Source organism: Haliotis rufescens, unplaced genomic scaffold (genome assembly GCF_023055435.1).
Source record: "Haliotis rufescens isolate VD_foot unplaced genomic scaffold, xgHalRufe1.0.p SCAF_18, whole genome shotgun sequence".
Classification (NCBI taxonomy): domain Eukaryota; kingdom Metazoa; phylum Mollusca; class Gastropoda; order Lepetellida; family Haliotidae; genus Haliotis; species Haliotis rufescens.
The window spans coordinates 32,342,889-32,414,977 of NW_025963868.1; the positions used below are offsets into that span (position 1 = coordinate 32,342,889).

The 72,089-nt window shown below is 38.5% G+C and overlaps 1 protein-coding gene across 1 annotated transcript; it reads right to left on the reverse strand.

Annotated features, from left to right (window-relative positions):
- Window positions 1–28,164: 28,164 nt before the first annotated feature.
- Window positions 28,165–31,899, reverse strand: LOC124113953. The gene is made up of 3 exons (XM_046474455.2): window positions 31,596–31,899; window positions 29,948–30,079; window positions 28,165–29,423 (listed from the first exon to the last, which is right to left on the reverse strand). The coding sequence occupies exons 1-3, from the start codon at window positions 31,897–31,899 to the stop codon at window positions 29,158–29,160; spliced, it is 702 nt and encodes a 233-aa protein (XP_046330411.2). The 3' UTR covers window positions 28,165–29,157.
- Between the last annotated feature and the right edge of the window lie 40,190 nt (window positions 31,900–72,089).

Here is a 72,089-nt window from a genome sequence, read left to right on the forward strand (position 1 = left end):
GGTCATATACTGTTGCAACACATTAATTTATTTTGTAAACCTCCAATGGTGTACTGATAAATAAAACAACGTCATCCGCAAACAAAAGTATGAAAAAATAAGTTAGGAAATTGGATGCCAGGAAAGCAGGATTTTTCTACTTCATCAGCAAGATCACTAATAAACAATCTAAACAGCTAGGGGCTTAAGGCTCATCCCTGACGACCGCCCACGCTACAGTCAAACATATCTGAAACTAAAGTATTAAATTTAACGCACAATTTTACACTTCCACAAATAGACTTGATACAACCCAACATTTTTGGCACAACTCCCTTGTGTTGTAGAATAACCCTAATTTAGAACGATTAAATAAATCGAAAGCCTCAGCAAAATCCACAAATGAATTTGCCTTTCTTTTTCCCCAAGGGACGACCAGCAACGGATTGTAACAAGGAAACATTATCCATAGCTGAATACCCCTACAGGAAACTGGCTTGTGATTCCGAAACTTTTTCATACTCATCACCCCATAAAATCTTAATCTAGTATTCAAAACCGAAATATAAATTTTACTGGAGACACTCAATATTGTTATACCTTTATCATTAGATGTAGAATTAAGATCTCCCTTCTTATGTAACGGCGCTATCAATCCCGATTCTAGGAAAACACAACCCTCAAAAAGTCCATTTAATAAAACGGTAAGAAGCAGTAATAAAATATCACTCGAATGCTTAAAAAATCAGCGATTGATCTCGGGGATATTACAAGAGATTTTGATGCATTTACTGCCGACATTTTATACACACAAATTACTCAAGAGCAGGTCGCAGCTGCTTTAGACAATCTCAAAACTTCAAAGTGTCCTTGGTAGAAAAATATTATTGATGATTTTTGTAGGCATTCAAGTGATATTTTAATACCGCTTCTTACCCTTTTATTAAATGGACTTTTTGTGGGTTGTGTTTTCCTAGAATCGGTATCGATAGGATTGATAGCGCCGTTACATAAGAAGGAGATCTTAATTCTCAACTAATTATAGAGGTATAACAATATTGAGTATCTTCAGAAAATGTATATTTCGGTTTTGAATACTAGATTATGATTTTGGTGTGATGCGTATGAAAAGGTTTCGGAATCGCAAGCCAGTTTCCTGTAGGGGTATTCAGCTATGGATACTGTTTCATATTACAGTCCGTTGCTGGTCGCCCTTTGGAGAAAAAGAAAGGCACATTGTATGTTTCATTTGTGAATTTTGCTGAGGCTATCGATTTCGTTTATCGTTCTAAATTATGGTCTGTCTACAACACAAGGGAGTTTCGCCAAAAATGTTGGGTTGTATCAAGTCTATTTATGAAAGTGTAAAATCGTGCGTTAAATTTAATACTTTAGTTTCATATATGTTTGTCTGTAGGGTGGGCGTTCGTCAGGGGTGTGCCTTAAGCCCCTAGCTGTTTATATTGTTTATTAGTTATCTTGTTGATGAAGTAGAAAAATCCTGCTATCCTGGCATCCAGTTGCATCCAGACTTGACTCATTTATTCTTACTTTTGTTTGTGGATGACGTTGTTCTTTTATCAGTACACAATTGGAGGTTTACAAAATGAAATAATGTGTTGCAACAGTATATGACCTAAACGTAAATCTAGATTAAACTAAGGTTGTGTTTTTTTAAGAACGGTGGTATCCTTTCTGGACTCGAGAAATAGTATTTTGAAGGCAATCGCATTGAATGTCTTTCATCTTACAAGTATTTGGGTTTAATAATTACTAGTAAGTTAACCTGGAACAAGCACTTTACGAATTCTTTGTGGCAATCTAGAAAGGCTTTATTTGTTGTCTTAAAATATCTGTTGAAACTTAGACATTTGCTGTATGTTGTTTTCTTCAAAGTCAAATCAGAAAGTCAAGTTATGTCAATTTTATTGTATGGTGCCGAAATATAGGGACTAGAAATTGACTCGTCAATTCCAAATCATGTTGTACGTGGTGAATGTGGGAGATTGCCTGTATATATTAATGCCTACAAGTGATGTATAAAATATTGGTACTCACGACTACCAAATAAATGCTTTAATGTGATATTGTTAGATATGAGTCATGGTAAACGCAATTGGGATTCAAAGTTAAGAAAAATATTATTTAACATGTGATTTGGCTAAGTTTGGGATAATCAAAGCATTGGTAATATGTATACGCAATGTCTGAAGAGTTGTCTCCCTTGATATATTTATCATTCTTAAGGACATATATACTGCATTTCTCAAGCACTTACTACCGCGACAATTTAAATATTATGTCCGTTAGCGTACATTTTGGAAATAAGAATCAACAACTATAATCTGCATAAGGAATTGGACGTAAATTGACATTTTGAGATATGTGAAGGCTACAGGTGATCATCATTTACATTTCTGATTTCTCAGCGATTTGTTTTGGATCTAAGTTAGCTTTTTCTGCTCCATTAAATTAAAAACACGAAATACTTGTGAGTATGCGCACACATGATGCAATCAAAGTCAGACTTGCTTTAGGAAATAGAATTACCATTTGATATTTAAGGCATGGAGTGGAGGTGATTTTGGTTTGAGTTGAGCATTGTGTTTAATGTTTCAAGAGCTTAAACAGATGCTTATCAATATTTAAACGCACAACGTCTGCAGGAAAGGGCGCACTTAGTTTTGTCGTATAGTCCTTACCTGACTGTAGATTCTTTCACGGATTGTAACCACGTGATATCAACTGAATGACGAAGTTTAACGCAATATAAATCGACATTTCTTGAACAATGCACATTGCAATTGTTTTTCCATTACAGTAAGTAATATCTTTTTCGGTGGAATGGCTTGTTTTCACTCCATATGTATTAGCACACATGCATCTTTCGTAGTTATTGAATGATAGCGATATTTTGTTAATCTATTTCAAGTGGCGAGGATTACACAATGCGAGGCACAAACTTTCCGTAAAACAGGGACTTGATTATTAGTTTCAGAAACCCCCACCAATAATGAAATGGTTGCTCCTTCGCTGACAATTTGTAAATTTTAATGTCTAACTTAATTTTTCTTTCAACTAAGAAAATATACACCACCTCATCTCACAATCATTAAATTACGTGTGTGATGTGATGCGTTTAACCTGCAATGGCCTTCTCGGTTGGCGACTTGTCCTTCAATGGCTGCAAGACTGTGAAAGGGAATTTAAATGCGAAGTTAGTCACTCACATGGATGACAGATGAAAGGAGACTGGGAATCTCCGAGAACGAAATTTCCGAGTCCTGTGATGGGGTTCGAACCACGGACCTTTTAAAGAGGTTTACCCCGTCAAGGATCAAGGTAAGGATGTCATCTGCGGGATGACACCGCACCCTCCTACATACTCCCCCGTCAACAGAAGGCACGTACCGGGCCGCATAGTAGGGCACTGAGACTTATTTGGCTCAAATATGATATGAACGTGCTCAGCCAATGTAGCGGCCACAAAATTTCCGAGTCCCGTGATAGTCCTTCTGATCCGAGGTCGGACGCCTTGTCCACATGACCAAAGAGGTTAACCCCCTCCGCAAACTGACAAGGTACGGATGTCATCTGTGGGATGACTCAACGTCCTGCTACATCTGCAACTGACACTCATATGGTTTCCAATCATAGAAACGGAAACAACATTTACACTTTGGCCGTTCTCGTTGGAGAAAATAGCGTTGTATCAATTGGCCATTGGTATATGGTCACTGGATGGAAAACTACTCTTTATGGTCGCTTTGAAGTTTCCCCACAAATAACGTCGTTATGTGACATCGAAATTTACAGCCAGAGAAGATGCTATCAAGCGTCTCCCTTTTCGTCATTGCCATTGTCTATCAGGCAACAGCGACAACCGTTTTTATTAGTTCTCTGGTTTCATTGGTCAGCTTTCAAGCGTGAGTTTGACGCAGTGCTCGTAGCACTTAGCCTAAGTGCTGCATTCAACCTTTCTGCGCATGCAGATTGTTTGATGCCTTGTCCACATGTTCGTTTTGTGCATGCGCCATATCGCGGATTGTTTGGTATATTTAGTATCGTCACTATTTGATAGTAATTCATAAACACATGCTTATAGAATGGGTTATGTCGCTTTCATTGATCTGACGCTGCTGTAAACTGTTATTCACATATCCATCTAACATAGGTATAGAAAATGGATTATCACATAAGCAACAAATTCGCAAATTCATATCAAACTGAAACTGAATGATTTGCCGGCTTTCACTATTTATCTTTGTAGAAGGTGACCTTGGTATATTACGCCAGAGAAGATATATAGATATTGGTTTCTGATGTTGCTTGGAATTGAAATTATGTTTATTTATAATTTTAAGATTCTTCTGCCCTCTAATTGCCAGGTAACCGGAAAACATTAACTCAGGATTCCACTTTTTCATTTGTCGAGACACTTAAACTTTATACAGTGATTTGTAATCGACTATGTTCTGTTATTTTAACCCCTTGGATGCCACAGGGACATAGTAGTATATGTCTCTCCTCTACAACCCTCACTTTGAAGACGAATAAAATTAAAAAAACGTCACCCACAGAAATACCACTGTCTTTTTAGGCCAAGCAAAAGTACTGAAAATGACCTCTGAAAATTAGGTACATCGTAAATGCCGCCATTTTTTACACATTACTTGATCACCACTCACAGCGTTATTTACACCATGTTTTGAAATCTAAATTTCGGATATCAACTCGGAGAAATGAATTTCATAAACAACATATTAGTGATCTAATATGAGTATACAGTATCTGTCTTTTATGAAATCACCAATTAGCATTCCAAAACGTCGCCGATAACCCTAGAATCGTTTAGAATGTTTGGGAAAATACGCAAACACGAACGCCGAGGTGAACTCTCCGCCATATTGGATAGTGTTCACAAAATCACGTTTCACGTACACCGGGTATGAGACGCCTGTAACATCACGTATATTTCAAACTTAGCTGCGATACATACATCCTTGAATTCCTCATACATTTTAGAATCAAATGACTAATGGTCTGTGTCACCAATACAAATTGCCAAGATGAAATCAAGCAAAATCTGTTAGGTGTGAAAACGAACTCTGTGCTAAAAAAACTGCACTTGTTTGAAATGTAAACAAAGCCAGATTCAGATTTTACACAGTGTAGCATTTTCTCCTATTTTGAGCTATCCATTCGTCTATTCGTTCAAGACCTTGGCTCAACATTTTCAGAATATGCATGGGAAGAGAATCGTAGGAAGAATTAGGGAATTTAAAATAGACACATTGCAATGACTTGATATTTTCAACAGAAATTGTCAAAGGTACCGTCCTGTGTGACGCCATGACTGACGCAAAATCACGCACAACGACATAAGGTATTTATCGGAATTTCGGACTATTTCAGTTGGTTTTAATGAAAATAATAAAAACAAATAACTGTACATAGATTGTCATAATGTTTCTGATTACATACATGTCACATTTATGTATATACGATCCCTGAATCAACGAAAGTCCCCTCGTTAAATCCTGCGTACTGTTGACAGTGAACATGCCATTTTGTAAAAGTCTGTCACCGGTAGTGATGTCATACGTCAACATTGTTGTACATATTTGGTGGGTTTTTTTAGGTGAAGGTCCTTGAATGAGAGTGCACACGAGCATAGTATCCTGCTGTTTACATTTTCAGTTATGATGTAGATTTTGCATATCTTTTATACATGTATTCACTTTTGATATTTGTCAATGTTCAAAATGATATCATACGTAGATATATGTCACCACGTGTGTGAACGAACCTTTGATAATCTCCTGTTTGCTTGAACATTGTTTACATAAGAATTGATAAGTTTATAGTGTCGAATACAATTTTATTTCCTTTGGACAAGTGTTACAAGATGAAGTGTAAATGTAACTGCAGCTACGTATTTCTTGGGCTGTGTAATAGTCAATATTATAATTTCATATAACCAATGACCATGAATAGCCGTTTCATTTTGTTTTATAACTAAACCTGAGTATATTATTTTAACAACATTGATAATATTTTTCGTTAGAATATATGCACATATTTCTGAAAGAGTTGTCTTGATCTTGGAATTGTTGTTTTTTAAAGTCGTTTTATACACAGATCAGTGATATCTAACGATTCGCCAGGTGCGCGTTAGCCACAAACAATTTACGAATTATTCCTCTCGTTTTGCATTATATACTCAATTGGTTCATTCTTTTTTTCAATATTGTGATCACAGGATATTAAACTGTTAACTTTATTTCTCCAGGAATTGTAAAAAGTTAAAAAATAAAGCCCATGCCATGTGCCCCGTTGGTTCAACCTTATACGATTATCCTGATAATTCTATGCCAATAGAGCTTGCTTCCCATCTTTTATTGTGTAATTTTGAGACCAGATGAAGAGAAATAATTACATAATAAGAAACAAATAAATGTCCAATATTGAATATAATTTTGGTTGTTTTGCAATATTCTTTTGGGTATTTCATTACATAAATTAATGCCGAACAGGTGCGTGTCTTGTCCAATTAAGATACACGATAAACTATCTAATTGTTTATATATTCAATACATTAATAGGGCGGTCGAGTAGCCTAGTGGTTAAAGCGTTCGCTCCTTACACCGAAGACCCGGGTTCGATTCCCGACATGAGTACAATGTGTGAAGCCCATTTCTGGTGTCCCCCGCCGTGATATTGCTGGAATATTGCTAAAAGCGGCGTAAAATCATACTCACTCACTCAATACATTATTAACTTGGTGAAAACAGTCATTTTAAGTTGTGTCGAAAAATCGTCAAATTTAGTTTTACACATCGAGATTTCCCATACCATGAACGAAAATTAGGGGAGATATATATTTATCAAAATACCAGTGTCGTCTTTCTCCGACATTATAAAAGACCTAAAACCAGCCATGACGTCAAATAGAATGGTGTTATTTTTTTGGTATTTCATTAAATTTGATGATAAGGCTTGTATTTCATTAATAATGGTGCAACAATAGTCAAATTACACTTACACATTCAGAAGAATGTTGGAATCTAAGGACTAAGTTATAGGTTAGGTAGGGCCATCCATGTTTCTATTACCTCTTTTTGATGAAGTACGACTTCATCATTAAATATCGATATTTGTGTTGGAATAGTTTGGTTCCTCGTGAACAAAACACCACGAAAATATATTGTCCTCACCCACAGCTAATTCTCACCAAGTGACCTGAGTTACAATAAACTATAGCTAGTGCTAAGCATAGCAGAGTTATGCCCCCTTTTCTTTGTACGTGTGTAACCTCTCTGTCACCTTTTGACGTCATAGAGAAAAATCAGTTTTCGTCATTTACGGCATGCTATTTTTGGCATTGAATGTATGTCGTTATACATACGCATATAACTCCATTTGATATATAATCATGTCGTTCAGATATTAGGCAGTATTTTGTTTGCTCACAGTTTCCGTAAAGCTTCTAAATAAAAAAATCCTCGCACAGTACTTTTATCGGGGTACGATAAAAAGCGGAGAAATTTACTGTTTTTCAACACGGAATAAATTCTCGGACAACACTAAGAAGTGTCTTTTCTTAAAACCGGTCTAATATTTGCAGTTAAGTTTACACCATCAAATAGGAATTTTAACATTCTCCACCTCTGCATAATGTTAAAGCCAGAGGAAGATCCAGTGCCGCGTGAGCGCAATTCTCGCACAACCTTCACTTTACAGATCTTTGGAAAATATGCGTCAGAAAATAACCAACTCAGTTTCCACCGGATTAAGCACTTTCCGAACTGATGGTGTCTATTTATGGATATTCAGGCTGCCATCCAAACCGATCCAAACAGGCAGCCAAATGCCTATTATAAGGCTCACGCTTTTTTTCAGGGCATTATCATTTGCAGATGCCCGAGGTCTTCCATTACCTGCCCGACAAAGGAAGGCGGTTGAAATGAGCGAGTGCTTCTGCAAATGATAATGCCCTGTAAAATAGCGATGCCGTTATTATAGCTTAAATGGATGGATTTTGTTATCAAATAAAAAGAAACAACAAAATCGGCTTTGAAACATTTACTGCAATACACGAATGTCACTGACCCACTTTTACAAATATAGAAACGTCATAGAACAAACCAGATGACGTCACTATTGAACATGACGTCACCTAGCCCTCTCCTACTATCCTACAGCAAGTAAAGTGACCAGAAAGCAATACGACATTCGTTAGCATACGACGTGTATAGTGACCAATAAATGACATGTGTCTTGTAGCCTGCAATATAATCTAACCAGTATACAATTAGGCGTCAGCTTTCCTACATATAATATATATATATATATAATGACCAGTAAACAAGTCAACAGCTGACAGCAAAATGTTGACCAGATTATAATTTAGCATATGTTCCCCTATAATACGTTTTGTGACCAGTAATCAATTTAACATTCATATAAGAATTGTTTTTCATTGTGTTTGCATGCATCAAAGTATTACATTCATAAATTGTATAAAACCATGTGAAATGTTTCGAATCATGTGAATAAATTGAAACAAATTAATAAAAAAATATTAAATTTAGAAATACTACTTGTTCCTGCATGGGATTATGGATTGCAATAACACTCAGTGGAAAATGGTCACTCCCCATTTTTAAGGTGTTGTATTATGTTTAAAACGTAAATAGGGGTGGTTGGGTAGCCTAGTGGTTACAACGCCCGTTCGTCACGACTAAGACCCGGGATCGATTCCCGACATGGGTAAAATGTGTGAAGCCCATTTCTGGTGTCCCCCGCCGTAATATTGCTGGTATATTGCTAAAAGCGGCGTAAAGCCATACTCACTCACACAAACGTAAATATGTCTCTTAACGTCAGAGTACAGGCAATTAGGCGGCCCAGTCCGTCAATGATCCCTGTTCGTTGATTTTCAACTTAAGCCACCGCTCATTACTGGTTTCTTTTTAAACCCATCTCAAGCAAAACACAAGGTTAGTCTTAAATTCGACATCTTAGAAAAGTATCAGTATTTTGCTCTATCCCAATGTATAGTGCAAAAACGTATAGTTTTGCTCTGCAATGTTAAAGCGTCCTCGTGCTTTAACTACAATAGTTCAGTTTATTACACTGTGGGAGAACTTTATTTCTTAAAGATGTCATCTTTTTTACTGGTCACTATATATGGTGTATGCTGACGGCTGCCACGTTGTTTACTGGTCACTGTGTAGATTGTAGACTAATGACTGACATCTTGTTTACTGGTCACTATAGATGTTGTAGGGTAACGGCTGCCACGTTGTTTACTGGTGGTCACTGTATAGATTGTAGACTAATGACTGTCATCTTGTTTACTGGTCACTATATATGGTGTATGCTGACGGCTGCCACGTTGTTTACTGGTGGTCACTGTATAGATTGTAGACTAATGACTGTCATCTTGTTTACTGGTCACTATATATGGTGTATGCTGACGGCTGCCACGTTGTTTACTGGTGGTCACTGTATAGATTGTAGACTAATGACTGTCATCTTGTTTACTGGTCACTATATATGGTGTATGCTGACGGCTGCCACGTTGTTTACTGGTGGTCACTGTATAGATTGTAGACTAATGACTGTCATCTTGTTTACTGGTCACTATATATGGTGTATGCTGACGGCTGCCACGTTGTTTACTGGTGGTCACTGTATAGATTGTAGACTAATGACTGCCATCTTGTTTACTGGTCACTATATATGGTGTATGCTGACGGCTGCCACGTTGTTTACTGGTGGTCACTGTATAGATTGTAGACTAATGACTGTCATCCTGTTTACTGGTCACTATATATGGTGTATGCTGACGGCTGCCACGTTGTTTACTGGTGGTCACTGTGTAGATTGTAGACTAATGACTGCTATCTTGTTTACTGGTCACTATATATGGTGTATGCTGACGGCTGCCACGTTGTTTACTGGTGGTCACTGTGTAGATTGTAGACTAATGACTGCCATCTTGTTTACTGGTCACTATATATGGTGTATGCTGACGGCTGCCACGTTGTTTACTGGTGGTCACTGTATAGATTGTAGATTAATTACTGCCATCTTGTTTACTGGTCACTATATATGTTGTAGGGTAACGGCTGCCACGTTGTTTACTGGTGGTCACTGTATAGATTGTAGACTAATGACTGCCATCTTGTTTACTGGTCACTATATATGGTGTATGCTGACGGCTGCCACGTTGTTTACTGGTCACTGTATAGATTGTAGACTAATGACTGCCATCTTGTTTACTGGTCACTATATATGGTGTATGCTGACGGCTGCCACGTTGTTTACTGGTCACTGTATAGATTGTAGACTAATGACTGCCATCTTGTTTACTGGTCACTATATATGGTGCATGCTGACGGCTGCCACGTTGTTTACTGGTCACTGTGTAGATTGTAGACTAATGACTGACATCTTGTTTACTGGTCACTATATATGGTGTATGCTGACGGCTGCCACGTTGTTTACTGGTGGTCACTGCGTAGATTGTAGACTAATGACTGCCATCTTGTTTACTGGTCACTATATATGGTGTCTGCTGACGGCTGCCACGTTGTTTACTGGTGGTCACTTTGCAGATTGTAGACTAATGACTGCCATCTTGTTTACTGGTCACTATATATGGTGTATGCTGACGGCTGCCACGTTGTTTACTGGTGGTCACTGCGTAGATTGTAAACTAATGACTGCCATCTTGTTTACTGGTCACTATATATGGTGTATGCTGACGGCTGCCACGTTGTTTACTGGTCACTGTATAGATTGTAGACTAATGACTGCCATCTTGTTTACTGGTCACTATATATGGTGTATGCTGACGGCTGCCACGTTGTTTACTGGTCACTGTGTAGATTGTAGACTAATGACTGCCATCTTGTTTACTGGTCACTATATATGGTGTATGCTGACGGCTGCCACGTTGTTTACTGGTGGTCACTGCGTAGATTGTAGACTAATGACTGCCATCTTGTTTACTGGTCACTATATATGGTGTCTGCTGACGGCTGCCACGTTGTTTACTGGTGGTCACTTTGCAGATTGTAGACTAATGACTGCCATCTTGTTTACTGGTCACTATATATGGTGTATGCTGACGGCTGCCACGTTGTTTACTGGTGGTCACTTTGCAGATTGTAGACTAATGACTGCCATCTTGTTTACTGGTCAATGTGTAGATTGTAGACTAGTTCGCAATTGGTTGTACGCTTGTTGATAAACTAAAGGATTTGTTTCGGATTTTTTAGTTGGGTGAGAGTGAGGTTTACTTCCTTACCACGACAAAAAATGTTGAAATCGTCCACAATAAGTGAACCATTAACGCTATTGTTTCATACTTTTGTGAGACGATTAATTTTGATGCAGAAAAGGGTGACTGCCTTGAAGGACGCGCTGATCTTGGTCGAAAAGATCAGACAGGGTAGAGACCACTCCTACTTGAAAATTAAGATATGAACTGAGGTAATCTGCCCCTCAATCCAAATTCATGCAAATCTTTTAAAATACCATATTTCCACGTTGTATCATATGCTTTCTCTAGATCGAAAAAAATTGATACAGTATGTTGTTTGATTACAAGGGAATTCTTAATAAATGATTCTAAGCGCACCAAATGGTCAGTGGTACTTCTGTTTTTTTCGGAAACCACACTGGATGTCACTGAGTAGGTTATTGGTCTCCAAGTACCAGACTGATCGATTGTTGACCATGCGCTCCATAGTTTTAAAAACACAGCTAGATACTGATATTGAACGGTAATTGGATGGATCTGTATGATCCCGTCCAGGCTTCAGAATAGGAATGATAATAGCATTGTGCCACTAAGGATGGACATTTCCCGATGTCCTTATTTCATCAAATATACTAAGTAACGTTTCCAAACATGAATTGGGTAAGTGTTTCAGGAGCTGATAGTGGATGTTGTCGGCTCCAGCTGCAATGTCATGAACTTGCCCAAGGGCAGTATATAATTCATGGAGTGAAAATGTTTTCGTTCTAGTCCTCACCATTATCAGACTCAAAAATGACTTTTTCCTTTTCCTGCTGTTTTTGAAACCTTGGAAATTAAGGATTAAAGTTTGATGATGAGGAATGGTTTGCCAAAGTGTCACCAAGTTTATTGGCAATTTCAGATTTAGCAGTTAAAAGTGTATTACCATCTTTGAGATGGTGAACTCCAGATTTGGATCCTTTGCCCTTAACACTGCAAACACGAAAACGTCGTTTGTTTCCTAATATGGTCATTGGACGGAAAAACGACTAAAAATTCATTAAAATTGATTAATTGGTTAGCGTCGAGTTTTTCAAGCGTAAAATGGACGGAAAAACGATGTTTTTTGCTCCGCCTTGTACAACTGTTAACGGCCAATCAGATGGTGCTGGTCCCCCGACGCACGTGATGCCCAAGGGTTCCTTTCGGAAGCATTAGGTTTCGTATTTCTGGCATGCCTTGCTCTACTATCTAGTATCTGTAACTAAAACCACACAATCCTTCCGACTCCCAAACAACCAATCAATATTCACGGCAGAACTAATGGGCATGGCCTCAGCCCTCCATAATCAAGAATCCAAAAACCACAAAAAAATCCTAATACTTACCGACTCCCTAAGTGGATTGCAAGCCCTCCAAAACAAAAATACCAAAAACCGACCTAAATTAATAAATCAAATACTTAAAAGCTCCAACGACCTAACTAAGGCAGGCAAACAAATAACCTTCTTGTGGATACCCGCCCACGTAGGAATAAACGGTAATGAAAACGCCGATAAAGCAGCTAAACTATCCCTCAAAATCCCAGATATAAGCTTAAACTTACCCATCTCAAAATCAGAAATTAAAAGTGTAAACAAGCAAAAAATCACAAAAATGGCATAACCTATATCAAAACTCAAATAGCCAAATCAAAAAAGTGCTCAGCAAACCACCAACCAAACCAAAAATTCTCCATCCATCCAAAAAAATCGACAGAGTAGTCACTAAACTCCAAACCGGACACACCAACCTAAATAACCACCTAAAAAAATTAAAAAACACACTACAGGTAACTGCCCACACTGCAAACAACCAGAAACCCCAGAACACGCACTCATCCACTGCACACACTACCTAACACTGCGAACCGCATTACAAACCACCCTCAATCTAAACAAGGCTCTAACTCTAGAAGCAATACTAAACCCACAAAATAAACTAGAAAACTTCAAGGCCTTAGGCGTATTCTTAATCAAAACGAAACTAATAAAACGCATCTAAAAACACAATAACCTACCAAATCAAAATCACATAAACAAACAAACATCCACCATACCCAGCTCCCTTAGTTCTCCTCCCCAATCCCATCAGCATCTATTCCAAATCTCAAAATTCCCAAATTCTATATAAGCAACCCCTAAAGCCCCCCTCTTGGGTTGCACAGACCACTTTCGCCCCTTTCGGAAACACATTAAATGGCTTGGCCGGGCCCATGTGCGAACTACGCATCAGTCGGAAAGCGCACGTTAAATCTCCAAAGTAGGTAAGTAAGTAACACTCACAATCGCAGATTTCTATCCTACATTTGAGGGTGAACGTGAACGAAGCCGTGCAGGATGCCTTGCAGCGATTTGTCTTCAGAACACACAGTGAGCTCAGTTGAGTTTATTAATGATGATATTTTCATTCATTCATAGATATGGCGATCATGAGCGCTGACACTATATGTGTTCGCAATAGAACATTTGGAAGACTAGACACATATTGATTCACTATATGACAACATCAAATCCAGTATTTGTTTAATGCAACAGTTTTAAAGCATTCAACATTGTGCATTATTATAAAATACAATGTGTGCCGCTTCGTCTTCCATGTCAAATACATTAATGATTTTTTAAAAATATAATTTAATATTACTATGACTTTTATATTATAACTACATTTCTGTTCCAATTTTTTAAGACGAATTACGTAACATTTATGCTACTTTGATTTTATAAGACCAATGTTGTTGTTACAGATCCAGGGACTGGCTAGGTTCATTACATGTCATAAAAGTGCCGGGACATAATGTGGTGGCAATACATTCTCTAATTAACACCTATCACAAAGGGACGGGCCATTTGGGTTTGTCCCCAGGGAATGTGTTATGCAATTTGTATAATTACGAAATAGCATTCAACAAACTATGTACGGGTGATTTAGGATTGATGCATTTGTACTCCGTATAAATAAATGAATTAGATAAAAAAATTAATCGTGCGAAATACGCATAATGTCGGAAAGCGCAAGTTAAATCCCCAAATACTGACTTCATTCCTAAATAAATCACAACCCTCACTTATAATCGTATCACCCGTAAATTTTAATGATGTAAATCACATATCTGTCACTTTTAATGTAGAATACGTCAGTCAGTCAACCAGTTCCACTATTATTTTCCCAAAAGATTAAAGATTAAAAACAGTCATCGAGATGTAATTTCCATATCTTCAGAAATACTTAATCTTAACATTGAAACTGCCATCTTGATGTATTATTTTGTATTGAATGACATTAGATGTATGCTCCTATACCGCCGCTGGTGTCTTAATTTGCGAGAATTAAACATTTGGCTTGCATCCAACCATGCGCGTGCCTAATTATACAGCGTCAAGCTTTCAGAGCGCCAAATAAGTTTTCCAAAGTAGAAATTAAGCAAAATGAATATATATCAAGTTTCCTTTTGCTAGAACATATGCATGCTGTTGTGGTTTTTCAAAAAAAATCTTCGTTCTCTCTGTTGTTAACAATATTCAATATTAAAACAAGTACTATAAAATAAAATACGGAAATATATTACAATTATTTATGCATCCGGCTGCTCACAATACAATGCTAGTAAACAATATTTGTGTCCTAGGGACTGAATACCAATTAGACCAGGCCAGCTCTACAGGCACTGACTCTCTCAAAGACAGCAAGGTACATTATACAGTTAATTGAAAACTGTAATCTCAAACATATCTAATGTTACTTCAACACTTTATCATATACTTAGCAGTTGAATATTCTGTAAAATTGAAATTAATCCTCTATTAGTTTACAGTGACGAGTCTTGCAGGCTATATAATGCAGGCGCGGGCCGTTATGTATCATTCAATCTTTATCTTTCTCGCTTTCTTATAAAGGCATAATGACCGATAGTCTCTTCTGTCGCAGTGTGAAGTGTTAATTTATTGTGAGTAAGGCTAATCCCTTTCTCAAGACATTAATTGATCACTCACCAACAACTGACAAGGGATTAATCCTCGTTGAGGCAATACTAAGTGATACAGTATACTGCAGGTTAACTAGATTAATTAACTAATTAAGGGTTAAATGAGATTGTTTTACTTAGAGTGTGATGCAGCCCGTTTGATGTCGAATTACAAAGAGTGAATCTTCAAAAAGGCTAAGCATACCCAACACTACCGGTAGCACCTGGCATTCACAAATAGTGTGGTTCTAATACATCAAGCTATAATACTGACACGTTGCTAAAGGGTTATCGAATAAATTTGAATTTGATTTTCACATATTTTCCTCCTTTGCTCATGAGCATATAAATGGATATGCATTAAAAATTTGAAATGCAATTGTAAATAAAGTTGTTTTTCTTCAGAAGAGTCGTAACCGAGTCCTCGGGATACGCCATCGCAACCTTCCCGTCCAGAAGAAACAGAGGTACGAGGACGCATTAAAGATAGCTGAGTTGATGCCCTCCGATAAAGTAACTATGACGAAGACGGCATAAAGATTTTTTTACAGTACGACCAAAGAACTGCGAGTCGACGGAACTGAAGAGGCTCACAGATGAGACATAGTACATGAAGAAGCTGGACAGTACAGCAGCTTTCCCTAAGGCAAGACGTGTCCGTTGACCACCATCCCAAAACCCATTCCCTAACATGAAGAAGGATGTGTCATGGGTCAATACCGAGTATGGAATCCCGTAGTACTGGTGTGGTGTGGTGTGGTGTGGTGTGGTGTGATGTGGTGTGGTGTGGTGGGGTGTGGTGTGGTGTGTGTTACGTAATATATGTGGGTGGGTTAGTGTCTGAATTTGCAGATGTGTGTGTTTGTGGTACTTCTATGGGGGTGTGATGTGTATTTTGTCTCGAAAGCCAAAATGGTTGGTTGTCTAAATAGTGACACTTTAATAAACTATTCTTCTCCTTCTTCTTCTTTTTGTTCATTGTCAAGATGCTGTGTATTACTCCCCAGACTGCTGACATGTGTTATCATTTTTTATCTTCAAATATCACGATGTGCCCACTGATACCGTCATTATGTTGATTGCCTGATTGTTTAGAACTATCAGTTGCGATATATTATATGACACTGCAAACACGAAAACGTCGTGTTTTGTTCGTATATGGTCATTGGACGGAAAAACGACGTTATTTGGACGTTTTCAAACCATCGTTTTTCCGTCCAAATAACGTCGTTATTTGACATCGGAATTTACTGGGAGAGAACGATAGCTTTAAGCTCCTCCCTTTCTTGATTGACATTGTCAATCAAGCAACAGCGTCTACCGGTATTTAAACCCACACTGTGAGTGAGGCACCCAATCGCCAGAACACAAAGTTGGCGATCTAACCCAGCCACCGAACCAAAAATGTTAGTCCAGATGACGTATACTTTGTGTACTCCTCTGACAAGAGAAAAATGGCACGGCTTCTATGACCGAAAGCTTTGAACCAACAATGCCTTTAAGAAAGTGGTCAACAGTAACACACATTATATTTGGATACCACTTTCTCAGTAAACTACATATTTTTAGGGTGGCGATAATAGACGTTGATGGTTGATTATCAATGGACAAATTAAAGCCAAAACTTAACTTATGAATGATTGGTATTGGGAAATGGACAATGGGCAAACGGGAGGCGGGGTAATCAGCGCCATGCCAGTTATCTGTTGGCTTCCCTTGTTGCGTTCCCTTCTTTGCTATCTTTTTACTTTTGTTGTTCTTACAGGTACAAATATATGTTCTCTGCCTCATAGCATTTAATAATATGCGCCTGATGAAGGAGAAAGTATTTATTCCGAAAAGCAGTGTTCCTCCGTAGACATCCATAAATATTTTTTCTTGTGTGTATCAGTTCTTAATGCCCTTCAAAGACTCAATCTAGCTTTGTTTTTAAATGTGGTGATATTTGCGTAGAATATAATATGGTCATGCCTTTATACATTTGGGTCTTTGTCTACATAAGCATTTAGACATACAATTTAGAGCTAAGGACATTGCTATTTCTGCAGGCATGAAGTACACGTCATAGCAAACTGTGATATTTATTCATACTTTAGATATTCGTATTGGAGATCTGTAACTGAAGTTTACCGTATTCTTCCGCAACTCTCACCTCCTGACCAGTTGAACGTCTTAGTGCATTCAGATGCCATTGTAAAATTCCAGGCTGCCCCTCTTTCTGTGATGTTTTGACGGATGAAATCTATTGCGTTATAATAATCTCTGTTTGCTGATATATCATATGTACATGTTGTAAAATATTTACGATATTTTAAACGTGTAATTCGATGCACATGCAATGCAATGTGAACATAAGTGCGGATGCACGAAGGCGGTTATAGTCATAGTTATACTGCGATGGATTCAGGGGAATGGTAGGGGGGTGTATGTATGTATGAAAGCACGAATACCGATACATGAGGGCGGATATAGTTATAGTTCGATGGGTGTTGGGGAATGGTGGGAGGATGGATTATGTATGAAAGCATGCGCATGGATCCATGATGGCTGACGTAGACATGATGGTGGGGAAAGAAGAATGTGATTTGTGTGTGTGTGTGTGTGTGTGTGTGTGTGTGTGTGTGTGTGTGTGTTTGTGTGTGTGTTTGTGTGTGTGTGCGTGCGGCATGCGTTGTGATACGAGGGTTGGCGAACATGTTGTCAGATGATTGTGTGAGTAAGTTAAGTGGTTGAGGATGTGGCAGGTATGAGTATTGGTACATGCAGACTTAGGGTTGGGGGACTGGGTGTGCCTGTACTGAGGTCTTTTGTTTCACTCACTTATAGTGTTTTCTTTCACTCAAATACTGTTTTACGCATTTTAATGACTGAAACTGTAGTGACTCAAAGGTCACACTGGCTGGGCATTCAACATATCCACCCCATATCTACACACACACACACACACACACACACACACGCGCATTAATTGTTTTATTAAATGTATCTTCGAGAGTCAGTAAGAAACTAGAAATAACTGCCTTTGTTCTGTAAACCTCACCAAGTTTCAGCTTTCGCCTCTTCCTTTGTAGACTGAGGTTTCACATTTGTAAAATGATCTCTCTTATCTGTCTGTACCATCAACTTAACTGCCCTCACCCCCTGCAGTTTTCCCGTCCCATATTGCCAAGCAGGTGACCCAGAAGGAGGAATACCGCCCTCCCTCAGTCCAGTGATACTGTGCCTAGCACAATATGTTGGGGATACGTAGCCTTGCTGTGGGCAAACATTTTGTAACAATTTGGCAAACTTTGATATGTAAACAGCAAATATTATTCAGTTTTATTTCAACAAAAACGGAAGAAATCAGATCCTACTTATTTTGTGGATACCATAACAATAAATCAAGCCAATAGATCGTTTGAGCTGGCATGAATATAAAAAATAACTAGCAAGTCGATAGTCATAATTCCCTCTGTTGGTCCCACGTGAAATGTTCTTCATGAATAGAATAGATGGCTGATAGACGTTCGACCGAATAATACATTTACATTACATTACATTTAGGTTCAGTTGTATTTGTATATTTGTATCATTTTGCAAATGTTACAGAGACCTGATAAGGGATATATAATAATGTATAGTCGCTATTCTTAAAGTAAGAATATGTTAGATTCATCAACCAGAAATATTGCACACAAGAGGATAATCATATTTCATGACACTATTCAATGTCGAAGTCAACGATATTTGTGTATGCTATTGCTACATGACACGGATACGTCATGATAAAGCAATTAGAAATTGGCATTTGATGATATAAGATAGCTACGCGATAAATCACAAAGTACAAAGAAGGAAGCGATATTTATTTCACGATAAAACATTGTTCTATCATGACGTCATTTATTGAAATTCGAACATGCACTCGCAACTTGAAGAGTAAAATTTGTAAATTTGACCTTATTTTTGAGAGGTATGTGACTAGTGAGTAGTTCCCAATAAATGTTGCTGGAGAATCCGAAAGTGAGAGAGATATGACAATCGGTATTGGGAGAAAAGGTACAGATGACTGACGAGAAAATTGTGAGAATATGCGGGACCAAATTCAATTCCTAAAATGGATTTATCTAGCATGGCCGCTGTCGGATTCTATTCAAGGAATCATCATTATTTAAGTACAAGTAAATATTGTAAAGCGTGTATTTTTTCCTAATTTAACACCCTAAAAGAGGCTGTACGTAATATTGATATCTCATATAGAAATAAACGAGTCTCGGTCGTTGTTTATTGTACAATAAACAACTCCCACTCGTCGTTTGTTTCTTAATTACATGACCATATACACTAACATTATATCTTTTCATGTTTATCGGTCAACAAAAGCGACATAAGCATTTCCATTATCATGAGAAACCCTTGCTAAAAGTAGCGCCAACTGCACCATTGCGACAACATCAGGAGCTTGTTGCATGATTCATCATAATAAATGATGACATTGGATGCTCGCAAAAACGCGAGCTCATTCCGATCCACTAGTGGCACCCGCCACAAACACATCCAAAGGCAAGCCAATTGTTCACCCGAAAAGGCAGAGAATTGCATCTGACATCATTCGTCATTGATACGTCAAACCTGGAAATGCCGTCTACACGTCCAACACAAAGCCCAAGCCAGGACCCAAATCCTTCAAACCCGGCCAAAGTTCTATTAATTACATACATTTCCCCCTAACCTTAAATAATCTATACTAGTTCTGAAGTAAATCGTATTTACCCGTATGAATCGTCTTATGTTATTTATTGCCGATAAACAGAATATGCACACTTTCTGAAAGTACTGTGTGATAAGTCACGCACCAAACCTATACTCTCGATATACATGCTGCTCTTACTTACAAAAGAATATTGGGTTAACAAGATACGTATATTAAAGTACCATGCTTTCCTGATGTGCTCTCATTCTAATTTGAAATAATGGCCTAAATAGTTACCACTCATCTTTCAATATTTTTCAAGGTTGGGTTAATCACGAACATATTTGAATATGTACAACATCTTTACTTACCTATCTTTATACTTTAAGGCATCAGGTTTGTCTGTCATAAGACCCCGAAACAAATATGTCCAACACAGCCCAATATTTGGCTCTTGGCTCCTTGTTCTTATATTTTATAAGTATTGTTTAAACAACTGTTTTTGTCTGTAAAATATGTTCATTTCAGAAATTAGATGTTATTCTAGCATTAGGTCTGTGGTACGTTTACTGCATCAGCATTACATTAAAACGATATTACATTATATAAATCCATACAGAGGAAATGTTTAGCATTTATCTTTTAAGGAAGAGTGCAGGACGACTTGCTTTATACATATATATGTGGACATATATGTATGGACATTTGGATGATACAGGTATACCTCCTTAAAGATAGTGTTCGTGGATGACTGTAGAAAATGGAATAATTATGTGAGTAATCGGGTTAATACCACGCTCAGCAATATTTAGCCATATTGCGATATTTGTTTCCAACATACAAGACGGACCATGAAATTATGACTTGAATTTGGACCTGGCTTTCTGGTGTGATGTAACACCCCCGAATCTCCGGTAGAAAAAGGGCTCAAAGCACGAATTAAGATCACGAGAAGATACTGATGTATGCATCTGGACATATATTTGCGTAGTATTACTACCTTAATTCATCAGTATATATGTATTTTGCATAAAAGGATATTATAGGATCGACGCTGACATGCGCATATAACCTATTCACCAGTGCTGTAATATTTCATTTCTTCTGACACATATCGACATGAGAAATTATATTTAAATTTAAAAGGAGCCCAAGTGGGATAGACATTTGAGTCTGAACCTGTTGAACAAGGCTTGTTTCATTTTGGGCTATAGCATTGCCGCAAGGCCTGGGCGGAAGGGAACACCTGTTTGCACCCATCAGATACCCAATCACAACTTCTCTCCCCAAACGAAAACAAAATACGAAAAATGTCGGAAGTGTATCCTTCTAATTTTCTATTTAGATACATGTTTTAATTTTAAAGTAATTTTATGTATCTCATGTATTATTGGTATCTGTGATGCTGGTACCGTTTTGTTGCCATTGTATAGCTTTTGTGGAGTTATTATGAATATCAAATACATGCCTTGAAATATGGACTTGTGAAAGAACTCATCATTGAATCATTTGCATTTAAATTAATGCATATACCATTTACTTGGCGTGTATGGACATATTATCCATCTACTTATACACACTTATTATGGACATATACAGAATTTCATTGTACCTTATTGTTTAAAAAAATACCCGTGAAGATCCGGGTTAGAATAGGCATTCAACAACCCATGCTTGTACAAAGGCGACTTGGCTCGCTGACTTGGTTGATGCATGTCATCGTATCCCAAATGCGTAGATCGGTGCTCTTGATGATAATGACTACATTGTTTTGTCCAGACTGGATTATTTACGAACGACCGTCATATAGCGGGTATATTGCTGAGTGCGGCGTTAAACAACAAACAATCAAACAAAATCTATATAATTATTAAACACCTTCCAACAATGAGAGATTAAACTTATATTTTCTAAATATTCTGTTATATTTATAACATAATTTGATTCATAATTTAATTATTGCGTTGCTTTCTTCCCTGTCATTCAATGTTCATGTTCAAACCCCTAAACTTTTAATATTTCATTTTTCATAAATGGCTACGTTAGTGCGTTGTCTAGATCTCTCGTTATCTATTCACAAGAATAGATTAAAATAATTTGTTTTACTATCATATTTCTGTTTATCTAATTCATATTACGAAATTGATAATTCATTTATAATAGTATAGATCATATTCGTGTATATCACTATCTGATGCTAAGTTTTTTTTTCAGAAACTATAATTAATTCAAAAGGTAGAAAGATACACAATTTGCCATTATTTGACTTTTAAACTGTACAAAGTATGATATAATGATCAGAATACCTGTAACGGGTAGTATTTAAGAAAGAAATATTTGTCGAGAAGTCCCATTTTTCAGATATGCCCTTCAGTAGTATTATTGCATATCTCCAGAGAGAGGTTTACATTTTAGTTCTCATTATTTGTGGATAATTCAAAAAGCAACATAGAAAATATATATGCTACCATGACGAAAGAATACAGAGTATACATAACTCGCAATTCTATATATTCAGCAAACAGCCCAAAACCGAAACTCCACAACATATCCGATTACACTGATTAAGGCTGTCCCAGTTCTCCATGCGATGCTGACGCCCGTTCGTCTCCCAGACCATACAGAATAAATTTAAAAGGAATCCAGCTAAAGTCTAGAACGATTTGGCAAGCCTAGATTGCCTTAATTCTATCCATGAAAGTAAGCATTAATAAAAAAATATTGTTCTTGTCTGCTCCAGATTATATTTTGCAGATACTTATTTTAACTAGGAAAATTGTACTGACACCGGCGCTGTCCCTATTGAAGCTATCCATAAGAATTTCGAATTGCCGTCTATTGTTCGATGTCAATACATCGATGACAAGTGAGGATATCATAAAGTAATCGTTGATTCCGCACTACACTTTGATAAAAATTATAATCAAGTTGACTGGTGTGTACATTACTACAGTGAACATGTACATGATCATGCCCTAATAATCAAATGCCGTAATGTCAAATACTAATTTATTATTGTGTGATGAATTTAACGGGATCAGTGGTAACATGTGATATTAATATTCCATCAATTTCTTTCCTGGTTGGTCCATCCATGTCTACAAAATGAAAATAATACAATTAAAATGGAGCATAGAACATATCTTAATTTCAGGCTAGAGCTGTGGAAATCTAGACTTTCCCAATCATTATAGACTTGAGTTGGTCTCATGTTTTACATTATTCTCTTGGGTCAACGTCACAGCTCATACCATACACTAACAAAACCAGCTTGCCCCCCACCGGAGCTCCCGGATTTTGGTTATATCATCTAACATGGCTAACTCTGCTCTTAAGTAAACAAGAACCTAATCAGCGAGGGGTCCTTTATCATCCCTATGTGGCTGCTTATAAAAATCTGATATCTTTTCCCAAAGACCTGGTTAATAATATATTTTCTGCTGAATATTCGAAACAAATAGAGTGAGTTGGTACTACATGTACATATGTATACGGTTCCTTTTAAATGACTGCAGCGCTCCATTATGAAAACAATTTGTTTTAACGCGCTCTCAGCAGTATTCCAGTGATATATGACGGCGGTCTGTTGTATATGAAATATATGCAAATTGAATCTTGAATCTTGAAAGTTGTAACATTTCCGCTAATAAGTATCACATGTATACAGTATATCAACTGCAATATACTGTATTCATCAGTATACAGTGTGTCGCGAGCTCTGCGCTGGGCTGGAGCACACATTTCCTACACCTCTCCCTTTGGCAAACACATCACGAGGGTTGCAACGAGGTCACAGGTCTGGCGTGCATTCGTCAGTTGTCTAATACGGTCAATAGTAAGATCTTCCGGAAGACCACTGCACTGGAGGTATGTGGATTATTGAGGAGGTACTACGTGTTTGGAACTGGGAGTTGAACACTAAGCACCTTTAGAGAAGAGCTCACAATAAAACGTTATGGACTCGCGGACGGACTTGTGTTTTAATTTCAAGACGTACATTTATCAGGTTGAACTTCTTAACTGTAACAATAACTGAACTTTACGCCTTTTATACACATTTGTGATGGGGCGACAATGCGACAACGAGACATATTTTGACCTTGAAAATGTCACTTTACGGCATCGTCGCCCTTTTGTAAAATAAAGAAAAGGATTATCAAAGAGCAACAATGCGAACACGCGACAATGCGACAAATGGCCAATTGTCGCGCTTTTGTTAATTTTGACACGTTTTGCTTGTTTTTGTAAAGGCGACAATGCGACAACGAGACAATGTCCCTTCCATAGTAATCCGTCCAAATAAAACTGAGTAATGAAATAGAAGTCTGACATGCCAGTTAAAAGATAGAGTGTTGCAGCTTCTGATTTCATAGATCTTCAAGAAGGGTTATCAATAATAGGATGGGTGATGAGTTCAACTGCATACGCTGTGATTAACAATAATGATCCGAGTCAATAAATTTTGTCAAATGTATCACATGTATTACGTGAACGAACATATTGTTTATACTCGTCCATGTTTTTGACGGACAAAATAATTTACATGCTCGATAAAACTGAGGACGGGCATCATTGTGTGTTTCCGTGCTTTGTTCAGTTGAACAATTGACTTGTCCTTGCATGTGTGTGTGACGGGTGCCACTTGTGTGGCAGGATACGCTCACCTTTTCCCGAACACCCATTGGATGACCTGAACCACTTCGGATTTTTATCCAAAATCAGTCTGATACACCATGATATAACTGAAATACTGAAATACTGTACAGTTGAAAATGATGTTTAATGCGATTACCGTAGTGTTACTGCAACTGTTCATATTTTGTGCAGTGATGTTATGTAATATGTAAAAGAAAGCATATTCAATTATCCAATTGATTTGATTAGAATATACTTGCGTCAGTGTATTTTATTAACGCCCCAAATCGTAATTTAAACACATAAAATACAGATCACGCATGGTGCCTTGACTTACTACTAGATTTAATGGGCCACCCCGGAATAAAATAGTTCCCCCCACATATGTTTTAGTATGTTTACAAGAAATATATTCCAAACAATATCCTCATTAGATGAGAAGATCTTTTACATAATTACCTCAGTAAGTCAATTACAATGACAGAGCGTCGTAATACATTTACATCAAGTACAATACGTCAAAATGGCCGACACGTTAAACGTGACGGGAGATATTTTCGAAGTTGTTAATTAACCTGTGGCTATTTCAAGCCTTTGGCATCACTGATCAATTGGCCGATCATTGAAAGGTGATTGTGAAGATGTGTCAAATAGATACTAAGGTAAATTCATAGATTTCTGTAAATTGTCACTGCGACAGTTTGGATTTTTTTTCGTGTTTTCTCTCTGGGATGGGTTGTAGCGAGGGTATCCTTAAATGGGCTTGCAACCACGCTTCTGTATGAATTCGTACCAGGGAATTCCAAGGGTTTTCGCCTTTTCAAGAATACAGTCACGTGAAGAACGTCATGTGACCGACCTCGCGTCCAAGTCGTATATCTTGTAAACTTCACATTAAAAAATTAGTTATTGTTATAACCAAATGAAACACAACCCATTATCCGATAGGGGTAACTGTACATAGCCGTTACCACAATAAACTTAGTAACATTGTTTGGTTTGACTTCTTGGCGCGTGTCTGAATTCCATTAACATGTAACATATCCTAAAACTAGCTTATCAGCAAATCTCGCTGCTCTGCGCGCGACAGATACTAGAGCAAGGCATGCCAGAAATACAAAACCTAAAGCTTCCGAAAGGATGCCTTGGACATCACGTGCGTCGGGGGACCAGCGCCATCTGATTGGCCGTTAACAGTTGTACAAGGCGGAGCCAAAAGCATCGTTTTTTCCGTCCATTTTACACTTGAATAACTCGACCCTTTTCTGGACACTTTCTAGACGCTGACCAATTAATCAATTTTAATGAATTTTTAGTCGTTTTTCCGTCCAATGACCATATACGGAAAAAAACGACGTTTTCGTGTTTGCAGTGTGAGAGTGATATGACAATTGGTATTGGGAGAAAAGGTACAGATGATTGACGAGAAAATTGTGAGAATATGCGGGACCAAACTCAAATCCTAAAATGGATTTATCTAGCATGGCCGCTGTCGGATTCTATTCAAGGAATCATCATTATTTAAGTACGGGTAAATATTGTAAAGCATGTATTTTTTCCTAATTTAACACCCTAAAAGAGGCTGTACGTAATGTTGATATCTCATATAGAAATAAACGAGTCTCGGTCGTTGTTTATCGTTCAATAAACAACTCCCACTCGTCGTTTGTTTCTTAATTACATGACCATATACACTAACATTATATCTTTTCATGTTTATCGGTCAACAAAAGCGACATAAGCATTTCCATTATCATGAGAAACCCTTGCCAAAAGTAGCGCCAACTGCACCATTGCGACAACATCAGGAGCATGTTTCATGATTCATCTTCCTGTCGCGCAGCTAGACTTTGCATGACAGTTGGCTGTCACAAAGAGGGATTATTCAAACTCTGTTTCTCGTTTTCGGTTTGTGAATTCTTCCAATGACAATATGAGGCACTTCTTTAACTAAGTCTAAAAGACATTCAAAAGGTTTCTCTTCTTTTGTGACCCGCGTTTTGGCATTTGCTTCAATTCACTTGTTTGCAATTCTCAACTTCTATAACATGGTGTCTTTGTCTGATTTAGTGCTGTCTGTTTCTGAAAGCCAAACATTTCAAACAAATATGAGCGACAAAACCCTTCCATATACATCAGAAATCTCTGCCAAAAGCAGAGTCGATTGTACGATTCCGAGTACATCATGAATATGTGTTAATGAATCACAAACACGAGCAAATGCAAGTCGATTATCAGAGAGAGAATATATATCCAACCATATATTCTCATCTTGTTTTGACGAGAAAGATTGGTTGGTTGGTTGGTTTGTTGTTTAACGCCTCACTCAGCAATATTCCAGCTCTGTAAATAATCTGGACCAGATGATCCAGTGATTATTATCATGAGCAATTCCGACTATATCATGAGCATGTGTTAATGAATCACTATCAAATACTGATGACACCAGGTGTTTGCAAAGAGGGAACGTATCCTTCCCTCCCGCTGGCACCCATCAAAAAACACATGCAAATGCAAGTCGGTTGTTAGAGAGAGAATATATATCCAACCATATATTCTCTCTCTTGTTTTGTATCACTTCTATATTCTGGTAACTAATGCCTCAAATTTGGAAATGTCCTCCTCCGGTCTACCCTTAAAAGTTTTTGGAAGTTTTACTGAGGCCTTGAATGTTGTAACCTTGATCAAACATCTTCTGAGTAAGAGTCGTATGTAACCTTGCCATTTCTTGCCTTAATTGTGGCGCCACTACGTATAAAACACCAGCTGTGCCCTTTGTTATGAAAACGTGATATCATGGCTGTTCTTATTTGAATGGCTTCAGAGGGATGACTACCATAGCAGACGGCCTGGTCAATCAGATAGCAAAAATATCTGAGCTTTCATCTCTGACAGATCACCACAGTAAAGATACTTTTTACTGCCGCATTTCGCTCTGACAATAACAGAGGCATACAGACTAGTGCGACTATCAAAGACTTATCTTTGACAGTATCAAGCAACTCGCGGCAACATGCAAGGCTCAGCAGAGGTCGTCTAGAAATAGCACTGCTTCTCAGTCGTTGCGATAAGCATTCAGTCGTTTCAATTAATAATAACAATAAAGGTTGAACTCAAATCTTTAAAAGTACTTGGGCGAGTTGATTGAACACGTTGAACCACTTCAAAAATATTTGGCTTAGCTAACTTTTTAGAATCATTCCAGCACATTCGACAGGCGATGGGTGTGGCTATAGCAGCGACCTCGTGTTCGGAACACGGATGTTGGTTTGGTAAAACGTTCTCTGTTTGGACTGTCGAAATGTGCGTTAGGACGCTCATATTTTAGAATGGAAGACTAGGCTTTAGATGGCAATGGTGATATAGGCTAGTGGACACGCTTGCCTCTGGAAGATGTGTCACCATGATTGCGTCAACTTCTTTGGATGCTGGAAACACTACATTGATTTTGGGTGTTCGTTGGTTAGAAAAACTGCCAAAGTCCCGTATTTTGTCATTACAATCATGTAACGGTTCTGGGGTAGAGCTTTGAGTAGCGAATTGTTGATCACTCCCAATACCACCAACCACACAGTTTGAAATATCTAAATTATCAAGAACAATTGCACAACAGAGAAATACACAATGAACATTTATTGCATTATAAACAATAATATTATAATTATTCTTTTAACAGTATTACATTCAGTTAATGATGTTCACAAGGATGATTTTACGTACACTTCCATTTATCAATCAAATCGAAATATGGATCTCGGAGTTTCCCATGATAATCAAACCGGACACTAGGACGTGGATATAAGTGAGAGAGTGAGTGAGTGAGTGAGTAACGCCGCTTTTAACATTATTCGAGTTATATCACGGTGTGTCAGCTTAATGTGGGAGGAAAGCCCGAAGTGATGCAGGTCTCAGACGCTTACCACTTCGGTGAAACCCACGAGCACGGGTATGGTGCTGACAAAACCTAGAAACACAATCGGGCAAACTTGGATACGAACCCACAAAAATCATAAGTTTTGGCGTGCCCAAGGGACGCAACTCTGGACAGCGTATCGCGCCGTCTCAGACGACTGGGCCACCCGTGCCCCCTCGTGGATATGTGTAACCCAAGACAAGAAAATATAATTAGTGAATCGGAACTAAGATTTCTCGGTCTTGAACCGGTAATGCTTTCCTCAAGCTTTTCGATTTACGACAACCGATCAAACTGTCAACACAGTGACGTCATACTGGCAGTAGTATCTTGGCTCGAGAATTCGGTCGGTGGAACTTTGCGAATTGCATTCCACCAGTGACAGAAGTTATTTTCGGTCTTGTCACGGCTATGTAGGAATATACAATGCATTGAAATATACTAGATGGACTTTTTGTGAAACAGGTGATTTGGAACGTATTCACATTTTGTTTTGGGGCATTAAACAAACAGTCAGTAAGATCAGTGGTGATATACGTTAGTTTATATAGCAATAACGTATACGTTTTCGGTTGTATGCTGTATTGCATACAACATGTACCACATGATTAATGTCACTGTCTACTGACGGAAATATACAAAAGCTTGTAAATTACAATTCGATCCATCATCATCCTTTTATATTCATCATTGTTACGTTAGGCAGCACAGTTTCTTGTTGAGAACACCCAGCCGTCCACTTCTGTTTCACGGTCAGGCACATTAACATCGAGATAGCCCACTTCTTGCAGAGAACACCTGCCATCACTGAGTTTCATGTCTGTGCTCACACAAACATACGTGGTTTGTGTGACGCATGCTGTGACGCACTCTTCAGGGGTGAGGCCGTAGGAAGTGATGGTGTTATGACCAGAAATACTAAGTCCAGGATATTTGGTCATATCTAAGCCATACTCCGAACACACTGAGGACATAATAGAGAACATTATAAAGTTAGGTGTAAAAGCTTGAACCTTATTTTGTCTTCGCCTAAAACAAAAGAACCAAGGGTTATGTTAGGTCAATGACATGTTTATCGTTAGATAATAAATTGGTTTGTTTGTTGTTTAACGCCGCACTCAGCAGTATTCCAGCTATATGACGGCGGTCTGGATTGTGTTTCGAGTCTGGACCAGACAATCCAGAGATTGACATCATGAGCATAGATGACATGCATCAACCAAGTCAGCGAGCCTAACCACCCGATCCCGTTAGTCGCCTCTTACGACAAGCAGAGTCATCTTTCACGACAAGCATTGGTTGCAGAAGTCCAATTCTTACTCTCATATTACAGGTACATCTGATTGTTACTCCTACTACCAACAACGTGCACGTGATACGTCGTGCTGTAACCGGAGCATATTACTGACAAGTAACATTTATTTAAACCACAAAGAGGTCAATGTCACACAGAAGAAAACAACTTAATGACATTAATGACAGACTAACCTCTGACGCAAGTAACGTTTGTCGGACTGAAACTGTAGCCGGGAGTACATTTGCATATCCCCTGGTAGCAGACTGACATGGTCACATGACAGTCCGCATTGTTGTTACATTCAACTCCAATTGTTCCGGTCTCTACAAAAGATGGAATAAGTCTGTGTTAGACTGGTGTAAACATAAACATCCATATACACACACTCACACACACGCATACACACATACGTACACACACGCGTACGTAACACAAATACATACATACATACATACATACATACATACATACATACATACATACATACATACATACATACATACACACAACCGTGTAATCATACGTACATACTGAATAGGAAGCGTGTGTATGATCTGTTGTTTAAATCTCTGACCCATCAGAGTGTCAGTCGGCATGTATCAAATCTTTATAACCGGTGAGATTGTGATAACTGTCACACCTGACCCTTTTGTCTGAATGGCACGTATGGCTCTAGGGCTTTAGATTTACACATGAATCTTGTTATCATTGTATTTAATTGCGATTTGAATATAATCATTATTTACTATCGTACTTACTTTGTGTCTAACATGAGACGTTTCATATTTACCTGTCACCAGAAATTACAATTATTGCTTGTAAGCTCAACACAATTGACAAATACTCTGAAAGATGAGACTAGTAAACTTGAATGTAGGTTGAAAAAATATATATTGTAACTGTCATAAAGTAATTAGGGTCCAATAAAAACAATGCTCCGCCAAACCTTATAAACATGATTACTGAAAGTCGTGCTACAGACGTTCAACGTCACATCACAAAAAAAAGCATTTGAATAGCAATAACACTTATCAGGATCATGTATTCCTTTAAAGGGGCACTGATCTAAAGCAACTCCACGGGACTGGTTGTTGCCTTTGTTATTGTTTTTGTACCTGGATGATATAGCAGAAATCTAGACTTGTTCACGATCTGTGCTGGGCCATTCGTAAGCGCATTTGCCACTTTTATTGGTAGTATAAGGACGTATGGTCACATTCATCAACAAAATGAAATACAGTTTTGGAAATAATAAGGAAATGTAGGTAGTTTTGGTAAGTCACTTGCTTGGTATTTTCGTTTACACTATTTTGACGTGCAACACAAAGTAAATATTTCAACTTAGTAATGCTTATTTTATTGTGTTTATATTTTTTCAGTCAAAATGTGCAAAAAATTCACTTAGAGATTATATTAAACACGTACATATTCAGTTGAGACGTGAAATGAGACATCAGCAAGTACATATGATAAAATGTGTATTAACATTTTTCGTCAGGAAATCAAAATATTCTCTCCTTGTTACGACCTCCAAGTTCAGCTTAATATGGGTCCTCCTGCGTGTAAGGGGAATGAACTTCTAGGAAGTAGTGTACATACAGTCACACACACACACACACACACACACACACACACACACACACACACACACACACACACACACACACACACACACACACACACACACACACACACACACACATAGGGAGTGGGGTAGATGAGTGGTTAAAGCATTCGCTCGTCACGCTGAAGGTCCGGGTTCGATTCCGTGATAACGCTGAAATATTGCTAAAACAGCGTGAATTCCAAATAGCTCTTATCCTTACAAAATTTACCTACCTTCAACTGGATAGAATATACAGTTGCCCGTGTCAACAATTTCGCCAAACTCCTGTGAGTTTCCGTGTGAGACGTTGTTGCCAGTACAGACACCTGTTAAGGGGTTGTACTGAAATGAAAGACACTGGTTGTCGCTGACGCATCGCGTGGCGCAGTGAACGTAGTTCACCACTCCATGGTGGGTCCACCTTTGAAATCCCAGCTTTTTCACGTCATTGCAAACCTTGTGAAAATACCCAAATTGAACATTACTTTGAACTCCACACACAAACACATAAGTGACGAGAACTCTTAAACCAGCCATCGCGTTTACGACTACTGCTGCTCTAATTCAACTGAACGTATTATGTAGCTAGTTGCAATCATCCCCAATACCAAATCAATATTGACACTGTGCGTGGGCGTTTGCTCTGTTAAGTAGACAGATGAAACGTTTTCGCTGCGAAGAAAAATCATTATTGACAGCGTGCTGGGGCGTTTACTCTCTTGAAAGTCAGAGATCCAATCTACGATGCATTGCTGGCACACATCGAATAAGTGTGTCTTTATCGTGAAATTACAGTATAAAACAGCAAATATAGAGCCATTAACCGATCAAGACTTCTTCTTTTGGACTCCATGTTTATCAGAACAGATCGTGAACTCTAAACGACCATGTGTCCGAAGTCACAGTCGATTGGGACCTGTTGAACTTCTTTGATGGATATCAGGTGACCTCTGTCTAACTAGCCTGATGGTCTTCGTGTCGACATGATAATGCTTGAATGTTTGCAAACTAAGAAAGGAAGCAAGTTCAATTCAACCATCCCCCCCCCCCCCCCCCCCCCACACACACACACACACACACACCCCAAAAAAAAGAAAAAAAAGGAAATCACAATTAAACTACAGTACAATCTTCATTCTTCATTCGTTTGCCCATAAGACGTGATGTGGCATCTCCTAAGCTTTCAAAAAATGTATGGTAGTCGTTTCAGAACTTTCTTCATTGACCAAAATTATGTCCGATACAATTCCGGAATTTGACTTGGTTCATTTGTTTCTGTTGATTGACTTGACCGTCGACTTGCAATGTGTTTCTGACTGACGGGTATGATGGGGCAGGATATATCCTTATGATGTTTTAATTCGTTTACGCTAAGTATTCCCGATCCCATATAGATTCCCTATTAAACATAACACTTTCAATGTGGTTAGATCCCCGGGTAGAATAGGTCCTCGGCAACCCATTGTCGGCGTAAAAGGAGACTGTGCTTGTCGTAAGAGGCGACAAACGGGATAGGGTGGTAACAGAATTGCGTAGATCGATGCGCATGAAATAAATCACTGGATTGTCTGGTCCAGATTATTTACAGACCGCCGAGTACGGCGATAAAAGACAGTCAAACAAACCGGGTGGTTAGAAAAAGTGGGATGTGCACCCATGCACCCCTTTTGTGTTCTGCGTGTTATTTGTATTTACAATTGACTTATACAGATAGTGAAAAAGGGACCCGTGGAGATCCGGGGTAGAATAGGTAGTCAGCAACCCTTGCTTGTCGTAAGAGGCGACTAACTGGATTGGGTGGTCAGGCTCGCTGACTTGGTTGATACATGTCGTCGTTTCCAAATTTCGTGGATCGATGCTCATGATGTCAGTCACTGAATTGTCTGGTCCAGTCTCGCTTATTTACAGACCATCGTCATATACCTGAACTATTGCTGAGTGCGTCGTTAAACAACAATTAATCAAACAAACAAACAAACAAAACAAAATTAAAAAGGTTGAAGTGAGTCCTGTAATTGGTTGTGGAGTGCAGTGTTAACATACATGTAGACTGCAGTGTTAACATGCATGTAGACTGTAGTGTTAACATACATGTAGACTGCAGTGTTAACATACATGTAGACTGTAGTATTAACATACACGTAGATTGCAGTGTTAACATACACATAGACTGCAGTGTTGACATACATGAAGACTGCAGTGTTGACATATATATTTAGACTATAGTGTTAACATACATGTAGACAGCAGTGTTAACATACATGTAGACTGTAGTGTTAACATACACGTAAACTGCAGTGTTAACATACATGTTGACTGCAGTGTAAACATACATGTAGATTGTAGTGTTGACATACATGTAGACTGTAGTATTAACATACATGTAGACTATAGTGTTAACATACACGTAGACTGCAGTGTTAACATACATGTAGACTGCAGTGTTAACATACACGTAGACAGCAGTGTAAACATACATGTAGATTGTAGTGTTGACATACATGTAGACTGTAGTATTAACATACATGTAGACTATAGTGTTAACATACACGTAGACTGCAGTGTTAAAATACATCTAGACTGTAGTGTTACTATACATGTAGACTGTAGTATTAAAATACATGCAGGCTTAGTGTTAACATACACGTAGACTGCAGTGTTAACATACATCTAGACAGCAGTGTTACCATACACGTAGACTGCAGTGTTGACATACAAATAGACTGCAGTGTCAACATACATGTAGACAGTAGTGTTAACATACATGTAGACAGCAGTCTTGACATACATGTAGACAGCAGTGTTGACATACAAATAGACTGCAGTGTTAACATACACATAGACATCAGTGTTAGGATACACGTAGACCGCAGTGTTAACATACATGTAGGCAGCAACGTTGACATACAAATAGACTGCAGTGTTAACATACATGTAGACAGTAGTGTTAACATACATGTAGACAGCAGTGTTGACATATATGTAGACAGCAGTGTTGACATACAAATAGACTGCAGTGTTAACATAAAAGTAGACTGCAGTGTTAACATACACGTAGACTGCAGTGTTAACATACATGTAGACAACAGTGTTAACATACATGTAGACATTAGTGTTAACATACACGTAGACAACAGTGTTAACATACATGTAGACAACAGTGTTAACATACATGTAGATAGCAGTGTTGACATACATGTAGATAGCAGTGTTGACATACACTTAGACTGCAGTGTTAACATACACGTAGACTGTAGTGGTAACATACATGTACACTGCAGTGTTCACATACATGTAGACTGCAGTATTGACATACATGTAGACTGCAGTATTAACATACACGTAGACCGCAGTGTTAACATACACGTAGACTGCAGTGTTGACATACACGTAGACCGCAGTGTTAACATACATGTAGACTGCAGTGTTAACATAAATGTAGATTATAGTGTTAACATGCACGTAGACTGTAGTGTTAACATACACGTAGACTGTAGTGTTAACATACATGTAGACTGCAGTGTTAACATACATGTAGACAGCAGCGTTGACATATATGTAGACTGCAGTGTTAACATACATGTAGACAGCAGCGTTGACATACAAATAGACTGCAGTGTTAACATGCATGTAGACAACAGTGTTAACATCCATGTAGACAACAGTGTTAACATACATGTAGATAGCAGTGTTGACATACATGTAGACTGCAGTGTTAACATACACGTAGACTGTAGTGCTAACATACATGTTGATAGCAGTGTTGACATACATGTAGACTGCAGTGTTAACATACACGTAGACCGCAGTGTTAACATACATGTAGACTGCAGTGTTCACATACATGTAGGTAGCAGTGTTAACATACATGTAGATTATAGTGTTAACATACACGTAGACTGTAGTGTTAACATACACGTAGACTGTAGTGTTAACATACATGTAGACTGCAGTGTTAACATACATGTAGACTGCAGTGTTGATATACACGTAGACAGCAGTGTTAACATACATGTAGACTGCAGTGTTAACATACACGTAGACTGTAGTGTTAACATACACGTAGACTGTTGTGTTAACATACACGTAGACTGTAGTGTTAACATACATGTAGACTGCAGTGTAAACATACATGTAGACTGCAGTTTTAACATACATGTAGACTGTAGTATTAAAATATATGTAGGCTTAGTGTTAACTTACATGTAGACAGCAACGTTGACATACACGTAGACTGTAGTGTTAACATACATGTGGACTATAGTGTTAACATACACATAGACTGCAGTTTTAACATACATGTATACTGTAGTATTGAAATATATGTAGGCTTAGTGTTAACTTACATGTAGATAGCAGTGTTGACATACACGTAGACTGCAGTGTTAACATACACGTAGACTGCAGTTTTAACATACATGTAGACTGTAGTATTAACATACATGTAGACTATAATGTTAACATACACGTAGACTGCAGAGTTGACATACATCTAGACTGCAGTGTTACCATACATGTAGACAGCAGTGTTGACATACACATAGACTGCAGGGTTAACATACATATAGGCAGTAGTGTTAACATACATGTAGACAGCAGTGTTGACATACATGTAGACAGCAGTGTTGACATACAAATAGACTGCAGTGTTAACATAAAAGTAGACGGCAGTGTTAACATACACGTAGACTGCAGTGTTAACATACATGTAGACATTAGTGTTAACATACACGTAGACAACAGTGTTAACATACATGTAGACAACAGTGTTAACATAGATGTAGACATTAGTGTCAACCTACATGTAGACAACAGTGTTAACATCCATGTAGACAACAGTGTTGGCATACATGAAGATATCAGTGATTACATACATGTAGATAGCAGTGTTGACATACACGTAGACTGCAGTGTTGATATACAAATAGACTGCAGGGTTAACATACATGTAGGCAGTAGTGTTAACATACATGTAGACTGCAGTGTTGACATACAAATAGACTGCAGTGTTAACATACACGTAGACTGTAGTGCTAACATACATGTAGACAGCAGTGTTGACATACAAATAGACTGCAGTGTTAACATAAAAGTAGACGGCAGTGTTAACATACACGTAGACTGCAGTGTAAACATACATGTAGACATTAGTGTTAACATACACGTAGACAACAGTGTTAACATACATGTAGACAACAGTGTTAACATACATGTAGACATTAGTGTCAACCTACATGTAGACAACAGTGTTAACATCCATGTAGACAGCAGTGTTAACATACATGTAGATAGCAGTGTTTACATACATGTAGATAGCAGTGTTGACATACACGTAGACTGCAGTGTTAACATACACGTAGACTGTAGTGTTAACATACATGTAGGTAGCAGTGTTGACATACATGTAGACTGTAGTGTTAACATACATGTAGACTGCAGTGTTAACATACACTTAGACTGCAGTGTTAACATACGGTAGACTGCAGTATTGACATACATGTAGACTGCAGTGTTCACATACACGTAGACTGCAGTGTTGATATACACGTAGACTGTATTGTTAACATACATGTAGACTGCAGTGTTAACATACACGTAGACTGTAGTGTTAACATACACGTAGACTGTATTGTTAACATACATGTAGACTGCAGTGTTAACATACACGTAGACTGTAGTGTTAACATACACGTAGACTGTATTGTTAACATACACGTAGACTGTAGTGTTAACATACACGTAGACTGTATTGTTAACATACACGTAGACTGTATTGTTAACATACATGTAGACTGCAGTGTTAACATACACGTAGACTGTAGTGTTAACATACACGTAGACTGTATTGTTAACATACACGTAGACTGTATTGTTAACATACATGTAGACTGCAGTGTTAACATACACGTAGACTGCAGTGTTGACATATATTTAGGATTCAGTAAAGTCATGCATACAGGCTGCCATCCGTATACATATAGTTACTGTTTCTGTTAACGTATACTGTTAACATATATTTAAATTACAAAACAGACGTAGTAGGTCGTCATACATAAGCCAGGGCAATTCCAGCATTTTGGCAAACAACTGTGATGTTCCTAGTGAGATGCTGTGGCCAAAATAGACACTGTTATTGGGTTGTACTGATGAAATCGCATCACCTGGCACAGCGAGTATGAAGTCACCCTAAACCGGTAGTCCAGTGCTGTAGTCCACATCTTCTGAGCCTTGAGATTCCGTAAGTCAAATCTTAACTTCGATCTCACGTTTATAGCAGCCTTTATCTCGCTCATCATGAAATGAATGTCAGACAGACACGGTATAGGTAATAACTGTAACCAACTGTGACAAACTTCACATATTTGATCGATTTCCCTTGTTTGAATGTTTTGAATTGAGTAGTTTTATTGGAAATACATCACTACGTGAGAGGAGTTATCAGTGATTAAACACAGCCTTGTGACGGCTATTGCTAATATTGATAGTGAATAGTTTCACACAGAGCTAGCTCTACATTGCATATTCTATTGATTTGTTGTCAAGTTTTCAAGAAAGCATATTAATAAGTAATACGAGCGTTCCGCTATTTCTTTGTCCTTGAAATTCTCCAAAGCATGTCCAGTCATGAATGTAAATACTAGCAAAAGTATTTCTGATGAAGGTGAATTCAACATAATATCGCATATGAAGAACACTTCCTTTCCACCTTTTCTTGAATTTTAGGTTTATTTTAACAAACTCACAAACATGATGACCCAAACGCCAGTCTCACGTAAACGTTTTGAATGCCTAATGATTGAGTCAAGTCCTGCTTGATGACGGTACACGCATCGCATTGTGCGTAACATTGAAAGAAGAAAAAAAACGTTGAAAGCCTTAGATGTTGATCAAGCATAAACTGTTGTCTAAAAGCGCTGCGCAGGAGGTTCACAGTTAACCAGTGCTTTTAAATCGATCACACTTAAATGAACTCATCCAAACTGACGTTCAATTCTTGTAATCTCATACTTTGTAGTTCAACCCTCGAAGATTTCAGGGTAGAATGGTCGTCAGCAACCCATGCTTGTCGTAAAAGGTGACTAACGTGATCGGGCGGTCGGTCAGGCTCGCTGACTTGGTTGATGAATGTCATCGATTCCAATTGCGTGGATCGATGCTCATGATGTTAATCACTGGATGTCTGAAGACCTATTCTACCCCGGAAAATGAATGTGAATGTGAATGAATATGAATGTGATAATAACAGTGTGAATGTGAATGAATGAAAATGAATGTGAATGCGAATCTGAATATGAACGTCAGTGTGAAATTGAAATTGAATGTGAATGAATGTAAAAATGATTGTGAAAATAAATGCGAATGTGAATTTGAATCTGAATGTTAGTGTGAAAGTGAAAGTGGAATTGAAAGTGAATGTGAATGCGAGAACAGACTTCATAGATAAATCCAGCAACTCACATATTTGGAAATCTGATATATCTGTTTGTTTGTTGTTAAACACTGCACGCAGCAATATTCCAGCCATATGACGGCGGCCGGTAAATAATCGAGTCTAGACCAGACAACCAAGTGGTCGATATCGTGAGCAACGATCCATGCCATCGGGGTATGATGACGCGTAATCAACCAAGTCACGGAACCTGATCACCCGATGTTTTCAGTATCCTCTTACAACCAGAATAGGTTCCTCAGGACATATTCCGACCCATCATGCCCACGGGGTGAATATTTCCGAGCAAGGATACTGTCAATTGTAACAAATTGACCACATCCGTTAATATCATTGAACACATTTCGTGAAACCAATGTTTTATTAAATAAAGAATGTAATTTATCATTCAATTTCTCATGAGAAATGGTTGTGTAATAGGGGGAAAAAACAAAATCGTTTTAAACTGTCACGATGTTCTATAGATAGATGACATTACATAAAACACACACGATTTTCTATGATATATATTACATCACATCTCTCTCCCTCTCTCTCATAGAATTGAGATAGTTTGGACACAAAAGCTCCATAGTCTGCCGATACAGACTTAATGGAGATTGTTGACTTCCACGATTAAATTGATTTACTACTATTTTGTTTCTACTTCAGCTCTCGCCCGTTTTTCATTTATTTTTTATTTGCTAAATAGCACCATTGATTTACTTTGAAATATTTATGTCATAGTGTTTCTCAGTGTAGCAATGCACAAGATGTGGGACAAGATGAAATGTCTGATTTTCTAATGGTGAATTTCCCTTTCACGTTCAGCAATATGCATGGGTGATTTAAGAGTTCTGAGCTAAACATAGAATTGTGTGTATGTTTGTTTGTCGTCTAACGCCGCACTCGGCAATATTCCTAGAATGTGAAGGCGGTCTGTAAATCTGGAGCAGACAATCCAGTGATCGATATCATGAGCATCGATCTACAATGGGATAGGATGACCAGCATGAACCTAGTTGGCGAGGCTGACCACCAGATCCCGTTAGTCGCCTCATATAACAAGCATCTTCCCTGATCTTCACGGGTCCCTCACATAGACAGACTTGACCTGAAGACATTTTAATTATTATTTATTTTTCAAATTAATCCCCTGCCACACTAATACACTTTTGCAAGCGATACTCTCCACAGCTGCTTTGACGTCATTGTTCGAGTCGAAATGGGTTACCGGCTAGAGCTTTCCTCATTTCCTAATCCAAGAGCAGGAACATAGGGAGGTGCTGAATGTATTTTAAAGCCACACACGTGGATTGTAGCCATGGTAATGACTGATTCGTGCACTGGCACATTGTCCTGATGGCAGAGGACGCATTCTCGCAGCTTCCCACGTCTCATAGTCTTAATTTCATTCCGTAATACCCTTAAAAGTTCAACATGATATGCTCTGTTCATTGTCTGACCTTGTGGAAGATATCCTACCATGATGAACATCCTCGGCAACCAAGAACACGGAAGCCATAACCTTTCCAACTGATGCCTGGTGCGTTTCTGATCACATGTCAGAAGCTATGGGACTCAACGAACATATACTTTCTTCGTTGACAGAGTTTCTGAGATAATAGAATGTACACTATCCTTGGGAATGCCTACTCAACTAGCATTTTATTTTAACTATTTTCATGATTTGTCACAGTGAACAATTGACTCAAGTTGTGGATATACCTCTAAGACATCATGTAAAGTCCACAAGAAAATATTTTACTTTTACGCAATTCCTTATATGTGAAGCTCAGAACTTGTCAATCAACCCTCGCACAATGGCCAATTGTTTCGATATTTCAGAACATGTTGCAGGAGTAAGCATATACTCGGAGACGTTGTGTTCCTCGTGATAAAGAAGTTGACATCCATATATTCTGTTCCTTATTTGTATCACTTCTAAATGCCTTGAAAGTTCTTGTAGGTACACTGGATGCAGACCGTGAGATATCAGCAGCTTGTACAACTCTTCTCTGTCTCGCTGGTCAGCCAAAATAGTTCTTTAAGGGCTGCTGTTCTGTGGTCGCACATTCGACACCGTGTGATGAGCCTGGCAGGTTATTGTGCAAACGCTGTAGCTGTCCGAGTGATTTTGCTGAAGGTCACTCGGGAGACTGTTTCAATAGTCCTTGAAGTGACAAAGGCACGCACTAAGCATTTGACAGAGACTTTGTCCAAATATCTACTGATGTGTAATATATTCTTTGTATTATGGTATGCAATTTTGCTTTTTGCATGGTTTTTCAAACTGAATGTTGATTCAGTGATAATGCCTAAATTTCTAGTGTGACTGCTCATTTGAACAATACTGCCCCCATCCGTATATTGGGAAGTTGAACCTTTGGCGGCATTAGCTTTGAACCTATGTCATCATTCAGTTTGAAAAAGTGTGTCGTCATCCAATTTTTATGTGACCATGCAGGCCGTTATTCTCTGAAATGTCTTACTAACCGACGATGGTGACAATGGTTTGATCATCAGCATACATAAAACAACAGAGGTCATGCGATCTTGCAGTCCTCCTGACTGTAAGGGCATATATGGTGAAAAGTAATTAGCTAAGAACAGATTTATGTGGGACTTAGATACATCACGAATCGCCACTCGGTTCGGATCAATAGGATTAAGTAGGTCATTTTGCACACGTAACAAATTTAAAGCGATTGCAGGACATCTCCAAGATTAGTGTCGTGCATGTGTTCATTTAGTTAAGCCGCCACTCAGCGTTCAATAAACCGTGAAAGAAAGGCTAGATTTGAGATTGGGTGGCGGCATTTCAGAAGAGGCATTATCATTATGTTTGTGCCTTTCGCCGTCTGAACCCGTCGTGGTTCTATATCAACTTAAGGTTAAATGTTGCAATTTGCTTCTATAGCTCCATTACCCAATCAATATTGGCAGTGCGTTAGCGTATTTGCTCTTTTTATAATCAAAGGATTGTACTATTTGTGTTCGAACAAAAGAATATCTGTATCGCATCATACATGACACATTTGGTGAAAATCAAATACAAAAGCCTTTATCAACTTACAATTGATAGTGTGGAACGATAAGACGGATTGTACTCTCGATGTTTAAACAGAAAGAATACCTGTATATAACACATGACACAATTCATGAACATAAAATTAAAGGCCATTATCTAATCAACATTTATAGTGTGTTGGGGTGTTTACGCTTGTTGGAATGTAAATCAAAGGTGGAACGCCAAAACGGAATATACTCTCGATGTTCGAACAATATCTGCGTCTCTTCATGACAAAAATTTGTAAAAGCACTGCTTTAATCATTTTTTTCAGCTCCATCATTGCGGGGACACCAGAAATCGGCCGCATACATTGTACCAAGTTGGTGAATCGAATCCAGGCGTTTGGGGTGATTCAAAACTATGTATAATAAGTTCGTTAGGAGATAGGTTTTCAATGGAGAGCTACGTGTAGATTACCTGTAGATTTTAACGCTTTAATTAGATATAACGTGCATCATGTAAGGGTTGAATGTTGCATGCAAATGATGTCCATAACTTGATTCATCCCAGTATGCAATTGTGGTGATCATAAGGACAGGTTTTAAATTCTGATAAAGATACATATATAATTATTTTGCTACATTTAGCTAGATTATTTATTTCCCTCTAACCCAAAACGGGTGGGTATCCCAATAGCGTCACAAGAAGTATACATATTTAGATTGTATTTGGAATTGAAATAAATATATGTATGTCTATAATTTCAAAAAGAGGATTACTTCATGACCCAGCTGCTCCTGACTCAACAGCTCAAACATCAGCCATATATTCAGTTAATATCATGGCATCGTGGTTATTTGCTTTACCCATCACAGAGCCACAAGGATGGCAAATATTGAAAGATTATCATGTAGACAGAACACCTTTGCAATAGAGAGCTCGGGTGTTTCAAAGGCTCCAGAATTTTGATTGTTCGAGTTAGCCTCAGCAGTCCGGTCAACACCACAAATTGCAGGGTGCACTGCTGTCCCAGTCGCCACGATGCGCTGTGCAGAGCTGCGTCCCTTGGGCACGCAAGAAACCTATGATTGTGCGTTCGAATCCCGGTTCGCCCAGAATACGTTTCTAGGTTGGTCAGCATACCAGTGCTCCTGGGTTTCACCAAAGTGGTAAACGGCTGAGATCTGCATCACTTCGGGCTTTCCTCCCCCATTGAGCTGACATGCTACTGGAATACTGTTAAAGCGGCGTTAAACCAAACTCACGTGCTCACAAATTGCCAGAGAAGTGTTTTAGTTGGTTCATATTCAACAAGCCCACCTTAACATCATAACACGAATCTAGAAATGCTGGAATGGGGAACAGTTCCAAATTTGGTCATCTTTACTATGGCGATTAACTAGCATACAGCCTGATACACCTCTCCATGTTCTGTCTTCTTTTTGGGGATAGAAATCAGCAAAGGTTTGCAGCTTTCATTAAGTGTAATCTGTCGAGTTCCAAGCAGCAAAAAACTTATGCTGACCGAAACAGCCCATTAGGTGGTTAATACAGCACACACACGCATAAGTAGATACAGCTATGCACATACATGTATTAATAACCTCTCCCGTTTGATAGTTTTGTATTTTCAGAAAAGAGTCATTGGCTACAGCTTTAATCACACTGAGGCTCATGGTTTTGTTTACAATGTTAAGTTCTGTGCATGTTCCTAGTTTAAGAAGGCTACATTAAGAACGCCATGTTGTGTTGTAAGTCTTTGAACATCCAATCCTAAAATAATTTGACCAGTCACAAATAGCATATTCAACACAATCATTCAGGATATTAATAACGCATTGGATCAATTTTGCACACATTGAGGCATTATAGAAACATTCAGCTCGCCGAGGTGAAGTAGAGTTGCTGGGAACGCCCCTGTGCACACCCTCGACATGGCTTTGTCCGAGTAATGTCAAGTCTGGATAATTGATACTTAAAGGCATTCAATTTGCAACAACAGTCCAGCCTTGATAACCTCATTGACTTATATAGAGCAGTTTGGAGGTCTAGTCTACACCCCATCATCCTGACCATCATTTTATTACCACAAATTAAAATAAAAAAAACATACATCACTGCAATAAGGGGAACTTCAAGAAACTATTTCAAAAAAAAGAAACGAGGCATTAACATAGACCATGGCGCGCCCAGCCCAATCACAACATCTTAATTGCATTTAATTGTCTTCTATTTCGTCAACCCTGTTGACTGCCTTGTTATATTGTAATCTTTGCACATTAGCCCTACCTTTTGCAAAAATATCACCTTGTATATATAATACTTAAAGTTTGCTTAGATTAACCACTGTAAAAACATAATCCGTTAAATTGCGTGCATCTGTTGAAATAGCCAATGACCTACGTGCATGAAAACATGTTTAAGGATTCAAGGACCGTTTTCATGTGCCGCACAGTACCTACAAACAACATGTGCATGACCAATAATCATATCCGTAAGATAACCCGTCTAAATGACAGTCTCTGACCAAAGCTAAAAAGGTAGAAAAATTACGAAAACAAATTCATTGCAAACAAACAACAACTCTCAGTAGCGCGTATGGGATTCACTTGATACTATCACAGCCTGGCTCCGTCGTTTCATTACACTAAATGTCTCGAGGGTTACCAAGGGAAGATTGTTTCACTCTTCAATAAGAGCATTGCCGAGTTTCTGTTGAAGTGCCGGACAGACAGGGCATCGTGAGAGGTCGATCTGCAGCTCAGTACACATGTGTTCGAAAGAGTTGAACGTGCTGGCCACTCCATGCGGAAAAGGGACTCTTAAGTAGGCATCAACGACCCTTGCACGATGACGTCGTGCGTTGGCATCCATGAGAATGAAGTCTGGTCCGAATGCACCAGCATAACGTCTCACGTACACATCCAGAATGTCAACCCAGTAGCACACACCTTTCTTCGAAACCGCAATCGGTGCTTGTTACAAAACGTGGTGACCGCAGGTGACAGATGCATATGCCTCTTCAGACGTTCAGGGCGACTTGTCAAAAGCAAATATTATCTGAAGGTTACGGAGAAAACAATATGGGTAAAGCTGGACTTCCTCATTGATAACATCTTTGTAAACCTTGGGGGTAAGATATTTAAGCAAGAAGTAGGCATCACCATGGACACAACTTGTGCTCCCCTTCTTGTTGAGATGTTTCTTTATGCATACACTGACAGACACACAGATTTATTTGGGTAAAGGCGAATTGATCCATTGTACAAAATACATTTTACCTTATACATATTTTATGAAAGAGTTAACTGATATATAGTAAATACTTTCTTTTGTTGAGAATACAAACATGAGAACTTAGATTTATGCAATGTATATAATGAGAGGGTCTTGCTGTCCACCGATGCATGCCAATCTTGAAACGAACAATCTTAACTCTTTCGCTAGCCATATGTACAAATAATTCTGTCTTGCCAATGCTTTGTGACATCCAAACATCCACAAAACCACATTAAATTAATAAAAGTTTAATATGCGACGCCCAATTAGATCATTTTCTGTCAGTAATGGATAACAACATTAAATAACACTGGTGTGGGTATCTGTTTGGACTTATTTGCATTATCGTTAGCCAATATTTAAAACATTTATATCGTAAATATTATGAGGTAGATATCTACTACATTCACCATAGGCCACTGCCACTTCTGTTGCCTGTGTGAGGTAAATACACGTATTTACAATATTTGGGTATCTGTTTGGACTTATTTGCATAATTTGTAGCCAATATTTAATGCATTTATATGGTAAATTTTATGAGATGGATATCTACTACATTCACCATAGGACACTGAATTTGCAGTTCTTTTTTGGATTAACAACAATAGCATTCCATCTTCCATTTATTCCCAGGTCTCAGCACCATACATTAGTATCGGAATAATTTTCTTATCAAATATAAAAAAATGATTTCTTAACGGAAAATCCTTGCATCTTATTGACGATTTAGATGACTAAATTTCTTTGCTTTCTCAGTCCAAATTAATTTGAGAGTGACAATAAGTCTCAAATATCTATAGGCATTAACTGTTTTAACAGGCTCACCATTTTAAATCCGTTTCTCATGGTTTGACATGGGCCTCCCATTTTAAACACAATTATTTACTCTTCTCAATATTAATATCCATACGCCACTTAAATAAATACAATTCATCAAGGCTTTTTTCGTAAATTTAAAACACTACAATCAAGTGTTAAATCATCGGCAATTAATAGGGCAATTAATATTTTAACATTTCCTCTTATGAATACACCATCGTGGAATTTACTTTCCAAAGATATAACAAATCCGTTAATAAACAGAGGAAATAGTACTGAATTAAGAGTACAGCCTTGTCTTACCCCTATGAACTAGCAAAATACTCGCAAACTAGCACATTCCTGTACTATAATCGTATGTGACCGTTAACATCATTATAAAACTCTGGACAGTACGATAGAACCGTGAAAAACATTTTGCAAGAAAATATTCATCATTAACCATTTCAAATACCTTTCGAAATTCAGTCAGTTCGCAAAATTATTCCCCTTTAAGCGAGTGATATACTGTTTCTATATATATATATGTTTCTTTCACCTAGTTCCAACATTATTTGATTGTGATATATAAACATATCATCATCATATGGTCGGAATAATACTATCGATTCTGCATTATGCTTCGATTTCTGTTGGATATGGAAAGAGGTTTGTCGCTTTATTTAATTATAGTGACTCGAAATTTCCAACGACTATAAAAAAGGGCTATTCTCGCTTTTATGTACTCCGTTTTCAGAGCTACGCAAATAAATATATCACAAAAAAATGCTTTGAACATGAACTGCATAATTTCAAACGCCACGTCCAAATCAAAGCTCATAGCTCCCTCCAACGTCCCTCAGAAGCATTTTGCAAGCTGAAGAGTCGATTACAATAAATATTCTTTCCAAATATACACAGATGATTCAAAAAGTATAAGTAACTTTTACTCATTGAGGACGTTTATTCATTCCCATGTACACACAAAACATCTGGGATTGAGTAACCAGTTTAAACCACACGTTCCATCACGTACCATAGGAATAAGTGACATACCAATACTAAATCTATAACATTGACCACGAATATATTTGCCGATGTTCTAGAGTTGCAACGAGTTTTGAAATTATCAATAGACTTTTAGAGTTTCAAAAAGCGCTACAATATTATTGCCAGTGGCTAAACTCGCCCGTTGGGATTCCAGGTTAGCATTTGTCCCTAGCATCCTATGGATCGCTAGGGGGCACGGGTGGCCAAGTCGTCTAAGGCGCCGCGATTCGCTGTGCATAGTTGCGCCCCTTGGGCACGCCAGAAACCTATGATTGTGGGTTCGAATCCCGGTTCGCCCCGATTATGTTTCTAGGTTTCTCAGCACCATACCCGTGCTCGTGGGTTTCACCGAAGTGGTAAACGTCGAAGACCTGCATCACTTCGGGCTTTCCTCCCACATTAAGCTGACACGCCGCGATATAACTGGAATACTGTTAAAATTGGCGTTAAACCCAACTCACTCACTCACTATGGATCGCTGTTTACGTTGTCAATCAGCGGGTGGTCTGGAGATGTGTGTACAGTATACATATAGTCACATACAATAACCTCGAACAATGCACGAATGTTTATTTCTATGTTATGGACTTAATGTGGTTGTCGAGGTTGTGTAACCTCTGTCATCAAATGAAACAGAGTTAATGTTTACTGGTTGTGAGCAACGTTACGGCTGGAGGCCTGAAAGCCTTCCCATCGAGTGGGGGATCAGATAACGATAGGTCTCAAGCACTCCAATGCACGATGCAGGCCTACCAACAGGCCGACCCGTGGGTCTCTGGTTAGAACAAGTCCCTCACCCTCCATAGCACGACACAGGCCTACCAACAGGTCGACCCGTGGGTCCCTTGTTAGAACAAGTCCCTCACCCTCCATAGCACAATACAGGCCTACCAACAGGCCGACCCGTGGGGAAAGGGGTATCCATGTTAAACAGGACTCATATGTTTTAGCACTTTAAAACCGCTATCAGTCCGGACGAGTACAATCAGCGACACACGATCACGCTCGTGCATTCACGTTTCTATATAAGTGCATAAGTGCATACCCATATTAAATCACCTCACCTCACCTCACCTCACCTCACCTCACCTCACCTCACCTCACCTCACCTCACCTCACCTCACCTCACCTCACCTCACCTCACCTCACCTCACCTCACGACGGGGGAAAATTTAGTCAGTTTGACAGTCCGTCCGTCTGTAATCATTTATTTTCCGGAGCATGTCTCGACAACTCTACAATCTAGATTCATGAAACCCAATACCCTTATTGATCACATTGAACAATGGTGCCTGTTGCTATTTACAGTTTTTCCAAAATCTTATTTTAGACAGTTCAATGAAAACATGATGAACATTGAAAATTGACTGTGAGTGTCATTTCCGGAGCATGTATACCTAACAACCTACAGCATTTCTCTTAAAATACTTTCAGAAAGCTTTCTGCTCTTGTTATGCTAGCATTGATGCCTTTGAAATATTTAGAGCTTTTCATAGAATTATGTTTGACTATTGCCCAGATACTTCGCAAAAAAGAAGTGGAATTTAAATAAATTTTACATAGAAAAATAGTCCATAGTTTTACAGCTAAATAATTAAATATCAATCAATATATATATATCAGACCAGTGTTATAAATAGTGTACGTGTAAAGAGGCATTGTCATGAAACAAATAGAACTGTTGTTGACCATTTCACTATATTGTTGACATTAATCCTTATGCTAAAGTCTCTTTAGTGTTTGTAGGTGATAAAAGTCGATGGTGCAAATAGTTATGCAATGTAGTTGGCAATTAGGCTAGTTATTACTGTTGACTTAAAGGTGGGACACACGTACATAATCCCACGTGGGACTTACTACCTTTACACTTTTCTATCTTAGTGTGTAGATCGAATACAATAACATATCACAGTAAATACTGACAACCGACGTTGACGGCTGATCTGTATTGTAGTCAATGAATAGGTATTGGGTAGACTGGTTTTGTCCTCGTAAAATTCAATTGTACTTTCATGGACTTCATACATTAGTTATTACTTTGCCGCTTCTCCGAAGAAAGCATTTGGCGTTACTATTTCCATTTTGAAATCCAAAATGGACGTAAATATGTTCGCAAAAAGAATTTGGCACAATGTGGTTTTTTTAATCTTGAGGCCCAGTGTGGAGTTGTATTGGTATTATGTTATCATAGTATCAGAAAAAAAACCACCTAAATAAATTAAGTACAAGAGGCCCTGTATTGTAGATTGGTGTTATAGTTTGAACTCTTACTGGATTTTTAATTCTTTCCCCAAACGAGGAGGTCGGGTAGTCTGGTGGTTAAAGCGTTCGCTCGTCACGCTGAAAACCCGGGTTCGATTCCCGACATGGGTACAATGTGTAAAGCCCATTTCTGGTGTCCCCCTAGGTGATATTGCTGGAATATTGCTAAAAGCGGCGTAAAATCAAACTCACTCACTCACTCACTCTTTCCCCAAACCATAAGATGTCTGGTTGAAAGTAATTTGTGGTCAAATAATGTATCTTCTCCATTTCCTGTACTTTAAAGTTCTTTCAGCACTTAATTGTATGGGCACCCATTAGGTCCAAAATTCAAAATTGAATTCAAAGACAATATACGCTATAATATTTAAATGCTACGAATAAGGAATGAATTTTACAATTAAAGGTCATTATTTACACACACATTCAAAAAGCAAAACACAAGCAATGAACAACTCGCAAACAAAAGACAACATTTGCAAAGAAAGAACAATGTGTGCTTAATAACGTCAGTACACAACGACACTTAATTGCTAAAGCTGAAGGACAGCGTCGACATTACAGAACGCCAGATGGCGCTGTAAATTGTGCGTGCGTGCGTGCATGCGTGCGTGTTACGCTCGTCCGGCACTTGGTCTACCTCAGACTGTAATATTTTTCACAGCTGTAATATGTTAATTCCACATCAGATGGTGTAATTGTACCTGCAAATACTAAGCCGATTTGAGAAAGATTGTATCAACCAAATGATCTGGTTCAAGATCCGAAGATGGCAACACGAAAAAAAACGGCAGGAAGAGGAGTTTTTGACAAGTCTAGGCTATATTAATGGCAAACTATCAGAGATCACTACCCTAATGGATACGATGAACACATCCCTGAGAGAGGTTGCTCGCACTAGAGGAGAGGGTTTACCATTACATGGTGTGAGATCGGAATACCAGGATTAATTGAAGAAACAGGTGAAAACCTACAGAAAGAGGTGAGTGATATTGTCTCGGCTGATGAAGCCATTCTTCATGCAAATATTATCGTATTGAAGACTCACAAAAATAAGAATAGAAAGAAAAGCGTCTGAGATAAAAGTATCCAGGAAAAAAGAATGAAATTCAATTCTAACGAAACGGAAACAAGCATACTGGGGTTATGTAAACAATTCCAATCTAGCAGACACGTATCTAAAATTGCTCAGTGGGGAAAGACGGATCATATCTCCTTAATTCCAAATCAAGCACACAAAGGGGGAACCCGAAACAGAGAAAAACGTGCAATGAACTCCATGAAAACTGAAATTGTACTTTTACTACTGCGTGTGGAGTCCCATAATTGAAATTCAAAGAAATGGATGTAGAAATCATTGAAGAACTGGTGAAAACAACACAGGGAAAAGTTCTTGAATTGTTGAAGAAAGAATGGGACAGAGTATGTCAGATTGAAGAAGAAATCTCTAGCAAGCGACTAGACAAAAACAAGAAATGGCACTCAAAAGAAGAAAATTCCCAAATAAAAAATCTAAGAACTGAGGGGAACTCCTATGCTGATGTGGCCAAGATAAACCCATCTCAGTTACATTCTGTAAACGAAACTTGCAGAGGTCCTCCAACACAGAACTGTACATTCAGAGGAAGCACAACTTTCCGAGGACGAAGACCCTCCCGAACAATCAACATCACACAAGGCAGATTTTCAAACCAAGGGAGAAAGCAAGGCCAAGGTCGCCAAAGAAGTCCAAACCACTTTCGTCGGGGCCAAGGACAAGCCCGTGATACCAGACGAGGACATTTCCAAACTCAAGGACGTGGTCGAGATCGAGATGAAGATGGATATCAACGCTTAAATAAAAAAGACTACAGTTTTTTTTTAGTGACAGCGAGGTTCCCCAATGGAGAGTAAACTCAACAATAGAACCGAAGTGATTAAATTATCCAGTGGAGATCTGAAAGATCTCTGTATTACAGTATTACTTAAAGGTATAAAGTTCATCCCTACTCCAATGAAACAAGATTAACATGAACTAGAAACCGATATTTCTGATTTCTGTGGAAAATTGAGATTACTAAATCATTTTGATATTGATGCCTATAACGAAGATACTTCATTAGTTAGAAACCAAAACACCTTAACTCCAAAACCTGGTAGTAGCAAAGTGTTAGACAAGGTTATTAACCGCCTCAAAAATTCACCCTTTACTGTAAACCCTCAAAGAGGTAAATTAAACATTTCAACAAATGAACGTGCGGTTCAGAACAGATTATCAAACAACGATTCAATTGCTATTAAAGAAGCTGATAAGGGAGGCGCTATAATAGCAAGAGTTTGCCACTAACGTGGCTATATCCCCCGCCCCCGTTTGAAGAATTTCTGACATAATTAAGTCTAAACAAACCCTAACCTTTTTTTAACCGAGGTGGAACTTGTGATGGAAATTGTATAAAAAGAAGAGTTTGGAACCTAAGTCCATCTTGCTTTTATAAAATTTCTCAATAGCAAAAGGCAGCAGTTCAGCATGTACCTGACAAACCTGCAAAGTTTGATGAAAAGGTATTGAACGGTTAATGAGTTGGCTCCGGAAACGAGACCTACCCTCACAGAACCTAAGTCCATCTTGCTGCCATGGAAACGTAAAATATAAAAATTTCGAAAATTTCTAAATAGCAAAAGGCACCAGTTCAGCATGTACCTGACAGACCTGCAAAGTTTGATGAACAAATATTGAACGGTGTATGAGTTATGCTCCGGAAACGAAACGTGACGGACGGACGGACGGACGGACGGACGGACGGAGCCCGTTTATACATCCCCCGCCAACTTTGTTGGGCGGGGGATAATTACGTACAGTAATTATTACCAAGAACTCTCATTAGATATGTTACAAGATTAATCTTGTTACAGAAAGCTTTTAGACAGTTCAGAGAAATCTGTATTACTTAATCTTAAAAGATTAGTATATTCACATTCTTAACGTCTGACTAAAAACGAAGAGGATTATTTATTTAATTTTGAATCGAAAGAAAGTAATTTTTATGGCCTCCCTAAAGTTCATAAGAGCTCACAGATTCAAGAATAGGGTCGAAGACTGAATTCTGCTTTTGTCAAAACACAGTCCGTAAATGATTTGAAATTACGGCCAATAATTGCAGGAGACACATGACCCCACACAGAATAGTGACCTTATGGATAAAGTGATAAAACCAATAACTAAACATGTCAAGAGCTACATAAAAGATACAACTTATTTTCTGAACCAGCTTCCCGCCTCAGTCGAAAATGGTACAAAGTTAGTCAGTTTTGATGTGGTTAGTTTACTGTGAAACATTCACAATGATCTCGGCATAGAAGCTATTAAAAGATCCGAGAAGACGTTACCTCGGAATTCATTATCGATAGTATTAAGTTTATCCTAAACAATTGTTCTTTTAATTTTGATGGTTCTCATTACAAACAAGTTAAAGGCACAGCAATGAGGACAAAAATGGCCCCTACTTATGCAGTACTCTTGTACTTTGTTATTTGGAGGAAAAAACTGTACTAAAAAATGATGAATAATTCGGCATTGAATTTTGACAGGGATTTCAAGATAAATGGAAAAGATTTGTTCTGTGGAATCAAAACGACATCGATCTACAGTGTTTGATAGATATTTTACAGACACCCCATCCAAGTTTAGGCCTTACTGTAGAGATGAGCGATAACAATCTATCGTTTCTAGATGTAATGGTTGCAATTTCAAACAATAACATTGAAACAGATGTAAATTACAAACAAAAAGATTCCAAACAATACCTCAATTACAATTCCTGTCACCCCCGTCATACAAAAAACAGTTTCCCTTACTTAGTAGCACGTAGAATCTGCACGATAGTATCTAATTCAGATAGTAGGAGACGAAATAAACACAGCTAAATCACAAAACCGCGGTGGTCTTATAAAACCTAAAGATAAACCTAACGAGAGTACTCTCCCTTTTGTAACAACCTTTAATCCCCCAAACCCGGAAATATTTGGGGAGACACAGTATTCTTTAAATAAGTGTAAAGAACTTAAACAAAAAATGTCACTGAATTTTTTTATTAATAGTAAAAGTCAGAGCCAAAATCTGAAACAGATTCATACTAGGGCTTCTTTCTCAAACGGAAAATAAGAATGTAAAACAGTATAAAAGTGTAACAGACCAAATTGTGGTACTTGCCCTCATGTTTTACAATGTTGTTCTTTACATTCAAAGAGGAAAGCTTTCTATGCCAACGAAAATATGAATTGTGTTTTGAAATACCTGATTTATGTCATAAAATGTGCTGGATGCAAAGCCGAATAAATTGGCCAAACAGGGGACACCCGAAAAGCTTCTTTCATAATGGTGTCCACCTTTACGATATCCTGAGTCACAGTTAAAACACTTCATCGATCGACTGTCTATAAATTGACTCTGTCCCAAGTGTTCTGTGAATGAATTTGTCACTCGTAATGCTTTATGCATGTAATGAGTGAGTGAGTTGGGTTTAACGCCCATTTTGACAGTATTACAGTTATATCACAGCGTGTCAGCTTAATTCGGGAAGAAAGACCGAAGTGATGCAGGCCTCAGATGTTTACCACTTTGTTGAAACCCAAGAGCTCGGGTATTGTGCTGACAAACCTAGAAACATATTTGGGGCCAACCGGGATTCGAGCCCACAATCATAGGTTTCTGGTGTAGCCAAGGGACGTAACTCTGCACAGCGAATCGCGGCGCCTTAGACATGTAATGTAATGACCAGGACGCACGTGCAATTTCAGGGCCGTCATGGTTATGGCAAATTGATTTTACATGTGATTGCTCTGCATCGTTCTGAACGATACATTGCAACTGTTTTTCTATTTGATTTTTGGGCAGTGCAGGATATTTTGTTCGCTGTTTTGCGCCATTTCTGTTTGCAGCATACCCACGGCGCAATGACGTTGATTTTCAGCAAGCGGTTGTATTGCATAAGCGTTATTTACAGTTAAACCTGTTTGTATGAACACCTGGCAGCTAAACAATTATTTGTTGCGGTTAACATACAAAAGAGTGTGAGTGTCATCCCCCAAACAAATACGTAAACAGACAAATTGTGCGCCGTGCATTAACATGCCAGAAATGGGCTTCGCACATTGTACCCATGTCGGGAATCGAACCCGGGTCTTCGGCGTGACGAATTAACGCCTTAACCACTGACCTACCCGACCGCCCCGCCTGTACTTAGAAGACACCCCTATTTTTACTCTTTAACAGAACATTGTATTGTGGAAAATATTTAAAATAAAACAGCAACTATATTTATCATACATCCGTGTCAGAATAATGAAAATTGAGTGGTCACTGTGATCTTGATAAAAAAATATATCCCACCTTGCAGGGTCTGCGGGAGAATAAATCCCTTATACCCTGTTTCGAACGCAAAAGTCAATGAAAGTCTTGTGACAAAGCACAAGTTAACCTCAGCTCAATCGAACAGCTATTTTCTATCATTTTTTAATTTGTTTTAATTATTTTACCATGTCCTAATAAAACATAAGGGTAATTCTTTGTAGCAGCTTATAGTAGTTTGTCCGTCCGGATTTGATCTCGACAGTGCACGGTGCACGACTCTCTTAAGGTTCGTGGGATCCAAAACGTGTTTGTTATCAATCGCTTGCAAGATTTTTAAACATGTTGTCGGAGATTATAGGAAATAAAGAGCCATGAAAAAAATACATAATTATGTTTACCTGTTTTTGTTTGTTTTTAACATTTTTAACCGATTGGTAGAATCGGGCCCGTTCTACCACCCGTCTAGGTGAAGTTAGGGTCGAATTGGTGTGTTGGGCAAAAGGAACGCTGTTCCTGGCTCCAGGTGCCCTCAACCACTAGAATCCCTTCCTCCATCGACCCAGGGGCGCAACCCACGGCAAACGGGATGCCCAATTTAGTCGCCTCATACGACAAGCAATCGGGTGCTGTGGACACATTCTACACCCGTTCCACAAAGGGGAAGAACGATTAGCGTTACCCAGCACTCACCACGAGGAGGTTGCTCTTCATGAGTGTCACGACTCTCTGAAGGTTCGTGGGATCCTTAATAGTTTGTTATCAATCGCTTACAAGTTTTATATACATGCTGACGGAGATTATATGAAATGAAGAGCCCTGAATTTTTTTATATAATTATGTTTACCTGTTTTGGGTTTTTTTTAACATCAGAGGTCTATCTTATTGCTTTTAACATGAACATCGCTGTAAATAACATTAAGACAACATTATACACATTATTTACTGAACTTAAGGAAACTGTTTAACAGGTTACTTCACACCGCTCAGTTATGTATCGCTGACGTTCTTAAGACTGAGATTTCAGCCGAAGAAATTACATTCGCAATTAAAGGTCTGAAGAGGGATAAAGCTACAGGGCAGGGTTTTATAGAGAATGATTACTTTATAGATGTTACTGTCACCTTCTTCCCATTTCTTACACATTTCTTTAAATTTATTTTGTCATCTGGACTGTTGCCAGATACATGGCTTACGGGGATTGTGAACCCAATCTATAAAGGGAAGGGCAACCACATGGACCCTAATTCATACAGACCTATATAATTGAGTTGCTTCCGCACCCGAATATTAAATAACAGATTAAGTAAATTTGTTGATGATAATAACATTAGAAAAGGGCTTTCTGCTTGTGATAGCGTCTTTGCAATGCAGATGGTGATGTACATAATGAACATATCAAAAAAGAAATTATTTTCGGTTTTTATAGATTTTCCAAAAGCATTCGATAAATTATGGAGATGTGGTCTATGGCATAAACTTTAAAATCTTGGATTATTCTTTATTCGTAAATGATCTTGCACAATATCTGCCCAACAATGAATGCTGGTTGGTTGGTTGGTTGGTTTGTTGTTTAACGCCGCACTCAGCAATATTCCAGCTGTATGACGGCGGTCTGTAAATAATCGAGTCTTGACCAGACAATCCAGTGATTAATATCATGAACATCGATCCACGCAATTGGGATCGATGACACGCATCAACCAAGTCAGTGGTCAGTGACCACCCGATCCCGTTAGTCGCCTTTTACGCCAAGCATAGCCACCTTTTACAGCAAGTATGGGTTGCTGAATACCTATTCTACCCCGAAATCTTCACGGGTCAACAATGAATGTAAAGTTGTTGACCTTGGAAATCTAAAGGATTGCTAACCTAACTGTATTTTTTCAGCTCCTAATACTGCTGATGACACTGTTATGATAATTGATAACCCTAAAGACCTACAAAAATCGTTAAATCAGTTTTCCGACCGCTGTGCTCTATGGAAGTTAAATGTTTATCTAACAAAAACAAAAGTTGTGATCTTTGGTGCCAGATCTGCAAACAAATCGAAATCATGTTTGACTATTGGCCCCGACATTTGATGCAATTTTCGTCCTTATACTTTTATATGGTGTCGAGATCTGGGGATACGAGAATCTAACTATTATAAAAAGGGTGCATCTAAACTTTCTTAAATTAGCAACTGGACTGAAAAACACAACTCCAAACTTTATGTTATATGGCGATTTGGGTAGAAATCAATTGAGTATTAAAGTTTATAAACGAGTTATCTCCTTTTGGCATAAGCTTGCTACCTCAGAAGTGTATCATAAACCGTCCCAGATACTTTACAAATATATGTATACTATCCATATAGAGTTTAAAAATGTCCCATGGTTAGAATTTATAAAGAAAGTATTAGATAGTTGCAGTCTATCATATGTATTTCAAAACCAATCGGTAAGTTCCACGCCATGGTTGGCCTTAATGGTTGAAAATATATAAATCTCAATTCCGTCAGAACTGGAAATCTATTGCCGAGTCAAGCTCCAAAGGGTCGTATTACAAGTACCTGAAGAATCAACCTTCATTTGAGAAATATCTATTGCTGTCAAAATCAATATTTCTCCCAATATTAAAATGCAGTACTTCTAACCATAGATTACCCGTTGAAACTGGTCGACGGCTGAACATTCCAAGGGAAGACCGCCAGTGTCCACTCTGTGATTCTATTGCTGTGGGAGATGAATTTCACTATTTATTCCGATGTGAAGCTTTTCACCAACAGCGATATGAACTCTTAAATAAGCAATATCTTAAGTTTCCAAACCTGTCCCAATTTAAGAAAATTATGACCACCAACAGTGTAAGAGATCTAAAAGGCCTATCTAAATTCCTTAACAAGGTGTATCATACAATGTGTAAATTGTGTTAGTATTCGCGCATCCTATTTTTATTATTCTTGTTAAATGCTGTCATTTTGTACATAATAAAATTGCATACAATTGTATCTCATGTACCACCGTGGGTGTTTTTTTCTGAGAATAAATGAGTTTGAGTTTGAGTTTGGGTAAAGTATATCACTCGCTTAAAGGGGAATAATTTTGCGAACTGACTGAATTTCGAAAGGTATTTGAAATGGTTAATGATGAATATTTTCTTGCGAAATGTTTTTCACGGTTCTATCGTACTGTCCAGAGTTTTATAATGATGTTAACGGTCACATACTATTATAGTACAGGAATGTGCTAGTTTGCGAGTATTTTGCTAGTTCATAGGGGTAAGACAAGGCTGTACTCTTAATTCAGTACTATTTCCTCTGTTTATTAACGGATTTGTTATATCTTTGGAAAGTAAATTCCACGATGGTGTATTTATAAGAGGAAATGTTAAAATATTAATTGCCCTATTAATTGCCGATGATTTAACACTTGATTATAGTGTTTTAAATTTACGAAAAACGCCTAGATGAATTGTATTTATTTAAGTGGCGTATGGATATTAATATTGAGAAGAGTAAATAATTGTGTTTAAAATGGGAAGCCCCTTGTCAAACCATGAGAAGTGGTTTTATGATAGTGAGCGTGTGAAAACAGTTAATGCCTATAGATATTTGGGACTTACTGTCACTCTCAAATTAATTTGGACTGGGAAAGCAAAGTAATTTAGTCATTTAAACCGTTAATAGGATGCCATGATATTTACGTTAAGGAAGAATTTTTTTATATTTGATAAGAAAATTGTTCAGATACTAATATATGATGCTGAGATCTGGCGATATATGGAAGATGGAATACATGTATTTACATCACACAGTCAACAGAACTGCATATGTGAATGTGGCAGATATCCACCTCATAATATTTACGATATAAATGCATTAAATGTTGGCTTAAGATAATGCAAATAGGTCCAAACAGATACCTACGCCAGTGTTATTAAATCATGTTATCCTTTGCGGATAGAAAATGCTCTACAGTAAACAACGGTTATAACGAACTGACGGATATAACAAACTTACCTTTTTATTCCCGACTATTTGCTGTAGTTATGCTGTGTATCTCCTTATAACAAACAACGGTTACGAAACAAAATTAGTAGTCCCTTTGAGTTAGTTGAGCTTATTCAATATGATGTTGGGGATGTTTATGTTGCACTTGTACATTTGGTCAGTGAAGGAGTTAAGATTGTTCGATTCAAGATTGGCATGCATCGATGAACAGCAAGACATTTTCATTATATAAACTGCATAAATCTAATATTGTTTGTGAAAATGATTGATCCAATATTAAGCATTGTGAATAGAAGGTTAATAGCTGAATTTAGATGTGTATTATTGGTCATGCACATGTTGTTTGTTGGCACTGTGTGGAACATGAAAACTGACCTTTGTTCCTTAAACATGTCTTCACGCAAGTTGGTCCTTGGCTATTTCAACAGATGAATACAAGTTGACGGATTATGTTTTAAAGTGGTCACCCTCAGCAAACTTTGAGTAGTAGTTGATATTTTTACAATTGGTAGGACTAATTAACAAAGATTACAATATAACAAGGCACAAACTTTGAGTAGTAGATATATATATATATATATATACTAGCTGACATTTTTACAGAAGGTAGGACAAATGTTCAAAGAGTACAATATAACAAGGCACAAGCTTTGAGTAGTAGCTGATAATTGTAGAGAAGGTAGGACTGATGTATACTGAACAACAAAAGTTCCTGTGACATTGAATAAAGTTTAATGCAAAGTTATGTTTTTTTACAAAATCTGAAACAATTTCGGTTTGCAACAGATAAAAGACTCCTGTAAGTGTTCAAATGGTTTAATTTGCCATACTGACTTCAGAAAATACGTGATTTCATAAAAAAACATGAACATGCCAAAATATCAATTACAAATCAACAGCGTGAGTGTCCACCTCTGGTTGCGATGGAAGCAACACATGTTCGTCTCATGGAATGGACCAGGCGTCGCACAAGGTCATGTGGGATATCTGACCATATCTGCTAGAGCATGTTTCGAAGTTCCTGGAGTGTCTGTGGAATACGTGGTTGACGATGAGGGCGCCGATCCATCTCATCCCATATATGCTCGATTGGTGAGAGATCAGGGGAGTGAGTCGGCCAGGGAATGACATTCACGTTGTTTTGATGAAGAGAATCCTGAACAAGTCGAGCAATATCCGGCCGGGCGTTGTCATGTTGAAAGGTAATGCCTGGGACATCATGACCCAATAACGGTAGAACACCAGGGCCGATGATCTTGTCGCTGTAGCGCTGTCCATTGAGATTTCCCTCTACCACTTTGAAACGGGTCCTCGCTTGCTGTAATCCCAACCCATACCATAACGCTGCCGCCCCCGAACTGATCTACTTCCATGACACAATGTTCACCTCGACGTCGGTACACTCGAATCCGTCCATAGCTGTGGCTGAGGTGAAAACGAGGCTCGTCAGTGAATAGAACTTGTCCCCAATGCATGGTTGTCCAGTGCAGACGCTATCTGCACCACTGTAGACGTGCTTGACGGTGGTTTCCTGTCAAAATGGGACGTCTGGAGGGTCTTCTGGCGACAATCCCTGCACATCTTAGGCGACGACGCAGGGTTTGTGAAGATATTCGTTGAACGCCAGGGATGCTTCTTGCAGTAACTGTTGCTGGCTGAAATCGATTTCGTAGGTGTGTTGTTCGAATCCAGTTGTCTTGTCGATTTTTGGTTACACGTGGCCTGCCACTCCGAGGATGGTCTCTGACTTCATTCGTCTGTTGCCAACGTTGCCAAATGGTGTTTCTCTGGATGTTTAATTGTCGTGCAACATCACGTTGACTCGATCCTGCTTCAAGCATACTAATGGCTCCTAGACACTCATTTTCGGACAGGCGTGGCATTTCGTAATGTTGAATAATTGCGTAATTTTGTTGTTTTTCTGAGTGGTTGTTATCAGCACGATGCTAAACAATGCATATGGAATTCCGTTAACGCACATGTTTGTATACCCATTCTTGGGTAGTGAAATGCATGGGACTTGCATAAAAGTCAACTTTTACAAGGAATGCATGCTTTTCTGTAGCAGTTGCGTTTTTGTGACTAGATTCCATTCATGTATTACAATATTGAAAACAAAACATCACTTGTTTGAAAAATACACTGACATATTGGTGTCACAGACTCTTTTGTTGTTGAGTATACAAAGATTACAATATAACAAGGCACAAACTTTGAGTAGTATATATACAAGCTGATATTTGTACAGAAGGTAGGACTAATGTGAAAAGATTGCAATATGACAAGGCACAAACTTTGAGTTGTACATATACAAGCTGATATTTTTTTTTAAAAGGTAGGACTAACTTACAAAGATTCCAGTTATGTGTGTTTTTTATTTTAATTTGTGGTAATGAAATGATGTTCAGGATGGTGGGGTGCTGACAAGTCCTCCATACTGCTTCTATATAAGTCAATGAGTTTATCAAGGCTTGGCTGTGGTTGCAAATTGAATGTCTTAAAGTATCAATTATCCAGACTTCACATTACTCGGACAAAGCCATTTCGAGAGTGTGCACAGGGGCAATTCCAGCAACTCTACTTCACCTCGGCAAGTTGAATGTTCTATAACGCCTCTAAGTGTGCAAAATTGATCCAATGCGTTATTGATACCCTGAATGATTGTGTCGAATATGCTATTTGAGACTGGTCAAATGGTCAAGTTATTTTAGGATTGGATGTTCAAAGACTTACAACACAACATGGCGTTCTTAATGTAGCCTTCTTAAACTAGGAACATGCACAGAACTTAACATCGTAAACAAAGACATGAGCCTCAGTGTGATTAATGCTGTAGCCAGTGACTCTTTTCTGAAAATACTGCTTGGAACTCGAAAGATTACACTTAATGATAGCTGAAAACCTTTTCCGATTTAAATCAACCAAAACAAGACAGAACAGTTTGTGAGTACGTGACTTTGGTTGACGCCGCTTTAACAGTATTCCAGTGGCGTGTCAGCTCAATGTTGGAGGAAAGCCCGAAGTGATGCAGATCTCAGACGTTTACCACTTTGGTGAAACCCACGACCATGCTGACCAACCTAAAAACGTAATCAGGACGTACCGCGATTCGAACCCACAATCATAGGTTTCTGGCGTGCCAAAGGGACGCAACTCTACACAGCGCATCGTGACGACTGGGCCACCCGTGCACCCTGCAATTTGTGGTGTTGACCAGACTACTGAGGCTTACTCGAAAAAACAATATTCTGGAGCCTTTTAAACACCCGAGTTCTCTATTGCAAAGGTGTTGTGTCTACATGACAATCTTTCAATATTTGCCACCCGTGTGGCTCTGTGATGGGTGAAAAAAATACCACGATGCCATGATATTAACTGAATATATGGCTGATGTTCGAGCTGTTGAGTCAGGCGCAGCTGGGTCATGAAGTGATATTCTTTTTTAAATTATGGACTTACATATATTTATTTCAATTCCAAATACAATCTAAATAGGTATACTTCTTGTAAGTATCCCCAACCGTTTTGGGTTAAAAGGGAAATAAATAATCTAGCCAAATGTGGCATAATAATAATATATGTATCTTTATCAGAACGTATAACGTGTCCTTATGATCACCACAATTGCATACTTGTTATGGCCATCCTTTGCATGCAACATTACATGACGCAAAATCACATTAGCACGTTGAAATCTAAAGGTAATTTACACGTAGCTCTACATTGAAAACCTATCTCCTAACGAACATTATTATACATAGTTTAGAATAACGCTAAACGCCTGGATTCGATTCAATACATTGGTGAGGTGAGGTGAAATTGGGTTTAACGTCGCGTCCAAGATTATTGCACTTATATAGCGACGTGCATGCACGTGTATGTGTATGTGTGGCTGCTTGTACTAGTCCAGACTGATGCCGATTCATAGTGCTAGCTCACTGAGATACCATGCCGCAGTTTAACATGAATACCCCACTCAGGCACAGTATACTGACTCCGAGCCGACCAGTTCTTGTTTTAGCCCCTTAATGCCGAGCGCCAGACAGGGTAACAACAAGTACAATCTTTTAACGCCTTTGGTATGACGCGGCCCGGGATCGAACCCTGGACCTTCCGCTCTCCGGGCGGACGCTCTACCACAAGACCACGGAGGCGGTCTCAACACATTGGTACACTGTATGCTGCCGATTTCTCGTGTCCCCGGAGTGATATGGCTGAAATAATGATCAAAGCGGTGCTTTCACAAACTTTTGTCATGAAGAGATACAGATATTGTTTTTGTTTGAACATCGAGAGTATATTCCGTTTTGACGTTCCACCTTTGATTTACATTTCAACAAGCGTAAACACTCCAAAACTATAAATGTTGATTGGTTAATGGCCTTTTTTTATGATCATGAACTGTGTCATGTATAATATACAGGTTTTTCGTTTTGTTCAAACATGGAGAGTACAATTAATCCGTCTTGTCATTCCACATTTGACCTACTTAATGCTGTTGATCCGAAACGAGTGGCGATTTGTGATGTACCTAAGGTCCACATAAATCTGTTCTTGGCCCAATACAGTTAGAAGGACTGCGACATCTCATGACCTCTGTTTTTTATGTATGCTCATGTTAAACAGCTTTATCGAGGATTCAAACCATTGTCACCATCGTCGGTTAGTAAGACATTTCAATGAATCACAGCCTGCATGGTGACATCAAAAATTGGATGACGACACACTTTTGCAAACTGAATGATGACATAGGTTCAAAACTAATGCCGCCCAAGGTTCAACTTCCCAATATACGGATGGGGGCAGTCACACAAGAAATCTAGGCATTATCACTGAATCAACGTTCAGTTTGAAAAACCATGCAAATAGCATCCGTCAATATATAACACATCAGTAGATATTTGGACAAAGTCTCTGCCAAATGCTTAGTGCATGCCTCTGTCACTTCAAGGACTATTGCAACAGTCTCCTGCGTGACATTCAGCAAAATCATTTGGACAGCTACAGCATGTGCACAATAACCTGCAAGGCTCATCACACGGTGTCAAATGCGCGACCACAGAACAGCGGCCCTTAAAGAACTATGTTGGCTGACCAGTGAGACAGAAAATCGCGTATAAGCTGCTGATATTCAAGGTCTGGATCCAATGTAGCTACAAGAACTTTCAAGACTCCAAAAGGCATTTAGAAGAGATACAAATAAGGAACAGAATATATGGATGTCAACTTCTTTATCATGAGGAACACAACGTTTCCGAGTATATGCTTACTCCTGCAACATGTTCTGAAGTATCTAAACAATTGGCCATTGTGCGAGGGTTGATTGACAAGTTTTGAGCTTCACATATAAGGAATTGCATAAAAGTAAAATATTTTCTTGTGGACGTTACATGATGCCTTAGAGGTGCATCCACAACTTGAGTCAATTGTTCACTGTGACAAATCATGAAAATAGTTAAAATAAAATGCTAGTGCAGTAGGCATTCCCAAGGATGGTGTTCATTCTATTATCACAGAATATGTCAACGAAGAAAGCATATGCTCGTTTGGGTCCCAAAGCTTCTGACATGTGATCAGAAACGCACCAGGCACCAGGTGGAAAGGTTATGGCTTCCGTGTCCTTGGTTGCCGAGGATGTCATCATGGTAGGCCAGACAATAAACTGAGCATATTATGTAGCACCTTTAAGGGAATTACGGGATGAAATTCAGACTATGAGCAGTGGGAAGAATGCGTCCTCCTCCTTCACGACAATGTGCCAATGCACTAATCAGTCATTTCAATGGCTACAATCCACGTATGTGGCTTTGAACTACTTCAGCACCTCCCTATGTAACTGCTCTGTCTCCTTTAGACTTCCATCTGTTCTCAAAAATGAAGAAAGATCTAGCCGGAACCCATTTCGACGCGAACGATGACTAGCAGCTGCGGAGAGCATCGCTTTCAAAAGTGTATGAGTGTGGAAGGGGATTCATGTAAAAATAAATCATTATAAAGTCTTCAGGTCAAGTCTTTATATGTGAGGGACCCGTGAAGATCCGGGTAGATGCTTGTCATATGAGGCGACTAACGGGATCTGGTGGTCAGGCTCGCCAACTTGGTTCATGCTTGTCATCGTATCCCAATTGTAGAGATCCATGCTCATGATGTCAATCAGTGGATTGGCTGGTCCACTCTCGATGCTCACATACTAGGAATATTGCCGAGTGCGGCGTTATACAATAGACAAACAAACACAATTCTATCTTTGGCTCAGAACTGTTCAATCACCGATGCAGATTGCTGAACATGAAAGGGAAATTCACCATTAGAAATTCGAAATATTCCATCTTGTCGCACAGCTTCTGCATTGTTACTCTGAGACGTATTATAAATGTGTCAAGGAAAATCAATGGTGCGATTTAGTAAATAACTAATATATGTAAACGGACGAGAGCTTGATTAGAAACAAAATAGAAGTAAATCGATTAAATCGTGAAAGGCACTAAGCTTAATAATTAATCTTAATCTCAATAATCTCAATAATCTTCATGATCATTACCTCTGTATCGACAGACTGCGTCCAAACAGTCTTAATTATTTATTAACCTGAATACACGGAACATCGGTAATTAGAAATGATCGAAAAACAACTGCTGAAGTAGAGACATAGAAAATCATGTGTGTTTTGGTCATCATGTTTTTCTGAGTTTGTTAAAATGAACCTACAATTAAAGAAAAGGTGTAAAGGAAGTGTTCTTCATATGCGATATTATGTTGAATTCACCTTCATCAGAATTACCTTTGCTAGTATTCACATTCATGACTGGACATGTTTTGGTGATTTTCGAGGACAAAGAAATAGCGGAACGCTCGTATTACTTATTACCTGACAACAAATCATTGGAATATACAATGAAGAGCTAGCTCTGGGTGAAACTATTCACTATCAATATTAACAAAAGCCGTCACAAGGCTGTGTTTAATCACTGATAAATCCTCTCACATAGTGATGTATTTCCATTAAATCTACTCATGTATGAATCAAGCATTTAAGATTAGCTCAACCATAAATTTGAAAACAAAGACATTCAAACAAGGGAAATCGATCAAATATGTGAAGTTTGTCACAGTTGACAACACAGAGGATTTGGTTACAATTATTACCTGTCTGGCATTCGTTTCATGATGAGCGACATAGAGGCTGCTATAAACGTGAGATCCAATTTATGATTTGAACATTGACTTACAGAATCTCAAGGCACAGAGATTGTGGACTATAGCACTGGACTACCGGTTTAGTATGACTTCATACTCGCTGTACCAGGCGACGCGATTTCATCAGTACAACCCAGTAACGGTGTCTATTTTGGCCACAGTATCTCACTAGGAACATCACAGTTGTTTAACAAAACGCTCGAATTGACCTGGCTTATGTATGACGACCTACTATGTCTGTTTTGTAATTTAAATATATGTTAACAGTATACATTAATAGAAACAGTAACTATATGTATACGGATGGCAGCCTGTGTGCATGACTTTACTGAATCCTAAATAAATGTCAACACTGCAGTCTACGTGTATATTTACACTGCTCTCTACATGTATGTCAATACTGCAGTCGACGTGTTTGTTAACACTGCAGTCTACATGTATGTTAACACTGCTGTCTACGTGTATGTTAACACTGCTGTCTACATGTACGTTAACACTGCAGTCTACATGTATGTTAACACTGCTGTCTATGTGTATGTTAACACTACAGTCTACATGTATGTTAACACTACAGTCTACATGTATGTTAACACTGCAGTCTACATGTATGTTAACACTGCAGTCTACATGTATGTTAACACTGCAGTCTACATGTATGTTAACACTGCAGTCTACATGTATGTTAACACTGCAGTCTACATGTATGTTAACACTGTGGTCTTCATGTATGTCAACACTACTGTCTACATGTATGTTAACACTGCAGTCTACATGTATGTTAACACTACAGTCTATGTGTATGTTAACATTGTTGTCTATATGTATGTTAACACTACAGTCTACATTTATGTTAACACTGCTGTCTACATGTATGTAAAAATGCTGTCTACTAATATGTTAACGCTACAGTCTACATGTATTTTAACACTGCATTCTACATGTATGTTAAAACTGCTGTCTACATGTATGTTAACACTACTGTCTAGATGTATGTTAAAACTGCTGTCAACATGTATGTAAACACTACAGTCTGCATGTATGTTGACACTGTTGTCTACATGTATGTTAACACTGCACTCTACGTGTATGTTAATGCTACAAGCTACATGTACAATGTACGTTAACACTACAGTCTACATGTATGTTAACACTGTTGTCTACATGTACGTTAACACTGCTGTCTACATGTATGTTAACGCTACAGTCTACATGTATTTTAACACTGCATTCTACATGTATGTTAAAACTGCTGTCTACATGTATGTTAACACTACTGTCTAGATGTATGTTAAAACTGCTGTCAACATGTATGTAAACACTACAGTCTGCATGTATGTTGACACTGTTGTCTACATGTATGTTAACACTGCACTCTACGTGTATGTTAATGCTACAAGCTACATGTACAATGTACGTTAACACTACAGTCTACATGTATGTTAACACTGTTGTCTACATGTACGTTAACACTCCTGTCTACATGTATGTTAACACTACAGTCTACGTGTATGTTAACACTACAGTCTACGTACATGTTAGCATTACAATCGACATCTATGTTAACACATATTCCCGAGGCAAGAGAGTTAACTGACTTTAAAGACCAGTTTCCACCCTTGCCGAACTAGGCTGGAATTCCTGGGCTCTATCGTAGCGCCACCAATGGCTATTACGAGTTATGTCCCTTCTAAGCCTCTCCTTTAGACCAATCAGATTCCACCTCTCGTATCACTTGCATTTGCTTCAAACAAAACAGTGGCGCCCAGTCAAGACGATCTGATCGATAATCAAGGTCTATGTTGTGATAAAACAGGTCTTACATCGCGCAATGCGTGAGCACCTTCATCAAAAACATGTAAAGATTTAGAAAATATCTGTTGACAGCGAGTGGGCGGTGCACTTGCTTTGCAAATTCTGCAAGCGACCGAAATCTGCACGACAGTTTACGAACCGGATTTCGATTTCGTTGCACGATTTTGATTGGAATATGCATAGACTCGTTAGTCCAGCCAAAATGTAACTCCATAATACCAGCCTAGTTCGGCAAGGGTTGAAACTGGACTTTTATAGTCAGTTAACTCCCTTGCCTTGGGAAGATGATGTTAACACTACAGTCTACATGTATGTTAACACTACAGTCAACATGTATGTTAACACTATAATTTACGTGTATGTTAACACTACTGTCTACATGAATGTTAACGCTGCTGTCTACATGCATGTTAACACTGCAGTCTACGTGTATGTTAACACTACAATTCACATCTATATTAACACTACAATCCAGATGTATGTTAAGACTACAGTCTACATATTATATGTTAACACTATAGTTTATGTGTATGTTGCCACTTAACTCTTCTACAACTAATGACAGGACTCACTTACTTTAACCTTTTTTACTTTATTTTGTTTGTTTGTTTGTGGGTTGTTTGTTTGCTTAATTGTTGTTTAACGCCGCACTCAGCAATAGTCCAGCTATATGACGATGGTCTATAAATAATCGAGGACCAGACAATTCAGTGATTGACATCATGAGCATCATTTGATTGCCTTTTATCGCCGTACTCGGCGGTCTGTAAATAATCTGGACCAGACATTCCAGTGATTGCTATTATGCGCATCGATCTACACAATTCTGTAACCTCCCCATCCGTTTGTCGCCTCTTAAGCACAGTCGCCTTTTACGCCGACAATGGGTTGCCGAAGACCTATTCTACCCGGGATTTAACCACATTGAAAGAGTTATATTTGATAGGGAATCTATATGTGATCGGGAATACTTAGTGTAAACGAATTAGAACATCATAAGCATATATCCTGCCCCATCATACCCTTGAGTCACAAACACATTGCAAGTCGAAAGGCAAGCCAGTCAACAGAAACAAATGAAACTGTATCGGACTTAATTTTGGTCAGTGAAGTGTCAAGTTCTGAAATGACTACCATAAAACTTGCTGAAAGTTTTAGAGATGCCACACCACGTATTATGGACAAATGAATGAAGAATGAAGAATGAAGATTGTACTGTAGTTTAATTGTAATATTTTGTTTAATTGATGTTTTGTTTTGTTTTTTTGTTTTGTTTTGTTTTTTTGTTTTGTTTTGTTTTATTTTTGTTTTTGTTGTTTTTGTTTTTGGGGGGTGGGGATGGAATTGAACTTGGTTCTTTTCTTAGATTGCTAACATCCAAGCAAAACCATGTCGACAAGAAGACCATCAGGCTAGTTAGACAGAGGTCACCTGATATCCATCAAAGAAGTTCAACAGGTCCCCATCGACTGTTATTTAGAACACATGGTCGTTTAGAGTTCATGATCTGATCTGATAAACATGGAGTTCAAAACAAACAGTCCTGACCAGTTAATAGCTTTGTCTTTGCTGTTTTATACTTTACGTTCACGATAGTGTTATTCGATGTGTGCCAAGAATGCACCGAAGACGTTCTATCTCTGACTGTCAAGAGACTAAACGCCCAAGCACACTGTTGATAATGATTTTTCTTCGCATCGACAATGATTTGTTTCTACTTAACAGAGCAAACGCCCTATCACAGTGTCAATATTGATTTGGTGTTGGGGATGATTGCAACTAGCTACATAATACGTTCAGTTGAATTAGAGCAGCAGTAGTCGTAAACGTGATGGCTGGTTTAAGAGTTCTCGTCACTTTTGTGTTTGTGTGTGGAGTTCAAAGTAATGTTCAATTTGGGTATTTTCACAAGGTTTGCAATGACGTGAAAAGACTGGAATTTCAAAGGTGGACCTACCATGGAGTGGTCAGCTACTTTCGCTGTGCCACGCGATGCGTCAGCGACAACCAGTGTCTTTCATTTCAGTACAACCCCTTAACAGGTGTCTGTACTGGCAACAACGTCTCACAGGGAAACTCACAGGAGTTTGACGAAATTGTTGACACGGGCAACTGTATATTCTATCCAGTTGAAGGTACGTAAACGTGTAAGGATAAGAGTGAGTTGGGATTCACGCCACTTTTAGCAATATTCCAGCAATACCATGGCGGGGGACATCTGAAATGGGGCTTCACAAATTGTACTCATGTGAGGAATCGCACTCGGGCCTTCAGCGTGACGAGCGAACGCTTTAACCACCAATAAGCCGTGTGTGTGTTAGTGTGTGTGTGTGTGTTAGTGTGTGTGTGTTAGTGTGTGTGTTAGTGTGTGTGTGTGTGTGTGTATGTATTGGTGTATGTGTGTGTATGTGTTAGAGTGTGTGTGTGTGTGTGTGTTAGTGTGTGTTAGTGTATGTGTTAGTGTGTGTGTTAGTGTTAGTGTGTGTGTTAGTGTGTGTGTTAGTGTGTGTGTTAGTGTGTGTGTGTGTGTGTGTGTGTGTGTGTGTGTGTGTGTGTGTGTGTGTGTGTGTGTGTGTGTGTGTGTGTGTGTGTGTGTGTGTGTGTGTGTGTTAGTGTATGTATTAGTGTATGTGTGTGTTAGTATGTGTATGTGTTAGTGTGTTAGTGTGTTAGTGTGTGTGGGGGGGGGGGGGGGGTGGGGGGTGTGTGTGTGTGCACTACTGCCTCACACGCAAGGGCAACACGTTACGCAACCTGTGTGCACCCCGTACGCAACTCGTGACACACTCAATCCAGGGGGAACAGACTTTTGACCAAAGGAGGACCTATGTTAAGCAGAACTTGGAGGTCGTAATAAGGAGAGAATATTTTGATTTCCTGACGAAAAATGTTAATACACATTTTATCATATGTACTTGCTGATGTTACATTTCATGTCTCAACTGAATATTTAGGCGTTTAATATATTCCCTAAGTGAAAATTTTGCACATTTTGACTGTAAAAATATAAACACAATAAAATAAGCAATACTTAGGTGAAATCTTTACTTTGTGTTGCAAGTCAAAATAGTGGAAACGAAAATCCCACAATACCAAGCAAGTGACTTATCAAAACTCCCCACAAAGATACCTACATTTTGTAATTATTTCCAAAACGGTATTTCATTTTGTTGATCAATGTGACCATACGCCCTGAAACTATCAATAAAAGTGGCAAATGCGCTTACGAATGGCCCAGCACAGAACTAGTCTACATTTCTGCTATATCATCCAGGTACTCACGTGGAAAAAATAACAAAGGCAACAACCAGTCCAGGGGAGTTGCTTTAGATCAGTGCCCCTTTAAAAGAATACATGAGTGTTATTGCTATTCAAATGTGGGTTTTTTTGTGATTTGACAAATAAATTTGAGCCGTGCATAACGAGTGTAACTTAAACTTAACATGAATTCGCAAACAATACCAATCCCCGTTGTGTTTCACAACCTGATAGAGGATATGATTCTCATATCTTTATGCAAGCTATCTCAAAGACCGACTGCGTCTTAACGTGCATTCCCAATAATATGGAAAAATATATATCATTCTCGTTGACTAAAACTATACATTATACAGATTGGAAAGCGAGAACAAAGCAAAGTAATGGACTTAGATTCATAGACTCCGTACAGTTTCTGTTATCTTCCCTGGACAATTTAACTAATGCGAACAATCCTGATGACTTTGCAATAACAAATCAATATACCAATCAGTGTCGGCATTTATTGCTGAGAAAAGGTGTATATCCGTACGATAATATGGATGATTGGTCTAGATTCGACGAAACGTAATTACCACCCATTGAATAATTCTTTAGTAACTTAACAGAATCTAAAATAACCGATACCGATTATGAACACACTCTGACCGTTTGGGATAAATAAGGTTGTAAGAATTTAGGCGATTATCACGATCTGTACTTAAAACCGACATACCGACACATCCAGGATACTTAGAAAGACATGTTTGAAACAATACGGCCTATATCCGGCATGGTACTATTCCAGACCCAGACTATCGTGGGATGCGTTGTTGAAGAAGACGGGTGTAGAATTTAAATTACTCACCGATTATGATATGCACTTGTTTGTTGAGAAAGGATTTAGAGGTGGTATATCGATGACAGCGAAAAGGTATTCTAACGCCAGTGATAAATTAGTGGAAGGATATGATTCGAATAAAGCCAATACGCACATTATATACTGAACAGCATTGAAAATGCACCACCATGAAAATGGATGTATTTTTATCCAGGCTTAAGTCATATGAAATATATAAGTGAGTAACATACGACGTTCTGGACGAAGCACGAAGAAGAACAGCTCGTCAAAACACATTCCTAATTTTTTGTGAGCGACATCGCCCAAACGCAACAAATTGCGTGCACATCACAGAAAACGGTTTTTGTTTCACCGGAAGTATGCAGAATAGGGCTATAAAAGACAGACTTTTAAAAGCCACATCACTTGTTGCTGCAGACGTAAAGGGTACTGACACAGGAAATACCAAGATTAACAGCAGAGGAACGT

Coding starts and splice junctions, on each gene's coding strand:
- LOC124113953 (XM_046474455.2), bottom strand. CDS start 31,899: ATGGCTGGTTTAAGAGTTCTCGTCACTTATGTGTTTGTGTGTGGAGTT. Junction 30,080..31,595: donor TATATTCTATCCAGTTGAAG/GTAGGTAAATTT, acceptor CATCTTTTGTAG/AGACCGGAACAATTGGAGTT. Junction 29,424..29,947: donor AAACGTTACTTGCGTCAGAG/GTTAGTCTGTCA, acceptor TTATGTCCTCAG/TGTGTTCGGAGTATGGCTTA.